The 72,089-nt window shown below is 38.7% G+C and overlaps 2 protein-coding genes and 1 pseudogene across 2 annotated transcripts; 1 reads left to right on the top strand and 2 right to left on the bottom strand.

The window, feature by feature from the left end:
• Positions 1-8,050: 8,050 nt before the first annotated feature.
• On the bottom strand, positions 8,051-9,322 carry LOC148014721 (GDSL esterase/lipase At3g48460-like). The gene has a single exon (XM_087666584.1). The coding sequence runs from the start codon at positions 9,320-9,322 to the stop codon at positions 8,051-8,053; it is 1,272 nt and encodes a 423-aa protein (XP_087522710.1).
• Positions 9,323-24,047: 14,725 nt separating this feature from the next.
• On the top strand, positions 24,048-24,978 carry LOC148014722 (ADP/ATP translocase 1, mitochondrial pseudogene; annotated as a pseudogene).
• Positions 24,979-52,335: 27,357 nt separating this feature from the next.
• Positions 52,336-53,635, bottom strand: LOC148014723 (GDSL esterase/lipase At3g48460-like). Its single transcript, XM_087666585.1, has 2 exons — positions 52,748-53,635; positions 52,336-52,710 (listed from the first exon to the last, which is right to left on the bottom strand). Exons 1-2 carry the CDS (start codon positions 53,633-53,635, stop codon positions 52,336-52,338), a joined length of 1,263 nt encoding a protein of 420 aa, XP_087522711.1.
• Between the last annotated feature and the right edge of the window lie 18,454 nt (positions 53,636-72,089).

Genomic DNA, 72,089 nt, shown 5'->3' on the forward strand with positions numbered 1-72,089 from the left:
GCATGGGGCCTGATTGATAAGGATTTCATAAGTTATGAACCATGCACACTAGTAGCTCTAGATGTTAAGGGGAACAATTTTCAAGATAGCTCCATGTCTCTGTACACATGTATCAATGAAATTGTGGAATATGAGAAGAAGGGGCTATCCACCACAGAAGAAGAGTTCTTAGAGGTGCAAAAGAGTCTTGGCATTGGAAGCATGGGATATGAAGACACACTAAAGTAGGCATTAGAGGAGAAGCCAAAGGACTCAAGTAGGTATTAAAGATAAGTAACTTTAAGATTTTGATCAACTAGCAAGGATAACTTTTTTCTTTCTTATGCAAATTGAAATTGAGGATCCTAATAACTTTTCTGGAATAGCTAGGGGCTTTAGACCATTGAAGCTGGAAAAAAGTCAAGGACTTGGTCACTATATCAGAAGTTTAAATTATCAAACTTTTGTAATTTATCACAATGGAATCTCAAGCTTAGTAGGTTTGCCAATGATGGCTTTAAAAGCCATTTGCAAAGTCATTGGACCTGAAGTTTTCAATAGAGGAGTTGAGAAGATAATTTTGGTAGAGAAGGAAGAAGCCATAAGGGTTTCTGGCTACATGCCTAGTTACAATGGGTCTAGAGCTAGATACTTTGAAGTCCTTAGCTCCTATTTAGTCTCCCCACGTAAGAGATGTAAAAAATATGAGGCTTCTCCTAGGCTAAAAAAAGCAAGAGTTTTTGAAATGTAGAGACCTTATGGAGTGGGATGAATCCAAGGATTCCTCTATGATAGAGATAGCAACGTGAAAGATCCTAAAGAATCAAGGACTTCTTGAAACCCATCTTTTGCCTTCTCTTTGCTTAGTTTGTAGCCCTTCTAAAAATCTATGCTTTGGATAAGAGTTTCAATATCCCTCTTTCCTTTTTTGTCCAACCACTTGTATGGTTTTCACCAAAGATGATCTATTACATGATGTGGTTGTATCTTTAAGCTTGACTTTATGCAAAATTTGCATGTAAAATCATTGAAAGACCTCTAGTAAATTGTTTTCTTTGACTCTTCCTCGTCCATGTATTGTGTACCTAAAGTATCTTGTTCTTGCTTAATAATGTGAATTTTCCATGCCTTGGGTTAACCAAATAGATAGACTTCCATACTGTTTGATAAAATATGGAGCATGGTTGTAAAAACTATGCTAAAAAATCAAAAAACAAAGAGAGTTAGTTAAAAATATTATATGAGTTAGACAATGAGGAAACATATCAACTTCTTATCATAAAAACATAAGAACTTCTTACCACATAGTGAGTGAAATGTTGATTACCTCAAGCTTCTATCATTGTCTTTTAGAAAAGGTTCAATTGGTCTTTGAAATCTTTGAGATAATCATTTTTTCAATCAATTTTATAGCAGTAAAATAATATTTTATCTAGCATTTTCCAAACTTTTTCTTTTCTATTATGAGCATGTCCATTATCAGCATAATCCTTAATTGCATTATGTCATTGGGTCTTTGATATGCCTAGAGGGGGTTCTATTCGAGCTACTTAAGCTCATCATTGTGTAGCTAGGGACATGTAATATAGGTAAGAATATCTAGATTTTTCTCTTTTAGACACATTGTACATGCATTTGGGTGTCTTTAAGTCACTAGCTATGTGCCATTCAACCTTGTAGTTTCCAAATCCCTCCACAAATACCTCTTCTCTTGCTTGTTGGCTTTTGATTATTCTATAGAGTGCATAAACTGTACATATATGAGCATTGGTCAAAGGAATATATAAAATTGGCTTGAATTGTGGGTCTTTGATATGCCTAGAGGGGGTTCTATTCCAGCTACTTAAGATCATCGTTGTGTAGCTGGGGACCTGTAATATAGGTAAGAATATCTAGAGTTTTCTCTTTTAGACACATTGTACATGCATTTGGGTGTCTTTAAGTCACCAGCTATGTGCCACTCAAACTTCTAGTTTCAAAATCCCTCCACAAATACCTTTTCTCTTGCTTGTTGGCTCTTAATCACATCAGGTATTGAAGTTTCATGAAAAACCCAATATAATATATCAAAATCCTCCTTGTCTACTTCAAAATCTCGTAACCACCAGATATTGTGTTCAGATTGAATACTAAATAATATTTCATTGTAATGACTTGATGAAAGTGCTCTATTCATCAAAGTAATGGAAACCCTCTCTAATTTTGTACACTCTAAAATCTCACTTTCATCAAGTTTAGTCACAAATGTGGCTACTCCTTGTGCCTCTTCTAAAGACAAATAATAGATTTTGATCATCAAATATTATAGGATAGGAAGGTCAAGAAAAATATTATTAAATTCATTGTAAATGATCTCTTTCTTCTTACTCTTGAAGTTGGCCTTGATTTGGAAAGGCTCATCCAAAACTTCTATCACCTTGTCATTGACTCTTTATCTAATAGTCTTTACCACAGATGGCCTCGAAAGTAAACAATTTCATATCTGACCTTGTTTTATATTTGATGCATTAGTTGGAAATTTGTGTATATGCATCCCAACTACTACCAATGCGATCCAAAGTCTTGTACACTAGCTCAGAATCCAAAGAATGATGCCTAAGAAAAGAATCCAAGCATTGTCTCTTTACCTTTTTCAACTTCTTCTTCTCAAGAATATCCTTTGGCATTGTTGAGGGCAAGAGATGATAATAAAACTTTGAAGCATCTCCCTCACTTAACTTTGATTGAAGAAGAGATCTAACAAAGGTCAATATCATAACTTGGATTCTATTAGAAGCAAAGTTATATTTAAACATTTCTCAAGTAAAAAGATATACCTTACTACTTAGATTTTGTTACTGGAATCATCTCCTCTTCATTTGGGATGCTCAATATTCTTGTGAGATCTTTGTCAATATCGAAGGCCTAAACTAGTGTATTTTCTTTGGTATTCTTTGATGTGTTTCTCCAATGAATGATTCTTCTATTGATAATCATGTAGTTTTTGCAACAAATCATCTCTATGTTTTGTTAACAAGTGATTCTCCAATTTAAGAATAGCCTTCTTTGCAATAAGATTAAATGTATAGCCCAAAAATCCATCAAAACCATCATCAATAAACCATATTAGTAAAGATCGATTATAAAAGTGCTATTTTTTATAGGATCTTTGGGGTATAATCGTTCATCTAACCAAATATCAAGATTGTTTTTCGCTTCAAATCGAAACACATATTTCATGGACTCTGTAACAATATTTTGTTTTGTTCTTTTTCTAATTGGTTCATACTCATATTCTTTCTCAATATGAAGGTGATAGAGAACTCTTTTACTAAAGTTACAAGGATCATTGGATGATTGATTCATAGCTAAAGATGTGATTTGCAACTCTGGATAAGAATACTCTGAGTTCAAAAAAATCAAAGAATGAGTAGGTATAACCAACAAGGAGAATAACAAGGAAAAGAGAGAATGAGGATGGAGGGAGGTAATGAGATGTCAAAAAATTTCAACTTGAATATTTGCTTTCACTTCCATCAAGAGTATGATCATTATTAAAGCAATCATCATCATCTTTACATCGAATTACATTTCTAGGTTTGATGCAAGCCACAAGAATGTTATGATAATGACATTTTCGTAATTTTAGATATCTTTACTTATCAAACTATACAATTTTTAAAAAACTACAAAATGTTTCTTATTTTCTGAAATATTTTCTCTCTCTAGGATTTCTTAGAGGGCATTTTTGAGACCTCAAATCTCCCCTAATAGTAGTAAAATTGTATGTGAAAGAGGACAAGAAATCAAGAAGGTTGTTATTGCTTATGTGAAATGCCTAATTATCATGAGAGTGTGTTCATGGAGGTGAGGAGATACAATAGGAATTCGAGAGTGTGATCTTTGCTAGTTGACAAAACTTCAAAACTGAGGTCTCCCTAGTGGCTTCGCCAACATATTGTACTTGCCCACCACTCTAAGAGGTCTGATTGTCATATTGATATCATTGATTTTCTAGTCTTGGGTTTTTTGAATGATGATTATGAGTGTAAGGAGTTAACATCTGAAGAGGAGAGTTATATTGTTTTTGTGATGCATATAACCAATATTTTTCCTCCCATACCTACCAACATTAAGCTCATCTTTGAGTTAGTTGTATTGTGGATGTACATAGATTTTTTCTCCTGGGCTTATTATCCTCAAGCTCTCCTCAAGTTCTTCTTTGAATGAGTTGTATTGTAGACATACTCAGATATATCATGTTCCATCTAATTGTGGCTAAATTTTTTGATGTTACATCATGCCTTTGAGCTACATTGAGATAATTGGATTCTCTATTCCATATGAGCATTATTTTCAATTTCCTATTATATTGTAGTCTAGTGTTTTCCCACTAGGATTAGAGTTTTTGTTAGCTAATAGTGTCTTTGGTTTGTGCTTTACTTCTTGTTCCTACTACATTTCACAATATCCATGACAGGGATTGCAACTACATTTGTTACAATATACATGTATGAGAAAATACCATTAGAGTTCCATGGCTTATGGTTGGTTTTATCAAGTTTATAGTTTTCAAAGGCAACTTGACTTATTCTTCATGTTTTGAATCATGTTTCCCTATATAAGAGGATTGACTCGGCCTGGGTCCTTCAAGCATTCTAAGAGACATTGTGTCATGTGACAAGTACATATGAGAGGCCTCTTTTCATGGTAGATATGAGATGCCACTTTCATGGTGGACAAGTGGAGCATGGTAGGAAGGCTTTTCTTGTTTGTGAAGATTGTGTGAATGCATGATGCCTTGCATGGGGGATTGGATGAGACTAAATTGAAGGGAAGATGAAGGGCTTGTCCTTCATGTTCAAGATAGCATGCATAGTATTTGTGCTAGATTAAAGGAATATGTATGTAATACTTGAAGTCTATTTAGAATACTAGCATGGGGTCTACATATAGGAAATCGTAGAAGTTGTTTTACAGTGATATTGAGATAACACATTGGTATGCGATACTTAGGATAGCATCTCATAGGTGATATTACAACTTGGGTTCCATTTTATCTAGAATACTCGAAATGAGTGTATAGAATATGTGGTTCGAGACAAGTAAGGAATCCCTAGAAATGATTGGTACACATAATGTTTTATTTTTAAATTCATTCTATAATGCACCAATAAACAAAAAATTCCACTTGGGCGCTACTAAAAAAAGGATAATTATTGTGGGGAAGAGAAAGAATTGCATTGCTTGTAGAGAATAGGTAGAGATATTGCTCACACAGAGCATGCTCAGAATAATAGTTGTGCTCCTTATGATGATAGAGACAAATACAATATGCGCGTTGCTTGCATGTGAAGAGTCACAACTCACCGTTCAATGTAGGAAACATTTGCATGGAAGACGCTTACACATGCTTGACCATTAGTTTGTTCCAACACTCCCCCTTAATGGGAAAAGTGTGAACAAGAGTTTTATTGTGCATAAGCAAACAAGATGCACCCCATTTCCCTTTAAGAGGATCATGGTGCTTCATTTCCTAAAACTATATGCTGTAAGTTTGTTATAAGCATGAAATGCAATCATTTGGATCTAAAATTGCATTGATGATCACCAAGATACGAAGATTTTTCTTCAACTTCATACATCCATAAACATCTTTATCACTCCATGAATAATTCTTCAAATTGCTTGAGCTTGCATTTTTGCTTGCACTTGATCTTTACTCCCCCTCAAGCGAGGGAAATGTAGCACTTAAGACATGGAGTTAGCATTCTGATAAAAAATTCCAACATTTTGAATGAAAATGATAGCTAATTACTATCCAGAATATCATGGTTTGCATAGTATCATCACTTGTGGCAGCAAGAACCACATTATGCTTTGCACCATCTTCACAGGGATCCAAACCATGAGGTTGTTGAGAAACCATTTGATTTGCAACATATAAAACATTAATATCATTAAATAATTCATCTCCTAGATCATTATGTATAGCTTTGGCCTGTTTTTTTCCTTGGATGTTTGAAGAATCCAATGTAATAGCCACTTCAGACGTATCGTGCATAGATCCACAATCAATCATCTGGTATCCACTTACCAATTTGGAAGCATTTGTAATAGCATTAGGCCACAACCAATACCATTGTCATATGTGGCAAAAACACCCCTATAATGAGGAGACTGAACTTGATCTCCAGTATAAAGGCAAGGGATATGGGTTGCAATATCCTCCTCATTGCTTGCAAAAAAACCTTGACCACCATTTTAGATGCAAGCAACATCATCATTTCCAACATTGATAGGTTGATCATCTACTCCAATTTCAACATGATCAGAAGAGCGAATCATTCCAACGCGCTCACAAAAGAAAAGATAGCCTAATAAAGGCTCAAGACAACACTAAGAGCTCATTCGAGAGCAGATTGGGAATGATACGCAGCACGTGGAACATAAAACCTGTCAAGTTTATCTCGCCAATCATCTCAAAAGAAAGCGAGACCACCTGGAGATCCTTGGGTGAAAACGCTGCATCTTTGAGCTTTGAAAATAAAACCAAGGCAATGGCTCTCAATTTCAACAAACTCCATGGCAAGAATAGGTCTTGAATCGGAGACCACATTGTGTGCTGCAGTTGGATCGAAAACAAAGAGGGCTCATAAATCACAGAAAGGGCCACCCGAGTCAAACACCACTGCTCCCGTATTTCATCAATGGTGCTTGGAGCACCACCAAGATCGAACACCTTGGAAGAAACACCACCTACTTCCAAGATTGAAAAGCATTTGCTAGCAAATGGATAGCCTTGTCCACGATATGTAGGATTTGAATCGATTGTTGAAATCATGTATCCAGTGACCTCTTGCCAATTTGCATAGATGGCATGGTACTCTGGTTTGACGGGATTTCTCTCGATTTAGGAAGACCAACAAAAATTGTTGGATTCCTTGAACAAAGCTTTTCATTGATTGGATCAGAGGATGTATTTGCCACATCTTGGCCGACTGCATAAATTGAGGGCTTAAAGTGTGCCACTCTTTGTACTGCACTTTCGTCCTTTGTCTGCAAGTCAAAGTTTTCTGCAATAGTAATTTTGTTGGCTAGCTCAGAGGATGATGTGCCTTCATCTTGGCCAGTGGTGGATCCGTCGACATTCACAAGGCTTCTTCTTGTGTAAAATCTCTCAAAGAGATTGATGGTGCTTGCAAGGTAGATAGGGGCACCTATAGGAGATCATATGGCCCCTCGATACCATATGGAGAAGAGAAAGAACTGCATTGCTTCTAAAGAATAGATAGAGACATTGCTCACAGACAAAGCATGCTCAGAATAATAGTTGTGTTCATTATTATGATAGAGACAGATACAATAGGTGTAGCTTGAATGTGAAGAGTCACACACATGCAACTATTCAATGTAGAGCACATTTACATCTGACACGTGTACACACTTCACCATTAGTTCATTCCAACAATTATACTTTACCACTTAGAGCCAAAGTTAAGCTTTTCAATGATGCAATTGGAGTTCTGTGAGGATCTAGTAAACTGTATGCTAAACTACTACTAGCGAACCGACCAATGTTAGGATATGAAAAGCACTCAGCTTTGATGGGAATGGAATAAGAGCGAAGTTCACCGAAGGATACATTTCGTGCATGTAATTTTGCACTACCATGTATTGCCACTTGCATGCAAGCTTGAGAGATCCATGAGAAGCTCCCATATGGTCGAGATTTAAACGTGGGTAGCGCGAGAGAGAGAGAGAGAGAGAGAGAGAGAGAGAGAGAGAGAGCGAGCGAGCGAGCTGGAAGGCGGATTGCAATTATTTAATGAGAACTTGGGAATATATATATATATATATATATATGTATATATATATATATATGTATACATATATATATAGATATATATATACATATATATATGTATACATATATATATAGATATATATATACATATATATATGTGCGCAATATGAGACGGCACTTGCTCCCACTCTTAAAAAAGACAATTATGTAGTAGAGCAGCTCTGCATGCCGAGAGGGGCAGAACAGAAGCTGTGGTGCTGTAACTTCGTGTACATTCTCATGAGATCAATGAGTACCGCAAGTGGCAGCTGCGGTGGTGAGGAAGCTGGGGGAGGGGGAGGGGGAAGAGAAGGCAGGGTCTTTGAGCATAAGGTCCATCATGGCCCCGTACATGGCGTCTGTGAGGTGGAGCCCATCCCAGCTGATGAAGGTGCTAGGGTCAGCGCACGGGCTGACTGGGTTGAAGGAGGAGCTGGGCATGAAGCGTGGGAAGCAGGCCCCTTGGATGTTGGTGAACCCGTAGTCGGAGGCGTGGTCGAGCACGTGCAGGAAGGCAGCCGATGTGTCAAGGTAGAGGATCTTTACGCCAGGATGGCGGGAGGCGATGTCGTGGAGGGCGGCGGTAAGGAGCTGGTTGTGCCGGTCGCTCACGGCGCTAACGTCGGCGATGCAACCGTGGGAGTCGTGCGTGGAGGAGGAGAACCGAGACATATACGTGGCCATGCAGCCCATGGGGAACTCCCCCTGCACCACCATTCTCTTGACTCCTGTGTTGAGGATGCGGTCCTCCAGCTGGCGGGCCACCTTCTGCACCACGGAAGGGACCATGGCGGCGACAGAGGAGGAGTCGGGCTGCGGCGAAGACCAAGCGTAGTTGTAGTCGTTGCCCCCGATCTCGCCGATGTACACCAGAGCGTTGGTCATATCGACGGGCGCGGAGGTGCGCCTACTGGCTATTTCAAGGTCCGCCAGGAACCATCCCACCTGGACGTCGAGAGAGTCGGGAGTGCTTGAGCTTACGCCTGCGAGCTGCTGGAGAGTGGCTAAGTCTAGAGCCGTGGCTCCCGCAACCGCAAAGTTCTCGTTCTGCACGGTCGACGGTGCAGCTTCTGACATAGTACTAGTACTCGTATTCTGCTGCTGCCGCAGGTGAGCGGGCAACAAAGGCACCCCGAGAGCCTGGCACAGGAAGTCCACCATGAGCCTGCCGTCGCTCCAGCGCCCCGTGGCCTCGTGGAAGAAGGTGGAGCCGTAGGGGAGGCTGGATGCGATCAAGCCTGGGTTGTTGCCGGTGTCGGTGGTGGAGTCGCCGAAGGCCAACACGGGAGAGAATGCGGGGCATGGCGCAGATGCAGATGAGGATGACGGATCGGCCGCCTGCGATATTAGCTGAGAATATCTAGTTTCTACGGTCGATATTGAGTTTGGTTTTGGTCCCAGCCGCCTTGCTGTGAGTAGTAGCTGCTGCTGGGCAGCCTCGCAGCCCTGCTCCGAGACTGTTGTAAGTGCAACAAGAAAAAGAAGGGTCGCTGGTAGGAGCATCTTCGTGCTGGCCATCGCTGGTTGGTTCTCGCTCTCTTCTGTTAGGCCTGGTGTCGTGCGTCTCTGTTTGATTTGCTCCCCTCCCCGACCCCGATTATAAATCGACACTCCATCCCGAAACCTGAGTCCTGACCTTGAATTTCACTCCCGCAGTAGGCGCTTTTCAAAGGCGAAAAGCGTCCAAAAAGCAACAGCGTCCTTCTGGCCATTTTTCACGTTGGATTTTCAATGTGGACCAAGACGTTTAATCCCACACGCTAAGTACTTCCTGATAAACCAGCCTTATTCGTTTAGACGTGTAGGTAACATTGCTATATTTCCAAAATCTCAAAATTATTTGCAAGCCACCTGGCACCTTTTCTTCTATTTCATTTTGAATTTTCGTTATTTTCTTCCTCCTCCTCCTCTTCGAAGCGCTTCTCAACATGAGAACCCAATCCACATAAACATAGTTATTACACATAAAACACGACCATCAAGTATGTATAATATGTACAAGTGGGTGAGAGAGAGAAAGAGAGAGATGCCCCTCTCAAGTTTTGGAGACACTTGGAGATCCTAAGATGCTCAATGCCGTAACAAAGAGCTATCATTCGGAAAAGCTAAGGGGTGATGTATTCAAGTATGTTACTAAATGTTTAAACTTCCCATGGGTTAAAGCTAAGCATGTCAAAATGTTTGGAAACCTCTAGTTGCTTGACATCCCTCAGAAGAAATGGGAGTTCATCAATATGGATTTTGTAGTTGGGTTACGTCGAGTTCAAGGATAATTTACCCTATGTTGATGATTATGGATACGCTTTTAGACTCCATGGGTTACCAAAGAGGATCATCCATGATCTTGATTCTCTATTTACTTGTTGATTTTGGAAGAACTTGGCACCTTCTCTTCTATTTCTCATTGTTTTGTTCCTCCTAATATTCCTGCTCCTCTTCTTCAAACCACTTTTCAACATGAGAATCCAATCCACATAGACATAGTTACACATAAAAAGGGCCATCAAGTATGTATAATATCTAGAGAGAGAGAGAGAGAGAGAGAGAGAGAGAGAGAGAGAGAGAGAGAGAGAGATGGCTCATATATTAGATATTCATGCTTTGAGCTTAGGTCCTTGAAATTTAAGCTTGGGTTTGTGAGAGAAAACATGAATAAATTTGAAAATTTTTGCACATTGAACTTGACATTAAAGGGATAAGAACACAAGGTGATATGAAGTTCAAAACTTAAGGCAATAGCATTTCATGAGACTCAAGTTCCAGGTTGAGCCTCATGTCCATTACATTGAAGTTAACAGTGTTACATGAGATGGGACCTTAAAGCTAAGCCTTCTCTTCACTAACATAGCACAATTGAGGTTGACTTCAACAAGGTTCTAAGCCATCCCTATTTCAAATACAACCTCATCTCCATTTAAATTCAACAAATAATGTTACCTAATACTGAACCGGTAGTTTGAGACCCACATCTAGTTTTAAGATAGTGCAAATCTAGTTGAGTGAACCGTTTTGCATGATACTCGAACTTAAAATTGAGCCTCCATGTTTGTTCACATAGTATTGCATGAGTTGAGCCTTAACAACATTGCATGAATTCAATATCAAAATGGAGTGTCATGTCTACAAAGTACTCATGAGGCTACACTACCTTGATAGATATGGGGTTCATTTTTAAGCTTACAATAGTGAAACTCTGGTTGATGATAGATAATAGTTCATCTAACTCCATCAAGTTAATCAACATGTATAGCCACCAATTAAGAATGGCTTTAACTAGAATTTGTAGCAAATCACTCAAGCCTTTGTTTAAGATCCTAGTGGTATGCCCGTGGTGCTAATATATTGGTTTTCTATGTCAATATATGCATAACATTTCAAGGGCTCTATTCATGAGCAAACGGGCTTGATATATTAGTCTCCTACATTATAAGATTGAGAATTTTTCTACAATAGGAAACCATACCTAATGTTGTAAGTTGTATGTCCAATTTAGAACCACCTTGACTCTCGATTTTCTCTCTTGATGGCTTGCTACACAAAACTCCTCCTCCGTTGAGCACTTTTCAATTAATGGACATGAAAAAATTTCGGGTGTTACCATCTCAACATGCTTATGCTTGTAAAATTTGTTTAGTTAGTGCCAGCTAAGTGTAATCATGTAGAAATGTCTTCTTTGCATATTCTTGCTTTTTGTTTCTATTAAGCTATGTCATATTGTTGCCATACTAGGTCTAAGTATTTTTTAGCATCCAACACTTGAGTTGTTCAATCTCTTTCTTTTCTAGAGTAGACATAAAGCTTCTTACACATGGTTGCACTGACCCTAGTTAAAAACTCGAGTGAATGCTTTTTATGGGAACTAAGTAGGGGGTTTAAGGGTGTAAAACTAATTATCTCCAACCAAACGTATCTTGTGGTTGGTGTTTGACTAGTCATCATTATTGGAGTGGAGTGTAGCTTGACTATTGCTGATTAGTCTCACCATTTGTAGCTTTACAAAATGGCAACATAGAGGATAGATATGTAGCAACCATGATCTACCAACAAGTAACAAGCCTATTAAGGAGAAAGTGATTTATTATCTTCAATATAATAAGTGTTCTCACATTGAGATTTATATGGCTTCATTGTGGTGGAGGTAGGGATAAACTGAGTTTGAATCATAGATTACTTCCAAGTACTTGTGGCCACACAATCATGTTTTTCTAAGACGGCAAAGGGTAGATGTTAGACTTTGATGAGACATCAAAGTCTTTTTGGATGCAAATGATGTTGCAAGCATTGGTGTGTAGTTGGTGTGATATGAGACAAGTGATATCCCTATCTTACACTCCTCCACCTTCATACATGCACTAATGCAACTATCAAGAACTCATATTGAGATGTGATATAAAGTTGGAAAAAAGGTTAACCCCACCATGGGTTGCGTCTCGTCAAGTTCTACCTAGTATGCCATTGGAACCTTTGTATGGCTGAAAAATAGGCTAGCAAATGAGCTAAAGATTTTTGTGAAGTCTTAGCATGGCCATGCTTGTCGTGCAATCCTTTAATTGGCTATTGATCATCATTCTAGCCATCGTCTTTGGATAAAGTATTTGTAGATAGGATAAACCATGCACTATTTTTTAGTTTTTTCACATCAAAGTCTTATTGATCCATGGCTTACCATCAACAAGGGACACAATAATGGCATTCCTTTGTCCCAAAAAGGTATGCAGACATTATTTCATCACCATGTTTTCACCATATTAGATGCAAACCAAAGTTGAATAATGAGCTCATACTACAATAATCTCAAGATTACAATCATCTTCTCAAAGTCTTATTAATCCATGGCTTACCATCAACAAGGGACACAATAATGGCATTCCTTTGTCCCAAAAAGGTATGCAGACATTATTTCATCACCATGTTTTCACCATATTAGATGCAAACCAAAGTTGAATAATGAGCTCATACTACAATAATCTCAAGATTACAATCATATTCTCACTTTTCAATTTCATAAGCACTCAATGTGTGTTTATACTTTAGTGCAAGTTAGCTTTGTGAACTACCCATGTCTAGTTTTTAAGGTATTAATGATGTCTTTTGTTATTATATCTCCGCACAGAATCTCCTGGAGACTCTAAAAGCAGTTTCAAAATCATGAAATGACTTTGAATGGAGAAACTCAAGATAAAGCTTTGAAAATTGCAAACTCTTATACCCAAGTCATGAATTCTAGAAGTTTTAAAATTGGCCCTACTTCTAGAAATACTTAATATGAAGCTTATCACTATATGTTGAAACTCTATGTCCCATGGTAAAGAGAATATTACCAACATATTGAAGTTTTATTTTTTTTTTAAATAATTGGTATAAGATTGGCTATAAGGAGTAGCACATTGAATAGTTGTATAAATTTATCATTAGTGGATTAGTACTAAAGGATCAAATGAGACACGATCAATGATGGATTTCACATATAGTGTGTGTGTTAGCCTGATGAAGCTAGCTCTTTTAATGGATGGTTAATTGGGTACTATTTCTACACTACATAGATATACAAAGATTGACTTTGTAGCTCTTTAAAAGAAAAAGGCACAGCACTTACAAAACTTTCAAGTGGTGATGGTGATGGTGGTGATGATGATGGCAAATGCTTATGATGTATTTCTGTATATTTATGTGTGCTATGTGTGTACACCCATCTTATTGCTACTGTTGGATGTACTAATATGTATAAATCGGGTTAGCACATACTAGGGAAAATATTCCCAGCTAGATATTTTTCCTTTGATATCTAGTGTGAAAAGTGATAAAGGATTTAGTACTCTTACCTACTTACCTTCTCACTTCGTAGCTCAAAAGCTTAAAATCTTGTAGTTAGCTTAAAATCTTGTAGTTGGCTTGCAATTGTTAGAAGATTGGCATAGGAACCCACTGTAAGCAAGGGTGCATAAGGGCAGATGGGTGTGAATAGCCTTAGGGGTAGGGGAAACCCTAACTTTAGCTTGGCAGAGGCTATATAAATAGCCTATGGGTCACTATCAAATGGGGGAGAGTGTACCCAAGTTATACTTGTAAGCAACTTAGTAAACAAGATGTTGTTCTTGTACTTTGAGCTCTCTCCTTCCTCTTATGCACACATTCCAATGCTACAACTTTGATTTTTCACATGGTATCAGAGCCTTCTCTGATCTCTTTAGCTTCCTATACCCTCAGCCTCACTAAGTGCACAAGAAAATCTCCATCTCTCTCATTTTTTACCTTCAAACTTCATAGCCAGCCAGACCACCTGACCTTGGAGGAGCTCGTGTGGGAAATAGAAGCAATTTTAGCCTCTCATTTCTTTTGGAGATTTTCTCCTTAGCTCAGAGTGCCCCAGCCTAGCACAACAAAGGCTGAGATTAGTCGACGTGGTGGACGACATTGCATAAACTGCATATTTGGCGCAGTTTTCGCACCCGACCTGATTCGAGCTGAAGTACATCTAGTACATGGCGCAATCATGGTGGCTACCTTAGGGCTATTGTAGCCCCTATAGAGGACTATACTCACCTAAGAGTGTTTGTCCTGATTCATATCCTACAGCCTGCAATGATCAAAACCCCAACTGTGGGTCTCTAGCAGCCATAGCCAGGAGCTTCAAGCTTCATCCATTTTCAAAAATTTTCAATGTTTGATTATCAACAGTGATTTTAATCACTGAGTGAACTCTTCCAGAGTGAGTTATGAACCTGGAAACTTCATTTTAGTGGTTTCTCTACTCAAAGGGTCATCATCAAGACCGACATTTATAATCTCAAGCAACATGAGCTACAGATGAGTGCTTGTAAGCACTAAGGCACATTGCCTAATCATCATTGATGCTAATACTTATATAATCTGAATTTTTTTCATCAGAAAAATAAAACAACCAAGTACCCTGCATCAAGTTGTAAGGCTATGTGTACAACTATAAACACATAGACCATCATACACTAGAAGTGTATTGCATATCTTGAGTGATTTCTTCTTCAATATATTGGTCAATGAAATTAGATGGATGAGTTTTATTGTACTCTCCTTAGAATCATCAGCAACAAAAATTTAAATCATAGACCATCCTTGTCCTACACAAGGGTCATCCACTGAACCATACCACAAAGAGGAGCCCGAAGTCCAGTCTAGGTTCAACTCATTTAAGCCTAAAAAGACCATTAAACCTCGGAAGAAGATTGCCCCTAAGAAAGGACCACCAAAGTCATATTTTGAAATATTAGATATGTACGATTTTCAATCCTTCTCCTCATTACAACTTTGAATTGCTTTTGCATTTAGTGGCAAACTTGTAAGGGACTAGACATTGCCCTTGTTCTAACAAGTGGTAAGACCTTCCCAATGGCCACAACATATGCTGATGTCCATCCTCAAATTCTAAAATTTGATGGCAAAGATTTCCACCCATGGCAGGTATTTATCAAGTATAAAATGATGGAGAGAGGATATTGGCCACTCATTCAAGGCACTAGAGCTATTAACTCTACAAATCTAGTTGATATAGAGGATGACCAATGTGCCCAAGAAATCATTATGTTACACTTAGATGAGTCATTGATTCATCATGTTGATAAACTACATACTGCTAAAGAAAAATGGGATCAACTAAATTCAACATGTTGATTAACTACATACTGCTAAAGAAAAATGGGATCAACTAAATTCAACATGTTGATCAACTAAATACTGCTAAAGCAAAAATTAACCTAGGGTTGCTTTATCAAGTAGTACAAAGGTTGAGTATAGAGGTGCTCCTATGGCAGCATGTGAGGTGGTATGGCTGCAAAAGTTATTGAGTGATTTGGATGTGCAAGAAGATGGTCCAGTTGTCATTTCACGGGTAGTTCACTATATGTATACCCTCTATATTACATGAGTTCAAGGCCTCTTTATAAATATTCTTGTTTGTGAATTTTTCCTTAATAAAACATAATACTTTTCTATTTAATCTATAAGTAACTCCTTTACATGGATGTGTAAAAATGTTATTTCAAAATCCCTTATGTTTAACCCACATGATACATACATATATTTATGAGTGATCTCCCTGAGTGTCATTCACTGTGACAACATGAGTGATCTCCCCGAGTGTTTAATCCACATGATACATACATATATTTATGAGTGATCTCCCCGAGTGTCATTCACTGTGACAACATGAGTAGTATATAACTAGCTAGGTACCCTATGTTCCATGCTATGACAAAACACATTGAGGTGCAATACCACTTTGTGAGAGAGAAGGTACTTATAGGAGAGATTCATTTGGTATATGTCAACACACAGGATTAGATAGTTGACATTTTTACACAAGCATTGGGTATAGATAAGCTTCGAAAGTTTCGAAGCTTGGAGTTGTAGAGATAGAGTTGAGCTTGAGGGGGAATGTTTAGATGGCAAGCTCAAACATGTAGACATTGATGATGGACCGCCTGGCTAGATGGGTTAGTGGTCATTATGATTTTCACATGGCCACTAACTTATCACTTATTATATTTAGTTTTTTGTACTTATCTATAGCTGGCATAGTTATAATGCCTATCGATTTAGTATAGTTAGTTATGCATTGTGTGTGACTTAGTAGGTCACTTTCCTTTATGTTGTATCTTATCTATACTTTGTGTACATTGTATAGTGTATTGAAGAAGAAGAAAAAAACCAACAAGAAAATGTGTTGTCCTCTATCTCTCTTATTGTGTTCTTGAGTGAGCTTCCTCTTGTGTATACAATGTGTGTTTGGCACAACAGCTCAAGCAAATCCCCCCACCATAGGATTCTTGACACATAGGACCGAAAATTAAGAGGGCTTTTAAACCTCAACTTCCAGTAAATCCATATCGTCCAGCACAAAGGAATCGCTCTTCATAGAAAAATACTTGATCAAGATTTGTGCTTCACCTAAACCATGCACAATACCTATATATCAAAGAAACATAACACTTCAATAACAACCAACATAATTCATGTCTTATTGCAATATAAAGCAGAGAATTTACCTATAAGATGGAATATCCATGCTACCCTATTGATTGCAATAACAACACTAGATTTGAGATTGATGATCAGTAAACCCTATGAAATCATATACATGAGAAAACTATGACTAAATTGTTCAATTCATGAATCCCTTTGAGCAAAAAACATCTAGATAGTTGCATGAATAAAAGTAACCGAAAATTGGGTGAATTTATCTATAAGTTGATTTATCGAAGATAAGATTAAATCATTGCTAATCAAAACCTAGAGCCAGAAAATCTCTACTCTACCTTGTGTTAATTGTTGCAACAACAATCAATCCGAATAACAGAACTAGCATCAAACCCTATTGTAAAGATAGAATAGAATAGAAACATGTAGAGGAAGAAAAATAGTGTGCATGATTGAGTGGGAGAGAGAAAGCAATGAGAGCCTATTCGATCTTTTCCAAATTCATCTCTACAAAAAGACAATTTCAAGAGTTTGTTTACATAAAGGTAAAATGAAAAAAATAGAAAAGAGGAAAACATAGAGAGACAGAAAGAGAGAGAGAGAGAGAGAAAGAAAGAAAGAAAGTTATATTAACGTCTTCTAAAGACCAAAACTGGCCTATGAGACAAACTGTGATACAACTGATGAGGTCGAGCTATCCAAAAATAAAAGTGCTGAATGAAAAGCTAAAAACTAGAAACTGAAAATACGGTGCTGTGAGTGTGATAAGTGTCGTGTATGTGTATGTGCGTATGTAGCTCTGGTACTCCAGATAATGGCTACAAAAGGGGAACAAATGTCGGCTGTGATAGGGGAACAACTGTCGATTGTGATAAAGTGGTGCGATGTGTATATGTAATAGATGTAGGGAGATATACTATCCTAGGATGTAGTAGCAGTCATCGAAGTCGCTAATAGTAGGTGATCCCTCCTGGATGCAGGATCTGGTACATCGGCGGTGGAGAAAGAGCAAACTGGAGATCTGAGATCCAATGTGTCGAGTGTTGTCGGATCTCAGTCTGCTGTCGATGTAGATCAAGAATCCTCCGGATCTCCTGTCGGTGTGGCTGTGGGGTCCGAAACCCATGGATCCTCGTGCGGCGTCAGGTACGCTGGTCCTCAGCCTGCTGTAGTGTGAGCCCAAAGGTCTGGCTGGAGGCTGGTACAGTAGCTCTCACTCTATCTGTTTGAAAGAACTGTGTAATAGTCGTCTGGGTGGACCCCTCTCTGACTGGGACCCGCTGTGTGCTCTGCTCTCTGATGTGCCATGCCTCTCCCAGAAAACGGCCAAATGATCTCTGATCCATATCAGTCATACATCCCTGAAGTGAGCTGCTCAATGTGTATCTAGATCTCAACTCTGAGTATGCCGCGCATCTGAGAACAAAATGCTCCTCACTCTCCACCTCTGATCTGCAAAGGGGGCATATCCTCTCCTCCCGTGGGATGCCACTGGCTCTGCCACTCTCAATCATAAGCTGATGTGATGATACCCTGAGCTGTCCAATAAGAACTCTCAATCGATGTGGCATATAGATCTGCATATATCTTAGAATCTCTATGAATCCCTACTCTGATATGCTCAAGAACTGTGTATAATAATGTGCCATCTTCGATGGCAGTGGCTGTGCAGGGCTGACCCATGTCCTCTGTATATAAATATGCCATATCTCCTGTCTGATGACTCTGTTCCTCTCAAAGAGAGAGAGGGTGTAAGTGGGAGCCTGAGTATCATATAGAAGAGGTGGGAGTCTATCAATGTCCAGCCCATGTCTGTCAAACCAAGCTCTAGTCTGTGCATACCATGATGTGGTATCCCCCGCTCGAGCCATCTCCTGAGATGCCATATATGCTCTGTATGCAATGCGATCTCTGTCCATATCCTGAAATCTATGTAGGAAGCAGACTATCTGAAATAATGCCTCGACTAGCATGGGTGGTGTGGCAAGCTCTGCTCGCACAATGTCATGTGGGACTGAGGCCTTGCTGCGAATCAATCTAGAGAGAGAGAGAGAGAGAGAGACAGACAGAGAGAGAGAGAGAGGAACACTTATGAAAACTCACCCAAAATGATCTCTCTCACAAACAACAATGAGGGTTAGAACCAACGTTATGCTATATTGAAAAGATGGCAACAAAGATAAATCACAGAGAGAGAGAGAGAGAGAGAGATGAGCACCTTTACATCTTGCTCCAAATGAACCCTACAAGAAAAAAACCACAATTAGAACTAACATGAAGATCTAATGAATGTATTAATTAACATATTAAGAATGAAGTGAATTCATGTAACTTGGCCATAGTAAGAAAAGCATTGAGGAAAACCTTTTCAAAATACTAACTTTTAAATTTCAATCTATATAACCTTGTTTTATTACATCAGACCAACCATCCATACATAGGACTCTACGTAAAGGCAAGATACTATCAGTCCACTCTTAGCTAGCATTGGGGACTTTTGAGAGAACCATCCTAAGCTCGCAGGGGGTTAGACTAATCTTAGATATCCAATGAATTTTTGGCTTGAGCTTTGTAACACCCTTGTCATCTCCTAGCTAACATCTAATCCCTATGAACAGACCGCTCATGTTGGTGCTAGTCCTAGTAGTTGGAGTGGACAAAAATAGCACTTTTGTCAAGGGATCCATCCTCACCAGCCTTGAGAGAGGCCTAACATTTATCCAAGCTCAATTTTATTGGTACAAAATTTATTCAAAATAAAAAATCAAGAAACAACCCTTACAATAATGCACAAAATAATCCTTGAGATGCAATCTATTCAATTTGGAATTTGTTCTAGGTACCATCTTCCAACTTGAGGTTCCACTTGATATGTTAGGTCATCATGAATTTGAGGGAACACTCAGTGAAACCGTTTGAAAAGAATTCAATCCTTCAAAAAAAAAAAAAGGCATCTTAGGTTGGGGTTTGAAATCCCTTCCTTGGGCTTAAGGGTCTTTATGGTTGGCTTGAACCATAATCTTCCTTCATGGTTATACAGTTTTTAACATCATGACTTATATGGCTACAAGGACCCTCTCCTCTTAGAGATATTTCTTAGGAAAGTTACTATATGTATATCCTCTACATCATGTGCGTTCAAGGGCTATTTATAAATATCCTTATTTGTGACTTTTGTTTGAATAAAGCATAACCCTTTTTTATTCAATATATAAATAAGACCTCCAGATTGCACCCTTCTATATGTAAAAAATGTATAAAAATTGTATTTGAAAAATACCTCATCTTGAACCCACGTGATGCACACATATATTCATGAGTAACTTACATGAGAGATATTGTAAGGGATGTCCTTTAGGTGTGTATGATCCTTTATTTCTTTATGGTATTGCTATAATTATCTATCCTTTTCTTGGGTTTCCTAATAAGGGTTATGCCTTACTAATATAGAGAAATGACATCCCTCTTATCTAACACTTCTATAACAATTTCTTAATGAAATAAGTAGGTTTATAAACAATGTTTGAGTTTTCTTGCCTAGTTGGAACTTGTTGTACCTCCTCTTCTTCCTAGGGAAAATTAGATAGTACTTAAATTATTATTCCTATCTTTCAAAATATTCCAATATCTATTGAACTTTATGTTTTGAATCTAATATTTTTTGGATTTGATTCTCTTTAAAGATCCAATGACTTGAAATCCTATTTAATGAGTTTTGAAATAAGTACAACCTAGCATAATACTTAACATTAGGCAAATAAAGGATTTTTAACTATCTTTCTATCATAAAAATCTTTCTATCATTCGTTTTCTTATCTAATATTCATACTATTGTTTATCAATACTATTGAATTAGAACTCCTTCAATAGGGTTTTGCATATCTAGAGAAAGCCTTGCTAATCATAGGAGAAAATCTTGGAACTATCTCCTACAAAAGAGAAACAAATCTAATTGCTACATCCATCCAAATCTTGCTAGCCAATATACACCAAAAGGTCACTATAGTATACTCCTAAAGCTATAGAAGAGCTATGGTGGTATAAGATTGGAGTAATATGTAGGTAGATAATTGTTCGAGTTGCATAAGGTCATTGCAACATGAAGTATTTGAGCTTTAGAGAAATGATGTAGTCCTAAACGTAGACGATTTATGTAGCATAAATCAATGTGGCTTGTAGTATCATGATGTGTTTTTTTGGTATCAGTTAGGATTTAGAGATTGAGTGAATCGTACAATGATTAGCAATATAAGGAAGTATTAAGCAAGTTTTGTGGCGTAATTGAGTTAAGAAAGAATTGAGTTAAGAAAGAATGCTGTATTGAAATCAGGTAACTGTAAAACTGGTGCGTGTGTGAGTGCATGCTTAATTATTTCAAACGATCATTGTTGGTTGTCACCCCAATGATAAACAAGATCTTTCTTTAACAAAAGAGTTAGGTAAAGCAAGCAATGAAAAGTTTCTAACAAATTTTTGATAGAAGCTAGCTAGTCCTAGAAATGAACGAACTTCATGGACATTTTTAGGTGTTGGCCAAGACTTAATTGTTTCAATTTTATGTGAATCTACGTGTATGCCTTTGACAGACACGATATGACCTAAATATTCTATTTCAGATTGAAAGGAATAACTTTTGTCAGGGTTAGCATATAGATGGTTTTGTTTTAATAAACTAAACACTAAAGACAAATGTTCTTTGTGTTCTTTTTCAGTTTTGCTAAAAATAAGAATGTCATCAAAAAAGACTATTACACAATGTTGAAAATGCAAAAATATTCTATTCATCATTCTATTAAATATAGCTGGTGCATTGTAAGTCCAAAGGGCATTACCAAGAATTCATAATGTCCAAATTGTGTACCAAAAGCTGTCTTAAAAATGTCAAAAGTAGACATACAAACTTGGTGATATCCTAATTTTAAATCAATTTTACTAAACACTGTTGCTCCTTGTAATTTATCTAGAAGGTCATCTATTATAGGTATTGGATACCTATTTTTAACCGTTATTTTATTAAGTGCTCTATAATTTATATACATGCGGTAAGCTTGATTTTTCTTTTTAACTAATAATACAAGAGCTCCAAAAGGTGAACTACTTGGACAAATTAATTTTCTACTTAGAAGTTCTTCAATTTGCTTTGAATCTCTTTCTGTTCTAATTGGTTATGGCGATAGGGAGCTTTGCAAGGTGGTTGACTACCAAGAAGTAAATCAATTTGGTGGTCTTCAGGTCATGATGGAGGAAGTTGTAAAGGTAAATCATTAGAAAAGCAATCAAAAAATATCGTAATAAAATGTTGTTACTTTGGAGTTAGTTCAATTTTTGTAACATCAACTTCATTAATCCATACTAGGAAAGCTTTTAATTGTTTACGCAAAGCTCGCTTCACCTGTGTATGACTAATAATTGGAAATAATTTAGTTTTTGTTAACCCTTTGAGTAAATTTTTTTTACCTTTGTGCTCAATGTGCATTGAGTGTGTGTTGTAATCTATATTGGGGTTGAATTGGTGATGCCATGGCATTCCTAGAATTACATCAGCATATTACAAAGGTGCTACTAATTTTTTTTTCTTTTCCTTATAAGATCCAATACAAATTTTTAAATTATGAACTTCTTTATTACCATTATATTGTTGTCCTAGAAATGCAGCTTTAATTTTATAGGCAAATGAAATAGTTTTAAGTTGTAAGTTTCTAGCTACTTTTTCTGAAACAAAATCATGAGTACTACCATCATCATGCAAGACAGTCATATCATTATTATTGATTTTACATCGCATCTTTAATAAGGCATGCATAGAAAATTTACCAGCAAGGTCTTCACGTTCGTTAGAATTTTCGCCGATAAGTGTAGCCTCATCGAAGTCGGGCATTGCTTCAAGGTCTTCATTGGATTCTTTAGCTCCAAGAAAATTTAGATGCACCGTGGGTTTCTTCCAATTAGGTGTTGCCCATGGGACAACGACTCAAAATATGACCAGGACGCTTACAATTATAACAAATTACATTTTTGGAAATGACATTAGAGACACTTGGATTAACATTTTTAGGTTCACCAGATTTAGGTAAATTTGAAAGTAGATTGGGAGGTTTAGAATTGGAAACTGATTGAACATTTCGCATCCATGGCCGTCGGTTAAAACGATTCTTTCCATATTGAGAATTGAAGTTACGAAAAGAATTAAAATGAAAGTTACCCATGTTGTTACCATTGGATGTCGAAAATTTCCTTTGGTCTTTAGACTGCTTCTTTTCAGCGTCGTGAGCTAGGGATATGGCTTCGTCCAGGTTATTGGGCTTGAACATGTTGACTTCGGCTTAGATGGATAGAATTAAGCCAAACATATACTTTCTCTTGAAGTTAGATTCGGCCATTGGCTCCACCATTTGGAGTTGCAAGAGAGTGCTCCAAAATCTTTCTGTGTATTGAGGGATAGACTCACATTCGCGTTGCATGAATAGATCCCATTGTTGTTGCATGCATAGCTTGAATTGTGCAGGGAGAAAATTTGCATGAACCTTCTTGCAAAAGTCATTCCATGTGATAGAACGATCAATGCTTTTACACGTGATATCCCACCATAATGTAGCTTTCTCAATAAAATAATGAGATGCACATATAAGTTTACCACTTTCTGAGTATTTCTCATTTTCAAATAAGCTTTGAAGTGACTTAACCATGATAGAATTTTGCGACCATCTTTAAGACCATCAAAAGAATCAAATTTGAATGTACGCTTGCTTATCTTGGACTCCTTTTGACTAGCATGGACATCCAAAGTAGCGTTGATGGCACGAACTAGATTGTCGTCGTTTGTAGAAATTTTAGTGGTAGGACACTTGAGGGACTTCAGTTCTTGCTCCAGTTGTATACCATTGTCGTGCTGCTGCGCATCCGAGCCGTAAACACCTCCATTTTTGTTGTGCATCTGTGTTATCTTTTCGCGTGTGTTTCATTGTGTTTGATTACTGCATTATCTTTCCATCTTTTTCAGTACCTACATCCAATGTACATACTCAACTTGTGTGTTTGTGTTTGTGTGTGTTTCTATTTGTGTGCATGTTGTGTGTGTGTCAGAAAAATATGAAAAACTGATGCCAAAGAATATTATTATGCTATCAATTTCAATGATGAATTCCAAGAAAAGTGCAGGAAACCTTGGAATCAAAGGAAGCTTTGTAGAAGCCGACATTTAAGCTATGAAGATAAAGGTTGCACGTGAACAAGGCCAACGTAATATGCGGGACAAAGTATTTTTGAAGAAGATACATTAGCACTACATGCCATGGAGAAGAAGGGTCCATATGCCTTTGCCGTAGACTTTTTTATGGGAGGAGTCTCTACAGCTATCTCAAAGATTGCAACTGCCCCCATAGAACGTGTCAAGCTTCTTATCCAAAATCAAGATGAGATGATCAAGGCAGGAAGGCTTCAGGAACCTTACAAGGAGATTGGGAACTGTTTTTTTTTTAAGAACCATCCAAGAGGAAGGTTTTATATCCTTGTGGCGTGGAAACACTGCTAATGTTATCAGATACTTCCCTACCCAGGCTCTCAACTTTGCGTTTAAGGACTACTTTAAGAAGCTCTTTAACTTTAAGAAGGAGAAGGATGGCTATTGGGCTTGGTTTGCTGGTAACCTGGCTTCCGGTGGAGCGGCTGGTGCTTCTTCCCTCCTTTTTGTGTATTCTCTTGATGATGCTAGGACTCGCCTTGCCAATGATGCCAAGGCTGCAAAGAAAGGAGGGGAACGTTAGTTCAATGGACTCTTGGATGTCTACAAGAAGACTCTGAAGTCTGACGGTCTTCTGGGGCTTTACCGTGGATTCAACATTTCTTGCGTTGGAATCATTGTATACTGTGGTCTATACTTCGGAATGTACGACTCTCTGAAGCCAGTTGTGCTTATTGGCAGTCTTCAGGATAACTTTTTGGCAAGCTTTTTGCTTGGCTGGAGTATCACTACTGGTGTTAGCTGGAGTATCACTACTGGTGTTGGCTTAGCCTATTCTTGTCAAAAAGGAGCTTTTTCACTCTTTACTAGGCAATTAAGGAGGGAATCGAAGGAATCAGCCGAAAAGGGGGCTGCTGTTATGAAAGGAAAAATCAGAGCTGATCGAGGGCTGGAGATGGTGGCTTTTGGATGCCAAGGGACAGGTGTGACGCCTTCGTTTTGGGGACTCTATCTCTCTTCCGAATTCTGCCGTCAGCGCTAGTGGACAAAGGGAGCAGCGGAGATCTCGCCTCTCCTTCGGATCGATTCTTTCTCGTCCGTTAGTCTAAAGTCTCTCGTATAGGCACCTCTCCTTCGACTGCACCCCCTTCAATGCCGAGATCGCAATCCCCTTCAAGGCCCACAAGATTGACCCGTCTCTGTAGATCGTGGACACCTCCACTAAAAAGCTAGTTGGATTCTTCACTAACATGGTGCACATGTGACGCATGGAGATTGCCGCAGACCACCTGTACAAATAAAAAATGAACAGAGGATTTTTCCACCTGTATGACGGCTAGAAGGCTAACTATATTGGCATGGAGGCTGACGCCACCAGGTACAAAAAGCAAGTCTGAATCCATATCCGTAAGAGTTTCAGAACCAAGGCGGATCAGAGAAGTTTGAATTCTAGGCTGAAATTAGACAAAGGTCGATATGGGCGCATTGCAACCAGTCTGAATATGATGACAGGCAACACCATGATCTCCATGGTTTTCATGAATTACACCTTCTATTCTGCAAATTCCTGAACTATGCTATCGAGCTTTTCTTGGAGCAGATGGTTTTGAGATAAAACAGGCAACACTTCTGGAGAACCATGATTATAGGGGTGATGTCCTTGCCCAGCTGGATAGACAACTAACTATGAATGACTTTAAGTGGCATTGTGAAAGATCATTTTCTATGAGCCGCATTAGCTACTCTGTTTATTCAGCATGTCTGCAGAGGTTGTCATGCTGCTTGCAAAGCTGTAGACAACTTTCATGATGAGTGGGATGCATATTTGACAAAAGACTGGAAAGTGCTTGAAGAAAGGGAGCCTATGCAAGTACTTATCAGATGTTTTATCCATTGGACCTGGAGATTGATCAAGCTGTCTATAACTAAGTCCTGAATCTGGATGAATTACTTGGTGCCCTGAAAAGTAAGCTCTTACGCTTTATTGTAAAGCAGTGGACAGATTGTAATGCTTTGTCATTTATTTTGTCTCTATACCCATAAGTCTTCAACACTGGTCTATGAAAAGTGCTTTATCAGAACATTGCAGCCGAGAGACGCTTAGCCTATGCAAATTCGTGCACAAGCTAGATGTTCAGAATGAGTACTCATGGATCTCTTGTAATTTACTTGACAAGCAATATAGTGATATTTGGCATAAAAATTTGAGATCTTCTTGTTAGCCTCTTTCCTTGCTATATCTTGAACCTCGTGTTCTGCAGCTCTTACATGAACTCCACAACACCGTGTTGATGCTCTTCTTCAAGTTGCATGGATATTAAATCCATACGCTGCTGCAAGGTTGGCTCAGGAAGCGGTGATATAGAGTCGAAATTGGCCATGATTGCTTGATGGAAAAATCCGGAGATTTAGGATGCCTTGCAAATGAAAAGACGCCTTGCTTGTCATTGGAGAATTTTGGCATGTAAGACCAAAAATTTAAACGATCTTTGGGCAACGGTCTTTGGGCAAGAAATTATGGATGGAAGTAGGGAAGAAAGGCGGGAAATTTGTATGGAAATTTTGTGAAATTTATGAAGCTGGAAAGAACTGCACGAGAACTGCCTCTATGGGAGATATAGTCGACTATGACTTGTGAAGATTTGCAGGGTCTATGTATGACATGGAGTAAGAGAGGTTGAAGTTGATCAAGTTAGTAATGTAACTTGCTTGATAAGGCTTTTAAACCAAAAAAACTTAACGTTTTTGGACAAGAATATGTCGTGGATACTGCCGTGGTGTCAAAAAACGCCCCCTCCCCAACCCACCGAATTCAAAATAGAGCTTAATCTCTTGCTTAAGCTTTTACTAGGCTTTTACTTAAGCTTTAATTAAGCTTACTAACCTCCTGAGAGCTCCAGTTTCTCACGAAATATCGCGCCATGATGTAGGAGTGGGTATTCTTCAATGTCTGGAAAAATCACAGAATTTCTTGACTATGATAGAGGGGTTTGGGGTTTTGAAGGCCTGGGAATCCTGCCGTGTAGTCAAAGTTCGTGATGACACGGACCGTAGAGCCCATTTGTAGTAGAGGGCTTGCCTTCACGCCAGAGCTGGTAGATGATTGGAAGCCCAAGAGAGGTAGGCTGAGCTCTGATACCACTGTTGTGAGCAACGGATGCGTGGTTTGCGCGTAGCGAATGGAAGAAGCTCCCTCTTTCTCTCTTTTACTCATAAAATTGCATACGACTCATGAGAAATTGAAAAAAGACTAAAAGAGAAGGTAAAGTAAGATGAAGCCACTCAAGATTGGGTTCAATCTCCCCCGGACATGAAGTGGGCAACTCCCTTCATGACGTATTTATAATAATATTATGAAATCTTCTTTGCCCAAGATTTGGGCCCTTTACAATCACTCTTTGCATAAAGAGTTTGAGTGAACTGAAAAAGAGATAGGGTAATTTGAATTAATGGATGCTAGCAGTTGTGCATCCCACAACTCTCTAGAACCATTAATATTTTATTTGAACATATCTTCTAAAAATTTATTTTACTAATAATATTTACATAGAGGCTATGCACACACTTTATAAGAAATAGCGGTGCATCTAATACAATAATCCAATAGTTGCATAATAAATTCTTAGGAAAATAAACTTTAGAATGCTTGCGTATGGCGCGCCTTTCCAATTCTCCTTGCTCTACACATCAGCTGCCAAAAATTTAGAAAATCATGTTAGAAGAATAACCAACTGAATAATTGCAGCTAGCCTCATAAATCAATTAATTTGAAATTCCATAGAATAATTCGTTCACAAAGACATTAATACTCGTGTGGATAAAATGGTACCACCCACGTTCACACTTGCATCAACTCCTGGAAAGGATAGGTGTCCCCATCGACCTTCTACCTAAGACAATTCTTAGGAACATGCCCCACATTGATGGAGAACCATTTAAGGCACTCATCCCTTTACATAGGTTCCACTTGGAAACATTGAATGTAGCTAGTGCATTAGTCAAATCGAGAGGTATAACAAGAACTTTATAATGACCAAATTGAGTTCTAAATTTAGTCTTGAAAATGTAGTGTATCCAAACGTAGTTGATGATATCCAGATTTGAGATCTATCTTGCTAAAAATAGTGGGTCCTTGTAGTTTATCCATGAGGTCGTCTACCCTAGGAATCGGATATCTATTCTTAATAGTGATCTTGTTGAGGGTGCGATAGTCAATGCACATCCTATAGGTATTACTTCTCTTCTTAACTAATAAGACACGTGCACCAAAAGGAGAACTACTGGGCCTAATGAGTCCTCGGTTCAACATTTCTTCAACTTGTGCTTGGATTTCTTTCTGTTTAATCTGATTGTGTCTATAAGGTGCTTTACATGGTGGTTGAGAGCCAGGAATTAAGTCTATTTTATGGTCTGTGGGACGTGTAGGTGGTAAACTAGGGGATAAATCAACAACAAAACAATCTTTAAATTGTGAAAAAAATTGTGCATGCCTAGGATACAATGCAGCATTTATGCGATAATGAGTTGGAAAAATAGGTAAATTCATTTCTTTTACCAACTTTGCAGAAATAAAATCATGTGTGCTTCCATCATCATGGAAAACAATCTTTTCTTGACCATGCACAAGATATTTGGTCGTTCATTATGAATGAGGATTTAGCATACCTGGTAAAGGATTTGAAGTATCGCCGATATCATCATCATCTTCAGTAAAGTCTAGCATATCTTCATGGTCTTCGTATTGAATCGCTCCCAACTAATTGATTTGAATAGCTTGCTTCTTGGATTGACAATTTATTGCTAAGTGTCTAGGTTGATGAGACTTGTAGCAAACCATAGGCTTTGCTTTGGAAATATTATTGCTGATGGCTAGACATTTGGGTACCGTTTGCTTTGGAAATATTATTGCTAATGGCTAGACATTTGGGTACATTCGGATTTGGTTGGAGAGAAGGCTTAGGGTTTGAGTTTGTATTTGATGGTAAAGCAAGGGTCGAGTCTAGGTTTACGGAAAGAAGAAGGAACAAAGCGATTTTGATTGAATATTCAGAAGTAAGAATTGAATTGCTTTGTACCAAACTTACCACGAGTCAAAAATAATTGCGGTCACTTTTCTCATCCACGAATTTTATCTTCAACATCATGCGTTTAAAAAATCACATCCTCCAAAGTCTTTGGCTTAAACATATTCACTTCGACATAGAAGTGGCCAAGTAAACTGGACATATTCTTGTGCTTGTGGATCTCTTCAAGAATATCTTCAAGCATTCAAAGTTGAAGTAAGGCACTCTACAAACACTCAGTATATTGCGGTATGGATTCAAGATCTCTTTTTTGTAGGAGATCCCACTATTTGATTGCTTTTTCATGGAATTGAGGTGGAAGGAAATTTTGCAAAAATTCTTTTGCAAAGCCTCCCAAGTAAAGTGGCAATCAACACTCTTGTGGACAATAGCCACTATAATGATGCTTTGTCTGCTAGATGGTTAGTGACGCATTTAAGTTTATCTTTTTCAGCATATTGCTCTTCATGGAAATAATCATCAAACTGATGAAACTAAGAATTTGCCATCACGTTGCCCATTAAAAGTATGAAATTTAAAATTTCTTTTATTTATTTTGGCTTCTTTCCTAAGAGACTCAAGTCTCGGGTCAATTGTATGTCGAATAACATCTTCAAGTTACGCTCCTTCTTGATCGATAGTGGATCGTTGAAGTGTAGCTAGTTTTGCTTGCCAATCTTGATATGCTCTTTGCTCTTATTGAAGTTTCATCATAATTAGGTCGAATTTTTGCTCCATATTTGGCTCTGGCAAATAATCTTTGCCCATAAATCTTCCATGTTTTGATCAGACATCCTTCAAAAATCTCAAACAACGTCACACACTCAAAATCTCGTTAGAAGGATGAGTGAGATTTTGCTTCTTTTGTGGGTACAACAATTGATGACGGTATTCTTCCAAGCAAGAAATTATTTCGCATAGACTGTGTCTGATATTCTACTTGCTGTGAATCAACTCTGCTAAATTGTAAGTGTATACAGAGGCTTGTTGGAGTTTTGAAACGGGTTCGGGATTAATTCGGTGTGAACTTCCACTATGGAAGAGATTAAAGATTAAGTCTTTAGCCTTAGTAAGGCTTCAAAATTTAAGCTTTATATAAATAGATTAACCAAATTGTTTGATCAACGACAGGATGGCAGTATGTTGTGGATGACATTGACACTAATCAGTTTGTCATCCTACCGCCGCTGATGGTTGACTTTTGGAGCTGAAGCTTTATAAGCTTAAAGATTAAGCTTAACAATTGATATAAAAGTTGGAACTTTCTATCTGAGAGAGGAAAAGAAAACGTCTTTGTGGTCCGCCGCCTCCTTGGTGAGGTCCTCCGCGATCTAAGAGTGCAGAAGGGGGTTCTTCATCGCCAAAAACAAGCATGTATTATGGTTTGACCTCTAGAGGCTTTTCATTCCAGGAGCTTCACCTTTATGTGTGATGAAAAGCAATTTGGAAGCCCTTGATCTCAACTTTTCTCTGATACCATTAGCGTGCAAATCAGATGTTGTATGTGCACGTAGTAAACTCCGGAAGGTCCCTATGAACAAAGAACTCTACAAAAGCTTCGTAAAGATAAAAATAGATTTTGCACAACAAGAGACAAAAAGACCAATTGGGTGCAATCTCACCTCATGCCTTGTGTGAGTGCTTCACAAGGCATGTATTTATAAATTTATTAGTCTCCAAGCTCAAAAATAGCCCGATTTACAATTAGCATGCTTTTGGCTTTTGTGTTTGCTTTTGCCTAAATAAAGAGTAAAGTGTTTGGGCATCCAAAAATCGGGCTGTGCCCAAATATAATGTTAAATAATGAAATATTTAAACTTAGTGCCTATGCGTATACAAAATAATAAATTTTTGTCAAGCGCTTTAATAAATAAGCGTGCCCAAACAAATATTATCGCCACACCTTTAGTGATTAGACGCACGTCCATCAAAAAATAATAATTATTCTAGGTAATCTGAATATAAGCCATCGTCTAGTGCTTCCCAATGACACCGCTGCCTACTCTACACATCAACAACTGAAGCATTCACAATTGTTAAAAAATAATAAGATAAAAACCACAAAAGTGAATACCTAGCAGTCTTTAGCTACAAAATAATTAAATAGATTGAAACATTGTCCTAACCTTAATTTAATATGAGTGCACTCTAAATTCATAAATGTCCATTAATTTAATATGTATTTTGCGAAATCACCCATGTGCATATTAAATTAGCATGACGCCCGAAAAGGATAGGCATTGTCGGAGGGGTTTTTGTCGAAAGGTCGAATCCATCGGGGATCAGAGGTAGAAGAAAGTAGAAATACGAGATGGAAGAGAAGAAACAGAATAGACAAGAGGTAAACATGACAAAGACAAAGCACAACGAATCGAATCAATATATATTAAAGGAACCTGGAATCCTTGCACTACTCAAAAGCAATCTCCAGGCATTAGATCTCATGGAGCTCCCTCATAGACAAAAAACATGTATCAGAAATAACAACTCCTACTCTGCTGCTCGGAACCCAGATCTGATGGCTCCGTTGGTTGCGGAAGGGGGGTAAAACCCTAGGACACATGGTCACGAATCTCCCAAATCACTCCTTCCTCTTTCAGTTCAAACTGTAGTTTTCAACCTATCAACAGTGATCGCAACACACACGATTTTGTCAATCTGTCTATTTTAAAAAAATCCCATAACTAGATGAAAAAATAACTTACTTTTTGCATGCCATCCTAATCTAGAAGCTTTTTTAACTTTTTTGGAATTTTAACAATAAATAATATAAAAAATAGACTAAAACTATAAAAAAACCTAGTACTTTTAGATAATCCATGCTACTCACACTAGTACTAATGACTCGGATCACATTGGCTCTCTTGATCAATAAGAAAGTCGGATGATGATGCATTCTCTGGTTTTTCACACCGTGTTCACGTAGTTGCACGACATCCACCCCCTCTAAATCTACACATCCTCTGATACGTGTCAAAATCCTAGTTGTCAACAGATTCTGAGTCCTCCTCATCCTCTGCAACCATATCCTTTGCTTCTTCATCTCCATATCTTCCTGGCTAGCCCTTGTATCATGGCCACTATTTTCTTCCAATTCTGGCAACTCATAGGTAGTAGATTCCTGCCTCTTGAATAATTTGATTATTTTCCTTGCTACCGAAAGTTTGATGGACGTCCCATCCAGCTCATTTAATGCATATGTAGCATTATCAAATATATGTCTTACCACATAGGGTTCAAACCATCTTTTCGAAACTTTACGCATGGCACTATGGTGGTTGTCCTTGCTACCCTTAACTTTACGATTGCTACCTCTATGTCTTCTGACTTTCTTTCCAACTCTCTAATGCATAAGGCCAATAACTCCTCTTGATTCAACTCCTTCTCCCAAGATAACACACTCCATGTGATTTTCATCTCTTCTATTGGCACACTATGAGTTGTTTTGTCATCCCACAAAGCATAATGGAGCAATCGTGACCACTCTTTTACCTTCTCTCCACATGCTTTTGCAAATGCTTTCACAATAGGTGGATGACCTTTCACTTTTTCCATTTCCTTCACGATTATAGGCTGAAGTTAAAGTAAGCTTTATTCCCAACCGTGCAAAGAAATCATGATATTCATCTCTATCCAAATCACCCCTATCTGCTATAAATTTTCCTACACAGCCATACCTACAAAAGATCTCTTATAAGAGAAAAGTACACATGACATTTGTTGTCTTAGTATGTAAATCTCTCCCTTCCACTTGATTAGTCAAGACTTCATGGGCAAGCACAAGATACCTCATTTGCCAAAGATCTGTGGGCATTGTGACCAAATCCACCACCCACTTAAAATGAAGAGATAATGGATATGTGGGCTGCAATCCATCCCGATGTCTCACAGATAAATACATTTGACATATCGTACATGTTTCCACAAAGTGAGAAACATCCTTATACATACCCTGCCACCAATATCTTTCTTTAATATTTGCAAAAGTACCCCAAACACCTCTATGACCAGCCTACAAGCTTTCATGAAATTCTTGCATAACATTTACTTTTGAAGCTTTGTCATCGAAAACTTGCAATGGTATACCCTATTTCTTTTTAGCATGTTTCCATAAGTATCCATCTTTTAAGAAAAGCCCACAGGCTTTCCTCTTGATCTTCTTAAACTCCTCATCTAACCATTCATCTCTCTTTGTTAATGTACTGAGGTATTGACCAATCCTCAGATACTCTCCTACATATTTGTCTTCCAGAAACACTTCTACACAAGATGCAAAACATCTAAAGTGTCTTCTCTTTGTTGTCCAAGATTTTGTTAATGCTGTAGCAACACCTTGCATTGCTAAATTCACTCTTACAACATCATTTTTAGTCGCAAGAAAGTCAACTTCTTCCTCATCCATCATCCCATCTTCATTTTCATAGCGTGCCCGCCGAGATAACATGAATGCCACTGGGTTATCTCTTCTTGCAATATACTGAAATTCAAGGTTCAAAGATTTGATGTATGTAATCCACTGGAGCATAGCAATGTCAGGGGTGGCACAACTAGTAATCATACCCAATATTGGAAAACAATGGGTCTCAATGACTACATGAGCACCCATAAAATAATCCTTATCACATTTAAGGGCTATCACAATTACCCATAATTCTCATTTTACCTATGGATATCTTCTTTCTCATTCAGTCAATACTTTAGCATCAAAGCGATTTGCATATCTTTTCCCTTCCTTATCACCTTGCCCAATTGCCCATCCAATCCCAATTGGGCTTTTATCAACGATAATAATGATAGGCTTTCCATGTGAATAGTCAGCTTGTCTCAATATAGGAGCATATTTTAAGAGATGGTTGAATTTCTTCATTGCTTTCTGATGCTTCCTTTCCTAATGAAATCTCTGACCTTTCCTCATAAGCTGATAAAGAGCATCAGCTATATGTGCAAAGTGAGGAACCCATATCAAATAGAACACACATGCACCTAAGAATCTATGCACCTCTGATACATTCGTGCATACATCTTGCATTCTATCAATCCCATCTATTTTTTATTGTGATGGTCTTCACCCATAAGGCCCATACATATGCTCAACATTCAAAACCTCTTCAACTCCAAAGACAGACTTTTGTTCAGAAAGAGTTAAATGCACCTCTTCTAGACGTGTCAAAATCCTCTCACAATCCACAATGTGGTCTGCAACAAACTGTCTGCATCCATGAGCATGCATCTCTTCATTCTTCTCATCCACTACACACCCTTTTATTAGAACATCATCCAAAAAGTGCATTTTCAATTGTGGTATAAAATCCCTGAGTACTCTATTCATGGCATTTGTCATGTGTGCCACTGAGTTTGTTGCAACCTGTGGGAGAGTACACATCCATACTAACCCCAACGGAGTCTTCATGGTTGTGATATCCCTACTTTCAATTGCAAGTTGAAACTGATCATACCCTGAGTAAAGATCACCCAACGAATAGATCGCTCTGCTTACAAAAGCCTCTGCAAATTCATCAACCATAGGACCTGCACCCACATTTCTTATGGTCACCTTATTGACCGGTTGCATGTCTTAAATAAATCTCAAAGCTCCATTCTTTTTGGGTACAGTAAACCAATGATTTGAGTACGGGGCTAAAGAGGACTCCAAGATCTTCATGCAAATATTTTCATTTAGCAAATCCATCAGCTTTAGCAAGTAAGCTTTAGGCACTGGAATAGTCCTCAAGTTCCATGGTATATGTGGCACAATAAATATTACCATAGGAGAGACAACATTTGGATCCACACAACCTATTTAACTTGGCTGAAATGCAAAATTCTTTCCATGCCTAGCCAACATCCGCATAAAATAGTATACAGATCATGCACCATTTTCATACATTCCATGCTCAATGACATTTATCTCAGACCCATGGTCAAGTAAAGGAACACAAGGAGTTTCAGATTCCCCTATTTTCACTACCATTTCAGTGGTAGCCATAGCCCAATGATTTCTTATGTAGTGACTTCGAGGAATAGATCCTAGAGTCTCTTCCCCATATTATTGCATCTACCTTACTCCACCATGCATATTGCTACAAGACAATGCATTTTCAGCCACTTTCTTCTCTTTTCCACATGCTGTCCACTGATTAGTAGCATCCTGCATAGATAATCCAATACTTACTTCATGCTCATAACCAGCCAAAATACCCAACAAACCAGTTTCCTCTTCAAATTGTAGCAATGCACTAGTGGTATCACCAAGAAGCTGACACTTTCTCTTAATTATGTCAATGATCTCATCAAGAAATTCTTGCTTGGCGATGCTAAGCACCTCTCTCAAGGTGAATTCCACCCGATTGTTTAAGATCCGTTCCTCAAGAACCTTCTTAAGATTTGTGGCTGTCTCAATGTCAAATTGCAACTTATATCTTGGCTGCGTGCCCTTCGTTTTTCCCTCTTGTTTGTTATCCTATTTTTTCTCCTGACTGACCTCTTCCATAACATGCTCGAGAGGTGGTTGATTTGTAGCTTTAGGCTAATCCACACTTCTTCTTGTCATTCTTTTAGATGTCCCTACATTATCTTCATCTCTTTTTTGTTTTTCTTCCACAAGTACATCCGTGTTTTGTACCTTTGTTAAATATGCATATATTGAATATGCATCTACTAAATGTCTTGCCTTGCATGAGACGTTTCACTATCAGTGACCTTTCTCTTTTCAGTTGCATGTAAAGGATGTGTCCATATTTTAGCCTTTGAACCAACCATCACTTGGTCATGCATTTTATCCAACTGTAGACCAAAAGTAGAAGCATGTACCGCCACACAAGCATTTTAAACTGCCAAGTCTTCCAACAAGTTCTGTATATCTCCCTTTCCGAAATTCAAAGCAAGAGGCAATCCTGTTTCTTGTGCATGGATCCTGCCATCTTTCCAAAAGATGAGGTGTTGGTCCAAGGCCTCCTGATAGGTAGCACATTCCTTTTTGTCATGTTGCAAACTATCACACCACATACATCTTTTTCCTAGCTTAGGGGCTGCTGCCCGTCCCCTTTCCTCTTGTCCTTTTTCATCCAATTTTGCAACCTTCAATTGAAGATCCCGCATGCCTTTGACCAATTCTTCTAAGAAAATTTTCCTAATAGAGGGAACAATAGCAAGTACAACCATAGGTTTAGCCATAGAAGTAGGTGGCTTACTGGATACATAAACTATCTTGTCTGTAACAGTGGGCAAGCTAGAGACATGTAACATTTCTCTTCTTCTATGCTTCTTCAAAAGTGCAGTAACAGCTTCCTTGACATATCTTCACTCTATTTTCAAACCTGTCTCTATAGTCTAATCCTCCAACAAATCATCAAGCTTCTCTTGAAGCTCAAGATCAGCTGCATGTAGAAACAATTTAATTTTCTAACTTGCAAGAGCTTACTATTCTGCAAGATCCAACTACTCAAATCGACTTTCAAATTCTCTTAACAATTCTGTAGCCACAAGATCCTTATTGGGTTGTGAAACCCACTCCTGAAAAGTCTTACATGTAATCAAACTAGTATGCATTGACAAAACCTAAAATCCTTAACCTGACACTACTCAGAAGCACTCTCCAAGCATTAGATCTCTTGGAGCTCCCTCGTAGAACAAAAATGTGGATAAAAAATAATAGCTCCTTCTTTGCTGCTTGAAACCTAAATCTGATGGCTCCGTTGGCTCTGGAAGGGGGGTAAAACCATAAGACACTTGCTCATGGATCTCCCATATCACTTTTTCCTCTTCTAGTTCAAACTGCAGCTTTCAGCCTTTCAATAGCGATCGCAATGTGCGTGATTTCGTCAATTTGTCTTTTTTATGAAAATCCCATAACTGGTCAAAAAAGCAACTTGCTTTTTGCATGCCATCCTAATCTAGAAGCTTTTTTAGATTTCTTAGATTTTTTACAATAAAAAAATAAAAAATAAATTAAAATAGATTTTTTAGATCACTTCTTCCTCTTCTAGTTCAAACTATAGCTTTCAGCCTTTCAACAGCGATCGCGATGCGCGTGATTTTGTCAATTTGACTTTTTTATGAAAATCCCATAACTAGTCGAAAAAGCAACTTGCTTTTTGCATGCCATCCTAATCTAGAAGCTTTTTTAGATTTTTTAGATTTTCTTACAATAAATAATATAAAAAATAGATTAAAATTATCCAAAAATCTAGTATTTTTAGATAATCCATGCCACTCACACTAATACTAATGACTCAGATCACATTGACTCTCTTGATCAATAAGAAAGTTGGATGATGATGAATTCTAGAGTTTTTCACACCGTGTCTGCGTCGTGGCATGACAGCGTCCTCGTCAACTTCTCGCACAAGGAATCCACCTTGTGTACGAACCCGGAAAATAAATATAGTTTTATGAAATCCATCGAAAAATTTCACAGAATCCACTGTGGAATATGCCTCCTGGCATCATTCTCCCTCTCATGCCATCTTATATCTCCCGTATGTGTGACATCTCCACATTAGGACATGTGTCATCCTTCTTCTTCCTAGATGGTGGCACATTAAGAATATTATATGTCTTTTTATTTGTAAGAGGAAATGGCTCCAAAACCTTGTCTATATTTCAATCTTCATAGGATAAGTATATCCTTATCCATAAGTGTCACTCTATGTGCATGGGCAACACAGATGTATGCGTCTTGGAAAAATTCAATCAGGAAGTCCTTGTTGTAGCCTCCTGGATACAAATAAGAGCACTCCTTGTCCACTTGAAGCTATTGAGACTATGCCTATTACATATCTCCCTGATCACTCTGTGGAATGGCAACTTTGCAACTGCATTATTAAGATCTTTCATTTCCTTCATGATTTCCCTAAGACATCTTACACCTTCTAAAAATATTATTTTATGCTTCTTTGGTGGTTTGGATATCTTAGAGGGCTCATGGATCTTGTCAATAATTTTCCTAGGATTAATCTTCTGCTTCCTTGTAATAGCCTTAGTTCTAGCCATACCTCAATAAAACAAACTGCAACAACATGAAAAGAAAACCAATTATCGAGTAGCAACTTCACACAAAACGTATGAAAAGAAAAAAAAAAAGCAAAGGCAGCTCAATTCGTGTATCGTACGACACAGCCAAACTAAGCTCCAAAAGTAAGAAATTTCTTTCTGAATTCCATAGGGAACATATCATTTATTCCCTTTACTTCAACAACACTTAAAAGCCCCATGTGATTCTAATCATTCTAATGTATCTACTAATAAAATTTGAACTATAATTTTCAATCTCTCCCTTAAGCTATCATGATATGTATCCATATGTGTTTCATAAACAACATAGTGATCAAGTACATTGTGTGGAGACAAGTCATGTTAATATGTCAATGGTTGAGTGAGTAAAATATTTTTCTATTGCTAAAGAATACTACCGAGAACCCCTCCTGAAGCAAAGGCATATAGACCACCTCCTTGCCATTGCTCTTGATGAGAGAGAGGGTGGGAGAGAGAGAGAGGGAGAGAGAGAGAGAGGAGGAGATAGAGAGGGAAAAAGAGAAAGAGGGAGAGATAAAGAGAGAGAGGAGAAGAAGAAGACGAAGAAGAAGAGGGAGGGAGAGAGGGAGAAGAAGAAAGAAGGAGGGAGAGAGGAGAAGAAGAGAAAGGGAGAGAGAGAGAGGAGAAGAAGAAGCGAAGAAGAAGAAGAAGAAGAAGAAGAATAAGAGAGACAGAGACTCTCTGAGGGTTCCCTTCCCTTCCCCTCCTTAAAGGATGACCATACGTGTTTACTCCCCCCTTATTTGCAAGCCTAACCCCTCCCATCGCGGTAGAAGGAAGTCACCCCACATGCCGTCTCTCCAAAATTCACATTGATGTGAAGTTATGTAAACTATGATCAAAACTATTATAAGTTTTAAAAGATATAAAAAGGCATTGTATGAAACACAAAAATAGAAAGGTGCAACAATGATCCCCATCATTCAATTTGTGTTTCACAAGTCAAAGTTCACTGATGCAACAATGACCCTTATTGCAATTATTTTTCCATCAAGGACCTCTAAAAGAATGTATGAAACATAAAAGGATGTAGGGAAAACAATAAACCCAACCACTACATTCGCATTTTACACAATGGAGTATAATAAAGATATATGAAACATGAAAACAAATAGGTGCAACAATGATCCCCATTATTGAAGTCACATTTCACATGACAAAGTCTACCTATGCACCAATGACCCATATTGCGATTATTTTTCCATAAAACACAAAATGATACAATGAAAACAATGCGGGAGCCACTAAATTTGTGTTTTACATGACGGAGTCCAATTTATGAAACTTCCTTTTCCATCAAAGACAATGACCCGAAACAAAGACAACTAATCTCGCATTTTATAAAACAATGTAGATTAATGCACACAAGTCTACTTGATTTTTGAAGATTTTTCTTTGGAGTACGAATTTATTCTTAGAGAGATGGTTGATCTTGCTAGTTTGCTCTTGTTGTATTTCAATACCAATGGGAAGATGAAAATGATTATTCACTAGAGGGATTGGACTTAAATTACAAGCACGCATTGTAACTATTCATTGATGTGGTACTTTGTAGAATATGGACTCATTAACCACTCCTTTCTAGGCCTGGGAGTAGTTCTCACACGTGTTAAAAATAGCTTTTAAAAAAGCAAAAAGTTAAGCGTCCCATTTTTCGATGAGAGACATCCTTTTCAACTCAAAATTTAGAAGAAATGGCTCTATCATTAAATGCCCTTTTAGGAGTCTTTTAGAAGTAGCACCTTGCAATCATCAACCATTTTCATTTGCAATCTTTTCTATCTCCATCCAATTGAAGCTACGCTCTACAAGACAAAGGCAACCAAATCAAACACTGTAAGTGGATAAACCAACTCATTTTTCTTCTTACAATAAATAGAATACCAATTCTTTCACCTTTGCATGCCATTTCTTCAATTATTATTGGTCTATCAAAGTGCTTGATAATTTATCATATGAAAGGCAAATTTAGCAGCCCTGTTGACTCCTACAGCTTATGAAATTGCATTTCTTATGTCAAACTACAGGATCTTCTCTTTCTTATTCTTCTTGTTCTCTCTTCCATAAACCAATTCTCTTAATATAGTTATTCTTAGACCATGCAAGATGTGAGTCTGGATCAAAACTTATGGATGAGGAAGCTATTGACTTGGACTTGGCACTTGCAATCAAAGCCTAGCACAAGGATGAAGGTATCTGAGTAGACCTTGTGGCAGTCCTAGATCTCATTCAATACCATGTGCATCCAAACATGGGAAACTTCCACATTGTTCAATACCTTCCATCATAATACGCAGTCACGTGGAAGTCTGATACATGCCACCTATTTGTTGTATTGATACACAGTACATGGAGACAATATATCAATATAGCTCTTTTCTTGAGGCCAAGGAACCACTGTAGAGCATCACATCTTATTTCTTTTGTGTGTATTATCATATTTAGAGGTGTGATTATTAGCATGGGAGCATTATCAAAACCACAGCAATAATTCGAGAAGAAATAGAAGACTATGTATTGTAGCTGGGCATTCTGGAAGAGGTAGAAATATCTAGTGAAAAATAAGAGCAGCAATCTTAGGACTATAAGAAATAATGTGAATGTAGGGGGCTTGTCTCATTATGTAGGAGTGCATTTTGGGAACTTGTTTTCTCTCCTGTGTATTGATTTGTGAATATTGATTTTGAGCTTACCAAGGACTCTATCACCTCATTGACCATGTCCTCATTATAGGCAGTTATCACACCATAAATACATATCCACCTAATTGTTGTGGGTAGGGACATCTCTATTAATTTGGCAAGGTCAACACCTATGGATATTTCTATAGACACATATGTAGATGGTTATCCATGTTGTTAATTGCACTATTATCAAGAGAAAAGGAGTGGATGCGCCTATTCAAGCCATGGCTAAATGCCACACTACTAGGATGTTGTCATATGACAAGTGAATGATGTGTCACTGTCTCATGCCTTCTACTAAACTTGAATTTCACACATTAGGGATTAGTTTTCTGACATAGGAGGAAGCTCTCCCTTTTGATTTTCAAGAGATGTTGAGTGATCTTGTTAAGAAGCTTAGGGAGTATAGAGAGTTCTATTCTAGACATGTAGAGTCTCTCTTAACTAATAGTTATGTTCATTTTAATGATGTGATTCAAGAAATCAATGCTCCTAGGACAAATTTGACTACTAGGTATTATCTTATTGACAAAGAGTTTAGAAGGCATGAAATAAACTCCATTTTCCATAGGGATAACCAGTAGTTCCTTTTGATTCACAAAGGCATAGGCTTTTTTATGTTTCTTCGAAATATGGATGATTTCCTTCAAAGAAAGGGCAAGAGAGCAAGGGTGAAGATGCTACATATATGGATAAGGAGGTTGAAGAGAAGGCAAAGATGTTTCAAGAGGATGTTGAGAACCATCTAGTGCAAGGTTTTGATATTGCTATATTCAAGAGTCAAAATATCACAAAGATAGAAGAAGAGGAGATGGAATTGAGTACAGAGATTGAAGAAGGCCCCTTAGATTGTATCCCTGCATTTCCTACCTATGTTATTAACAAAAATATATATGTCTTACTCAATGACATTCAACATCCTTTTTATCTTAGATAAGATTACTGCTTAGATATCCTAGTAGCATGGGGCCTGATTGATAAGGATTTCATAAGTTATGAACCATGCACACTAGTAGCTCTAGATGTTAAGGGGAACAATTTTCAAGATAGCTCCATGTCTCTGTACACATGTATCAATGAAATTGTGGAATATGAGAAGAAGGGCATATCCACCATAGAAGAAGAGTTCTTAGAGGTGCAAAAGAGTCTTGGCATTGAGGGCATGGGATATGAAGACACACTAAATTAGGCATCAAAGGAGAAGCCAAAAGACTCAATAAATCTCTTTGAAGAGAACCTTCTTGAAGATCATGAAGACCCAAAGGTATTAAAGATATTTCCAAGATCTTCCTAGGCTTAATAGTAGGTATTAAAGATAAGTAACGTTAAGATTTTCATCAACTAACAAGAATAAATTTTTTCTTTCTTATGCAAATTGAAATTGAGGATCCTAATAATTTTTTTGAAATAGCCAGGGTCTTTAGACCATTGAAGCGGGAAAAAAGTCAAGGACTTGGTCACTATATCAGAAGTTTAAATTATCAAACTTTTGTAATTTATCACAATGGAATCTCAAACTTAGTAGGTTTGCCAATGATGGCTTTAAAAGCCATTTGCAAAGTCATTGGACATGAAGTTTTCCATAGAGGAGTTGAGAAGATAATTTTGGTAGAGAAGGAAGAAGCCATAAGGGTTTCTGGCTACATGCCTAGTTATAGTGGGTCTAGAGCTAGATACTTTGAAGTACTTAGCTCCTATTTAGTCTCCCCACATAGGAGATGTAAAAAATATGAGGCTTCGCCTAGGCTAGAAAAAGCAAGAGTTTTTGAAATGTAGAGACCTTATGGAGTGGGATGAATCCAAGGATTCCTCTACAATAGAGATAGCAAAGTGAAAGATCCTAAAGAATCAAGGACTTCTTGAAACCCATCTTTTTCCTTCTCTTTGCTTAGTTTGTAACCCTTCTAAAAATCTATGCTTTGGATAAGAGTTTCAATATCCCTCTTTCCTTTTTTGTCCAACCACTTGTCTGGTTTTCACCAAAGATGATCTATTGCATTATGTGGTTGTATCTTTAAGCTTGACTTTATGCAAAATTTGCATGTAAAATCATTGAAAGACCTCTGATAATTAGTTTTCTTTGACTCTTCCTCCTCCATGTATTGTGTACCTAAAGTATCTTGTTCTTGCTTGATAATGTGAATTTTTCATGCCTTGGGTTAACCAAATAGATAGACTTCCATACTGTTTGATAAAATATGGAGCATGGTTTTAAAAAATATGCTACAAAATCAAAAAACAAAGAGAGTTAGTTAAAAATATTATATGAGTTAGACAATGAGGAAACATATCAACTTCTTATCATAAAAACATAAGAACTTCTTACCACATAGTGAGTGAAGTGTTGATTACCTCAAGCTTCTATCATTGTCTTTTAGAAAAGGTTCAATTGGTGTTTGAAGTCTTTGAGATCATCATTTTTTCAATCAATTTTATTGCAATAAAATAATATTTTATCTAGTGTTTTTCAAACTTTGTATTTTCTATTCTGAGCATGTCCATTATCAGCATGATCCTTAATTGCATTATGTCAGCATTTTCATTGATTATATTTAATGGTTGAGCCCCCGTTTCTAGAGTTAGTCTTGTTAAGCTTTCCATAAAAGCCTAGGAACCTTCTAGCCTTCACCCCACCAATAGATGGCTTTTTGGAGATACAATTTCTATCATTGGACTTCTGACGATCTGGTTCAATAAAAACATTACCTCCATCTAAACCAATTGTAGATAAAACTTAGTTTATATATTTATAGCATCTTGTCTAGTTGATAAGAGTTTTAGCTCGTAAGAAAATCCTATGTAAAGATGAATGAGCTTTCAATTATTCTATAGAGTGCATAAACTGTACATATATGAGCATTGGTCAAACGAATATATAAAATTGGCTTGAATTGTGGGTCTTTGATATGCCTAGAGGGGGTTCTATTCCAGCTACTTAAGCTCATTGTTGTGTAGCTGGGGACATGTAATATAGGTAAGAATATCTATATTTTTCTCTTTTAGACACATTGTACATGCATTTGGGTGTCTTTAAGTCACCAGCTATGTGCCATTCAACCTTGTAGTTTCCAAATCCCTCCACAAATACCTCTTCTCTTGCTTGTTGGCTTTCAATTATTCTATAGAGTGCATAAACTATACATATATGAGAATTGGTCAAAGGAATATATAAAATTGAATTGAATTGTGGGTCTTTGATATGCCTAGAGGGGGTTCTATTCGAGCTACTTAAGCTCATCGTTCTCTAGCTGGGGACATGTAATATAGGTAAGAATATCTAGAGTTTTCTCTTTTAGACACATTGTACATGCATTTGGGTGTCTTTAAGCCACAAGCTATGTGCCATTCAACATTTTAGTTTCCAAATCCCTCCACAAATACCTCTTCTCTTGCTTGTTGGCTCTTAATCACATTAGGTATTGAAGTTTCATGAAAAACCCAATATAATATATCAAAATCCTCCTTGTCTACTTCAAAAGCTCGTAACAACCAGATATTGTGTTCAGATTGAATACTAAATAACATTTCATTGTAATGACTTGATGAAAGTTCTCTATTCATCAAAGTAATGGAAACCCTCTCTAATTTTGTACACTTTAAAATCTCACTTTCATCAAGTTTAATCACAAATGTGGCTACTCCTTGTACCTCTTCTAAAGACAAATAATAGATTTTGATCATCAAACATTATAGGATAGGAAGATCAAGAAAAATATTATTAAATTCATTGCAAATAATCTCTTTCTTCTTACTCTTGAAGTTGGCCTTGATATAGAAAGGCTCATCCAAAACTTCTATCACCTTGTCATTGACTCTTTATCTAATAGTCTTTACCACAGATGGCCTCGAAAGTAAATAATTTCATATTTGACCTTGTTTTAAATTTGATGCATTAGTTGGAAATTTGTGTATATGCATCCCAACTACTACCAATACGATCCAAAGTCTTGTACACCAGCTCAGAATCCAAAGAATGATGCCTAAGAAAAGAATCCAAGCATTGTCTCTTTACCTTTTTCAACTTCTTCTTCTCAAGAATATCCTTTGGCATTGTTGAGGGCAAGAGATGATAATAAAACTTTGAAGCATCTCTCTCACTTAACTTTGATTGAAGAAGAGATCTAACAAAGATCAATGTCATAGCCTGGATGCTATTAGAAGCAAAGTTATATTTAAACATTTCTCAAGTAAAAAGATATACCTTACACTACAAGATATAGGCCTTATATCGACGTTTAAAGCGACGAAAATGCAAATAACAAAATTTACCCCCATCGTCGCAAAAAGCGTCATTATTGGCGATGCTATAGAACAGTCAGTATCACCGTCGCTATCAGTGTCGGTATTGGCATCGGTATCAATGCGACGCTAATACCAATGCCAATACCGACGTTGATAGCGACAATTTGCGACATAAATAACGACGCCAATAACGATGCGAGCAGTAAAATTTGCGACGCTAATAGTGATGGTAACAAGGAAAAAAAAAATTTGCAGCAAGGCAGCAAGCTGCCCTGCCACATATAGCACTGTGTGCTTTTTGAGAGCTATACAAAATAGTTTCTACACTACTGTGTACAATGAGCTTGCAAACAAAAACAATGTATACTGAAATCATAAAACTGACACATGAAATAAATACATGATCGCATAATAAGCAATTGGTACAATCATGACAGGATATCACTAATACATAGAAAATGTCTACGTAGATCAGGCGACTCAAAAATAAAGGTGTGTGAGCTCCAGGGATCCAACGGCGAGCTACATATCTCGTCCCCCGAAAGCTCGTCCCGCAGCAAAGGAGCATCGAACGAACTCTGCAGAAAAAGAAACAACACATCAGTCCACCATACAATAATGCATTCAAATATCTCATGGTAACTACAGACAAGAAAGATGAGTGACTTACAGGGCCGCCACATCTATACAATTGGTCGATCAATGCAGTGAGACCGTGCCTCTTTGCATATCGAGTCTCAAGGCCAGTCGGATCGCGATTTGTAATGGGGTGTTGCAAAGAAAACAAAATGTTAACTGTTAAAAATATGATTGTCAATACAAAGAATATTTCAAAAAAATAAACAAGCAAAATAAAAGAAAAATTAAAAAGTCCTTCAAATATGTCCTGTGGCCGCCACTCCCAAGTTGATGGACCACTCCGGCCTCGAGTCGTGCCCTCGCCGCCTCGCGGTGCTGACTCCAACGTCCTGGAGAATCTGTAGCCTCCTCCCTCAATCAGCGCCAGTCGTCTGCATCGAACCACTCGGGCTTTGTAGCCCCACTCTTGATTGCCTTGCGTGCGTCAGATTGTCTATGTAACATGTATGCACGCATGCAATCCATCATCCGTCCCGTAGAGAATCTATCTACTGAGGCTAGCACCGGAAACTCCTCGTGCAGGGATGCTACTATGTATAAGTCTTTGCTCCCCTCCGGTATATTCTTCCAATGATCCAAGATGTTATGCCAAAAAACTTGTTGGCATAACTCTCTCATGCGAGCCATCACCCTCCTCCCCTCATCATTCATGATGATGGCTCCTGACCTACTATTGACTAGATATTCATAACCCCCTGGAGTCTGCCTAAGATGGGTCTTCTCCCATCTGCATCCATGCTCCTGGGCATATCCACGAGACCCCTGTGCATCCGGTGTACCGACAGAGGTAATATCTCTCTTTCTATCTCTCTTTCCCTATTAGGTTTAATGATTTTTCTCTCTTTTTCTCTCTCCTCTCTCTCTCATTTTTTCTCTCTCCTCTCCCTCTCTCATTTCTTGTCCCTTCCTCACCCTGACCCTCTTTTTTCTCTTTCTCTATTAGATTTAATAGTTTTTTCTATTTTTCTCTCTCCTCTCCCTGTCTCATTTTCCTCTTTCTTTCTCTCCCTCTCTCATTTCCTCTACCTCCCTCACCCTGACTCTCTCTTTCTCTATTTTTTCATTAGGTTTAATGATCTTTCTCTCTTTTTCTCTCTCCTCTCTCTTTCATTTCTTTTTCTCTCTCCTCTCCCTCTCTCATTTCCTTTTCTCTCTTCCTCTCCCTCTCTCATTTCCTCTCCCTTCCTCACTCTCACCCTCACCCACACCCTCTCTTTCTCTATTTGTCTATTATGTTTAACATCTTATCTCTTTTTCTCTCTCCTCTCAGTCTCTCTTTTTTTCTCTCTCCTCTCCCTCTCTCATTTCCTTTTGCTCTCTTCCTCTCCTTCTCTCATTTCTTCTCCCTCCCTCTCCCTCTCTCATTTCCCTATTATGTTTTCGTCTCTCCTCCCTCTCCCTCTCTCATTCCCTCTCCCTCTCCCTCTCTCATTTCCTCTCCCCCTCCCTCTCCCTCTCTTTAATTTCCCTCTCTTTCCCCCCTCCCTCTCCCTCTCTTTAATTTCCCTCTCTTTCTCCCTCTCCCTCTGCCTCATTTCTTCTCCCTCTCTCATTACATACAAATTATACAAAAAATAAATAAAAAAGAGAGACAATACACTCTCCCTTCCTCTCGTTCTCTCATTTCATCCCCGTCCCTCTTCCATTTCCTCCCTCTCCCTCTCCCTCTTTCTCCCTTTCCCTTTCCCTCTCCGTCTCTTTCTCTCTCTCTCCCTCCCCCCTCCCTCTCCCATTTCCTCCCTCTCCCTCTCCCTCTCTTTCTCTCTCATTTCCTCTCCCTCTCTCAATATATATACACAAATCATATAAGCAAAAGTAAAAGAGAGAGAGAGTGCACTCTCCCTCCCTCTCCCTCTCTCATTTCCTCCCCATCCCTCTCCCTCTCCCTCTCCCTCTCTCATTTCCTCCCCCCTCCCTCTCCCTCTCTTTCTCTTTCTCTTTCTCTTTCTCTTTCTCTTTCTCTTTCTCTCCCTCCCTCTCCCTCTCCCTCTCTTTCTCTCTCATTTTCTCTCCTAAACAAGTAAAAGAAGGAGAGAATTAAACCCTAAACAAGCAAAAGAAGGAGAGAATGGACTCACCAATGAGATATGGCGAGGGTTTGGAGGCTCCTCTTCGCGATGAAGGCTCCTTCTCTCCTTCACGAAGCGGTGATGGCGACAGGAAGCCTTCTTCCTCTCCCTCTCTCACCCTATGCAAGACGGTTGCTCTCTCTCTCGCTCTCCCTCTCGAAACGTTCGACGAAAATGCATGAAATGAACCCGTGCTCGGGTTTCGGCCTGTTTTTTTCCCTGTGGGGCGTCGCTATTTGTGTCGCAAATAGCGACGCTGCTACCTGCGTCGCTACCCACTGTCGCTATACGTTACAATCCTTGTAGTGTTACTACTTAGATTTTGTTACTGGAATCATCTCCTCTTCATTTGGGATGCTCAATATTCTTGCGAGATCTTTGTTAATATCGAAGGCCTAAACTAGTGTATTTTCTTTGGTATGCTTTGATGTGCTTCTCGAATGAATGATTCTTCTATTGATAATCATGTAGTTTTTGCAACAAATCATCTCTATGTTTTGTTAACAAGTGATTCTCCGATTTAAGAACATCCTTCTTTGCAATAAGATTAAATGTATAGCCTAAAAATCCATCAAAACCATCATCAATAAACCATATTAGTAAAGATCGATTATAAAAGTGCTATTTTTTATAGGATCTTTGGGGTATAATTGTTCATCGAACCAAATATCAAGATTGTTTTTCACTTCAAATCGAAACACATATTTCATGGACTCTGTAACAATATTTTGTTTTGTTCTTTTTCTAATTGGTTCATACTCATATTCTTTCTCAAAATTAAGCTGATAGAGAACTCTTTTACTAAAGTTACAAGGATCATGGGATGATTGATTCATAGCTAAAGATGTGATTTGCAACTCTAGATAAGAATACTCTATGAGTTCAAAAAAAATCAAAGAATGAGTAGGTATAACCAACAAGGAGAAGAAGAAGGAAAAGAGAGAATGAGGATGGAGGGAGATAATGAGATGTCAAAAATTTTCAACTTGAATATTTTCCTTCACTTCCATCAAGACAAGGTACGATCATTATTAAAGCAATCATCATCATCTTTACATCAAATTACATTTCTAGGTTTGATGCAAGCCACAAGAATGTTATGATAATGACATTTTCGTAATTTTAGAAATATTTGCTTATCAAACTATAAACTTTTTAAAAAACTACAAAATGTTTCTTATTTTTTGAAATATTTTCTCTCTCTAGGATTTCTTAGAGGGCATTTTTGAGACCTCAAATCTCCCCTAATGGTAGTAAAATTGTATGTGAAAGAGGACAAGAAATCAAGAAGGTTGTTATTGCTCATGTCAAATGCCTAATTATCATGAGAGTGTGTTCATGGAGGTGAGGAGATACAATAGGAATTCGAGATTGTGATCTTTGCTAGTTGACAAAACTTCAAAATTGAGGTCTCCCTAGTGGCTTGGCCAACATATTATACTTGCCCACCACTCTAAGAGGTCACAACTGATTGTCATATTGATATCATTGATTTTCTAGTCTTGTGTATTTTGAACGATGATTATGAGTGTAAGGAGTTAACATTTGAAGAGGAGAGTTATATTGTTTTTGTGATGCATATAACCAATATTTTTCCTCCCATACCTACCAACATTAAGTTCATATTTGAGTCAGTTGTATTGTGGATGTACATAGATTTTTTCTCCTGGGCTTATTATCCTCAAGTTCTTCTTTGAATGAGTTGTAATGTAGACATACTCAGATATATCATGTTCCATCTAATTGTGGCTAAAGTTTGTGATGTTACATCATGCCTTTGAGCTACATTGAGATTGGATTCTCTATTCCATATAAACATTATTTTCAATTTCCTATTATATTGTAGTCTAGTGTTTTCTCACTAGGATTAGAGTTATTGTTAGCTAATAGTGTCTTTGGTTTGTGCTCTACTTCTTATTCCTACTACATTTCACAATATCCATGAGAGGGATTGCAACTACATTTGTTACAATATACATGTATGAGAAAATACCACTAGAGTTCCATGGCTTATGGTTGGTTTTATCAAGTTTATATTTTTCAAAGGAAACTTGACTTATTCTTCATGTTTTGAATCATGTTTCCCTATATAAGAGGATTGACTCAGCCTAGGTCCTTCAAGCATTCTAAGAGACATTGTGTTATGTGACAAGTACATATGAGAGGCCTCTTTTCATGGTAGATATGAGATGCCACTTTCATGGTGGACAAGTGTGTAGCATGGTAGGAAGGCTTTCCTTGTTTGTGAAGATCGTGTGAATGCATGATGCCTTGCATGGGGGATTGGATGAGACTAAATTGAAGGGAAAATGATGGGCTTGTCCTTCATGTTCATGATAGCATGCATAGTATTTGTGCTAGATTAAAGGAATATGTATGTAATACTCGAAGTCTATTTAGAATACTAGCACAGGGTCTACATATAGGAAATCGTAGAAGTTGTTTTACAGGGATATTGAGATAACGCATTGGTATGTGATACTTAGGATAGCATCTCGTAGGTAATATTACAACTTGGGTTCCATTTTATCTAGAATACTCGAAATGAGTGTATAGAATATGTGGTTCGAGACAAAGAAGGAATCCCTAGAAATGACTGGTACACATAATGTTTTATTTTTAAATTCATTCTATAATGTACCAGTAAACAAAAAATTCCACTTGGCTGCTACTAAAAAGAGGTTAATTATTGTGGGGAAGAGAAAGAATTGCATTGCTTGTAGAGAATAGATAGAGATATTGCTCACACAGAGCATGCTCAGAATAATAGTTGTGCTCCTTATGATGATAGAGGCAAATACAATACGTGTGTTGCTTGCATGTGAAGAGTCACAACTCAATGTTCAATGTAGGAAACATTTGCATGGAAGATGCGTTACACATGCTTGACCATTAGTTTGTTCCAACACTCCCCCTTAATGGGAAAAGTGTGAACAAGATTTTATTGTGCATAAGCAAACAAGATGCACCCCATTTCCCTTTAAGAGGATCATGGTGCTTCATTCCCTAAAACTTTATGCTGTAAGTTTGTTATAAGCATGAAATGCAATCATTTGGATCTAAAATTGCATTGATGATCACCAACATACGAAGATTTTTCTTCAACTTCATACATCCATAAACATCTTCATCACTCCATGAATAATTCTTCAAATTGCTTGAGCTTGCATTTTTGCTTGCACTTGATCTTTACTCCCCCTCAAGTGAGAGAAATGTAGCAATTAAGACATGGAGTTGGTGTTCTGATAAAAACTTCTAGCAGTTTGAATGAAAATGATAGCTAATTGCTATCCAAAACATCATGGTTTGCATAGTATCATCACTTGTGGCATCAAGAACCACATTATGCTGTGCACCATCTTCAGAAGGATCCAAACGATGAGGTTGTTGAGAAACCATTTGATTTGCAACATATAAAACATTAATATCATTAAACAATTCATCTCCTAGATCATCATGGATAACTTTGGCCTGTTTTTTTCCTTGGATGTTTGAAGAATCCAATGTAATAGCCACTTCAGACATATCGTGCATAGATCCACAATCAATCATTTGGTATCCACTTACCAATTTGGAAGCATTTGTAATAGCATTAGGGCCACAACCAATACCATTGTCATATGTGGCAAAAACACCCCTATAATGAGGAGCCTGAACTTGATCTCCAGTATAAAGGTAAGGGATATGGGTTGCAATATCCTCCTCATTGCTTGCAAAAAACCTTGACCACCATTTTAGATGCAAGCAACATCATCATTTCCAACATTGATAGGTTGATCATCTGCTCCAAATTCAGCATGATCAAAAGAGCGAATCATTCCAACACGCTCACAAAAGCCTAAAGATAGCCTAATAAAGGCTCAAGACAGCACTAAGAGCTCATTCAAGAGCAGACTGGGAATGATACGCAACACGTGGAACATAAAACTTGTCAAGTTTATCTCGCCAATCATTTCAAAAGAAAGCGAGACCACCTAGAGATCCTTGGGTGAAAACGCTGCATCGACATTGCTCACAGACAAAGCATGCTTAGAATAATAGTTGTGTTCATTATTATGATAGAGACAAATATAATAGGTGTAGCTTGAATGTGAAGAGTCACACACATGCAACTATTCAATGTAGAGCACATTTACATCTGACAAGTGTACACACTTCACCATTAGTTCATTCCAACAATTATACTTTACCACTTAAAGCCAAAGTTAAGCTTTTCAATTATGCAATTGGAGTTCTGTGAGGATCTAGCAAACCGTATGCTAAACTACTACTAGCGAACCGGCCAATGTTAGGATATGAAAAGCACTCAGCTTTGATGGGAATGGAATAAGAGCGAAGTTCACCGAAGGATACATTTCGTGCATGTAATTTTGCACTACCATGTATTGCCACTTGCATGCAAAGCTTGAGAGATCCATGAGAAAAGCTCCCATATGGTCGAGATTTAAACGTGGGGAGAGAGAGAGAGAGAGAGAGAGAGAGAGAATTGGAAGGCGGATTGCAATTATTTAATGAGAACTTGGGAATATATATATATGTATATGCGCAATATGAGACGGCACTTGCTCCCACTCTTAAAAAATACAATTATGTAGTACAGCAGCTCTGCATGCCGAGAGGGGCAGAACAGAAGCTGTGGTGCTGTAACTTCGTGTACATGCTCATGAGATCAATGAGTACCGCAAGTGGCAGCTGCGGTGGTGAGGAAGCTGGGTGAGGGGGTGGGGGAGGAGAAGGCAGGGTCTTTGAGCATAAGGTCCATCATGGCTCCGTACATGGCGTCTGTGAGGTGGAGCCCATCCCAGCTGATGAAGGTGCTAGGGTCAGTGCACGGGCTGACTGGGTTGAAGGAGGAGCTGGGCATGAAGCGTGGGAAGCAGGCCCCTTGGGTGTTGGTGAACCCGTAGTCGGAGGCGTGGTCGAGCACGTGCAGGAAGGCAGCCGATGTGTCAAGGTAGACGATCTCTACGCCAGGATGGCGGGAGGCGATGTCGTGGAGGGCGGCGGTAAGGAGCTGGTTGTGCCGGTCGCTCACGGCGCTAACGTCGGCGATGCAACCTCACGGCGCTAACGTCGGCGATGCAACCGTGGGAGTCGTGCGTGGAGGAGGAGAACCGAGACATATACGTGGCCATGCAGCCCATGGGGAACTCCCCCTGCACCACCATTCTCTTGACTCCTGTGTTGAGGATGCGGTCCTCCAGCTGGCGGGCCACCTTCTGCACCACGGAAGGGACCATGGCGGCGACAGAGGAGGAGTCGGGCTGCGGCGAAGACCAAGCGTAGTTGTAGTCGTTGCCCCCGATCTCGCCGATGTACACCAGAGCGTTGGTCATATCGACGGGCGCGGAGGTGCGCCTACTGGCTGCTTCAAGGTCCGCCAGGAACCATCCCACCTGGACGTCGAGAGAGTCGGGAGTGCTTGAGCTTACGCCTGCGAGCTGCTGGAGAGTGGCTAAGTCTAGAGCCGTGGCTCCCGCAACCGCAAAGTTCTCGTTCTGCACGGTCGACGGTGCAGCTTCTGACATAGTACTAGTACTCGTATTCTGCTGCTGCCGCAGGTGAGCGGGCAACAAAGGCACCCCGAGAGCCTGGCACAGGAAGTCCACCATGAGCCTGCCGTCGCTCCAGCGCCCCGTGGCCTCGTGGAAGAAGGTGGAGCCGTAGGGGAGGCTGGATGCGATCAAGCCTGGGTTGTTGCCGGTGTCGGTGGTGGAGTCGCCGAAGGCCAACACGGGAGAGAAGGCGGGGCATGGCGCAGATGCAGATGAGGATGACGGATCGGCCGCCTGCGATATTAGCTGCGAATATCTAGTTTCTACGGTCGATATTGAGTTTGGTTTTGGTCCCAGCCGCCTTGCTGTGAGTAGTAGCTGCTGCTGGGCAGCCTCGCAGCCCTGCTCCGAGACTGTTGTAAGTGCAACAAGAAAAAGAAGGGTCGCTGGTAGGAGCATCTTCGTGCTCGCCATCGCTGGTTGGTTCTCGCTCTCTTCTGTTAGGCCTGGTGTCGTGCGTCTCTGTTTGATTTGCTCCCCTCCCCGACCCCGATTATAAATCGACACTCCATTCCGAAACCTGAGTCCTGACCGTGAATTTCACTCCCGCAGTAGGCGCTTTTCAAAGGCGAAAAGCGTCCGAAAAGTAACAGCGTCCTTCTGGCCATTTTTCGCGTTGGCTTTTCAATGTGGACCAAGACGTTTAATCCCACACGCTAAGTACTTCCTGATAAACCAGCCTTATTCGTTTAGACGTGTAGGTAACATTGCTATATTTCCAAAATCTCAAAATTATTTGCAAGCCACCTGGCACCTTTTCTTCTATTTCATTTTGAGTTCTCGTTATTTTCGTCCTCCTCTTCTTCGAAGCGGTTCTCAACATGAGAACCCAATCCACATAAACATAGTTATTACACATAAAACACGACCATCATGTAGAATATGTACAAGTGGGTGAGAGAGAGAAAGAGAGAGATGCCCCTCTCAAGTTTTGGAGACACTTGGAGATCCTAAGATGCTCAATGCCGTAACAAAGAGCTATCATTGGGAAAAGCTAAGGGGTGATGTATTCAAGTATGTTACTAAATGTTTAAACTTCCCATGGGTTAAAGCTAAGCATGTCAAAATGTTTGGAAACCTCTAGTTGCTTGACATCCCTCAGAAGAAATGGGAGTTCATCAATATGGATTTTGTAGTTGGGTTACGTCGAGTTCAAGGATAATTTACCCTATGTTGATGATTATGGATACGCTTTTAGACTCCATGGGTTACCAAAGAGGATCATCCATGATCTTGACTCTATATTTACTTGTTGATTTTGGAAGAACTTGGCACCTTCTCTTCTATTTCTCATTGTTTTGTTCCTCCTAATATTCCTGCTCCTCTTCTTCAAACCACTTTTCAACATGAGAATCCAATCCACATAGACATAGTTACACATAAAAAGGGCCATCAAGTATGTATAATATCTATAGAGAGAGAGAGAGAGAGAGAGAGAGAGAGAGAGAGAGAGAGAGAGAAAGAGAGAGAGAGATGGCTCATATATTAGATATTCGTGCTTTGAGCTTAGGTCCTTGAAATTTAAGCTTGGGTTTGTGAGAGAAAACATGAATAAATTTGAAAATTTTGCACATTGAACTTGACATTAAAGGGATAAGAACACAAGGTGATATGAAGTTCAAAACTTAAGGCAATAGCATTTCATGAGACTCAAGTTCCAAGTTGAGCCTCATGTCCATTACATTGAAGTTAGCAGTGTTACATGAGATGTGACCTTAAAGCTGAGCCTTCTCTTCACTAACATAGCACAATTCAGGTTGACTTCAACAAGGTTCTAAGCCATCCCTATTTCAAATACAACCTCATCTCCATTTAAATTCAACAAATAATGTTACCTAATACTGAACCGGTTGTTTGAGATCCACTTCTAGTCTTAAGATAGTGCAAATCTAGTTGAGTGAACCATTTTGCATGATACTCGAACTTAAAATTGAGCCTCCATGTTTGTTCACATAGTATTGCATGAGTTGAGCCTTGACAACATTGCATGAATTCAATATCAAAATGGAGTGTCATGTCTACAAAGTACTCATGAGGCTACACTACCTTGATAGATATGGGGTTCATTTTTAAGCTTAAGATAGTGCAGCTCTAGTAGATGATAGATAATAGTTCATCTAACTCCATCAAGTTAATCAACACATAGAGCCACCAATTAAGAATGGCTTTAACAAGAATTTGTAGCAAATCATCAAGCCTCTGTTTAAGATCCTAGTGGTATGCCCATGGTGCTAATATATTGGTTTTCTATGTCAATATATGCATAACTTTTCAAGGGCTCTGTTCATGAGCAAATGGGCTTGATATATTAGTCTCCTACATTATAAGATTGAGTATTTTTCTACAATAAGGAAACCATATCTAATGTTATAAGTTGTATGTCCAATTTAGAATCACCTTGACTCTCAATTTTCTCTCTTGATGGCTTGCTATGCAAAAGTTCTCCTCATTTGAGCACTTTCCAATTAATGGATATGAAAACATTTCGGGTGTTACCATCTAATGCCAGGAGGCATATTTCACGGTGGATTCCGTGCCACGGTGGATTCCGTGAGGTTTTACGGTCGATTCCGTAAACTTTGATGATTGGGGCTCATACACAAAGTGGATTCTTTGTGCGAGAAGTTGATGGGGACGCCTGTCCTTTTCGGGCGTTTCATTAATTTAGTATGTACATGGGTGATTCCATAGCGGGTGATTCTGCAAAATGCATATTAAATTAATAAACGTTTATGAGTTTAGATTGCGCACTCGTAATAAATTAAGGTTAGGATTGATTTCTAACCAGTTGATTTATTTATGTAGCTGAAGACTGCTAGGTATTCACTTTTATCGGTTTAATTGTATTATTTTACTAACGATTGTGAATACTTTAGTTGATGTGTAGAGATAGCAGCAGTGGGGGAGAAAAGCATTGCAGGATAGTGAGTATTCGATTTATCATTTATATTTTGATGGGTGCCACGCCTATATTTTGTCACGCCTATTTATTGAGACGTTGGATATTTATTATTATTTTGTATGCGCATGGGCGCACGATTATGTTATTTATACTTGGACATTGTATTGGGCATGCCAGACTCTTTGGGCACTGCCCACTAGCTTTATTCCTATTTTGTTAGCAAACTCAAAAGCTAAAAGCTTGCTATTTTGTAATTTGGGCTATTATTTGAGCTTGAAGATGAATAATACATAAAATACATGCTTTGTGGAGTGCTTACACAAGACATGGTGGGAGATTGCACCCAATTGGTCTCTTGATTCATGTCGTTCATGCTTTTTACATTGAATTTTGTGCAAAAAGTAGAGTTCTATTGTTCTTGGGGACCTTCCGGCATTCACTACGTGAGCGTACAGCATCCGATCTACGCACCAATGGTATTAGAGCGAAGCTGAGATCAAAAGCTTCCAATCGCTACCCATCTTGTGCGAAGGTGGAGTTCCTGGAACGATCGGGCTCTACGGTCAATCTCGTCGCGAACGGTCGATACAGGCAGATTCCTGGCGATCAAGAACCCTTGTTTCCATCATCAAATTGCAAAGGACCGATCTGCAGAGGTAGAGGACCACTTCCATCTTTCCTACATCAAGTCGTCAAGAACAGAGATAAGCTCTCTCTTAATCTCAAAAGTTTTAAAGCCTAATCAAGCTTTATAAGCCTAATAAGCTTGGTTTAAGCTTAAAAGGCTTAATTGAATCAAATCGTCAACGTCTGGGACAAGAGTATGGTCGCGGAATTTTCGGCGTCAGGAAAAACGCCCCCCCTCCCCCACGATTTCTCCGTGCTTCACAGATTAAGCTCCTAAGCTTAATCACTTAAGCTTTTAATAAGCTAAGTCATCTTAAATCTCCAAGTCATACACAACCAATCAGATTCTGCAAGTTTTTCAAGTCAAGTTCTGCAAGTTCCATAAAGCAAGCAAGTTCTGCAAGTCTACAAACTCTGCAAGTCAGACAAGTCACCTGAAGTCAAAACTGACTTCTGTTCAAAACTCATAGAAGGGCTGTTCCTACGCAAAAACTCCAAACAGCAAAGTTGTTCATTGGAAGGTACTCTACGCATACGCAGGTTTGCTGAAGCATTTTCAGCATACGAAGAAGGAAAAAACACAGATTTTTCAAAGATTGTGAAAGCCACACCCAAAAATATATAAGTCTTGTATTCCCGAACTTGAGCTATGCTCATCCCGCTAACTTGATTTTTAGAGTGAAAGGTCTTTTGAGTTTTGCAGGATGACGGAACCACATATGGATGATTTAATGGCTAAAGGCGACCTACCTGAACCTACGATGGAGCAAAAGCTGTACTTAATTATGATGCAATTGGATGAAGAACGAGGAGCTAGGCAAGCATTGCAAGTTCAATTGGAAAATTTACAAAGATCGTCTACCGACAAAGAGGAACCTCAATCTAAAGATCTTATCTGGCGTACCATCGACGCAACTCTCAAAGCTCAAACCATCCGCAAGGAATCAAAGATAAGTAAAAGAAATTTCAAATTCTGTACTTTCAATGGTACTCGAGAGGGAAAAACTGTTCTTGCATTCATTAGTCAGTTTGACGACTACTTTCATGAGGAAACCTATGCAGAAAAAGATAAAATCAAGTGTGTTACTAATCATTTAGTGGATAGAGCATCTCTATGGTGGACTGTGGTACGCAAGAGTATAGATTGTCCCGCTACCAAGGAGAATTTCAAGAAGAAGTTTATGCAGAATTTCCTTCCTCCACAATTTCATGAGAAAGTCATAAAGCAATGGGATCTTCTTCAGCAATGGGACCGTGAGCCTATTCCTCAATACACAGAGCGTTTTTGGAATGCATTACTCTAGTTACGAATGCTTGAAGACATACCTGAAGCGACACACAAGCGCAAGTATATGTCTGGACTCCTTGGGCATTACTATGCTAAAGTTAACATGTTCAAGCCTGCTACTCTTGAAGTCGCAATTTCACTAGCTCACGACACTAAAGACAAGCTACGAGGTAGAGACAGACATCCACAGCAATTCCAAGCCAATGGTAACTATGGATCTAAGTAATTCAACTCAAATTTTAGAAGATTTAATCAAGGTTGTTTCACTTCACCCTCTTTCCATAAAAATTGGGCAAAACCACCTGCTTTACCATCCAATGTCAATCAAAACCCTAAGCCTATTTCACAGCCAAATCCTAATGTCCCTAGACTTCCTGCCATTGCAAACAATGTAACCAAAGCCAAACCTATAGTATGCTATAAATGCTACCAGCCTGGACATCTAGCAGCAAATTGTCATTCAAAGAAGCCACCTGTCCATATCAACTACCTTGGAGCAATGGAAGATGACGAACATGAAGATATGCCTCATTTCACAGAAGACGAGGACGACACTACTACTCCATCGGATACTTTCACAGAAGACGAGGACGACACTACTACTCCATCGGATACTTTACCAGGTATGCCAACTCCACATTCTTTATTGACTATGAAATGTTTAGTGCATGGAAAGGAAAATATTATTTTGCATGATGACGGTAGTACTCATGACTTTATTTCAGCAAAGTTAGTAAAGGAATTGAAGTTACAGATTGTACCTACGCATTATCACATCAAAGCAGCATTCTTAGGTACTAGGTATAATGGTACACAGGAAGTGCATGACTTAGAAATTCAAATTGGTCAATACACTGAAAGAATAAATTTTTTAGTTGTTCCATTACAGTCGAGTGACATTATTTTAGGTATGCTTTGGCGTCATCAGCATAATCCAGATATAGATTATTCCACACATTCAATTAATATTCAATTTCAAGGAAAACATATTACATTGTATGGTATGCATGCATCTAATGTTTTTCCAGTGCTTTCGCATACTCAAGCTAAATGTGCATTACGTAAAAGTAGTAAATCCTATCTCATTTGGGTGAATGAATTGTAAGTTAAAGAAAATCATATGCACCCTAGGCATAAAGAATTTCTTGCACATTTTAAAGACAGTTTTGCCAAAGATCTACCACCTGGTTTACCTCCTTCACGGCCAGAAGACCATAAAATAGATTTGATTCCTCGTACACGACCACCTTGTAAAGCACCATATAGGCATAACCAGATAGAGCAAAAAGAAATTCAAAGTCAAGTTGAGGAATTACTAAATAGAGGATTGATTAGACCTAGTAGTTCTCCATTTGGTGCACCTGTTCTGTTAGTAAAGAAAAAGAATAATACCTATCATATGTGCATTGACTATCGTGCTTTAAATAAGATCACTGTAAAGAATAGGTATCCAATTCCTAGAGTGGATGACCTTATGGATAAACTGCAAGGATCTGCTATATTTAGTAAAATAGACCTTAAATCTGGTTATCATTAGGTGAGACTAGATAAATCTGACATATTCAAGACTGCATTTAGGACACAGTTTGGTCATTATGAATTTTTAGTGATGCCTTTCGGATTGACTAATGCACCTGCTACATTTAGTAGAATGATGAACCATATATTTTTTAAATATCAGTATTGTGTAATTGTCTTCTTTGATGATATTTTGGTGTTTAGTCAAAATGAGAAAGAACATTATGAGCATTTGTCATTGGTTTTCCAGTTATTAAAAGATAATCAACTGTATGCAAATCCTGAAAATAGTGAATTCTTTAAAACAAAAATTGAGTATTTAGGTCATATTGTATCATCTGATGGAATTAAAGTTGACCCTAAGAAAATAGATGCCATATTGAATTGGCATGTACCTAAAAATGTGCATGAGTTACGATCTTTCCTTGGTCTTGCTAGTTTCTATAGGAAGTTTGTGCGTAATTTTTCATTACCTTTTTTACCATTAACTAAACTTCTGAAGAAAGGTATTGTCTATCATTGGTCCGATAATCAACAGAAATCCTTTGACTTATTGAAACATGCACTAACCCATGCTCCTGTCTTATAGTTGCCTGATTTTAATAGACCATTCTTTTTAGTAGTGACTGATGCTAGTGGATCAGGAATAGGAGCCGTACTTATGCAGCATAATCATCCCATAGCCTATTCTAGTTGTAAGCTGAAACCCTCTGAATTGAAATATTCCACATATGACAAAGAACTATTAGCTGTTGTACAAGCATTAAGACAATGGAAACACTACTTAATGGGTTCAGAATTTATGATTAAGACTGATCAGCAAAGTATTAGACATTTACTTAACCAACCCCAAATATCTAACGGACATATCAAATGGGCTGCCTTTATTCAGATTTTTTATCCTATCATTCAATATCAACCCGGAAAAGAAAATGTAGTGGCTGATGCATTAAGTAGAAGACCTGCCATTCATAATATTTCTGTTATATCTTTTGATTCTTTGATTACTATGAAAGATACTTATCATCAAGATATTACTTTTCATGCTCATTGGAATAAATTAGTTCAAAATAATTTGATTCATATTGATTCACTGTCATATAATGATGGTGGATTTATGTTTTATGAAAAGAGATTATGTGTTACAGTTCCATTCCGATCTTTTGTTTTGAATGAGATTCATTGTCCTCCATATCAAGGTCATAGAGGTATCATATCTACTTTACGTACATTAACTGAAGATTTTTATTGGCCGCATATGGACACTGATGTATCTAACTTTGTTTCTGAATGTTTGATTTGTCAAAGAGTTAAGAGACATCATGGTAAACAGTATGGACTACTTATGCCTTTATCTATTCCATCTAGACCATGAGAACAAATTTCTATGGATTTTATTACCGGTTTACCTAATACTAAATCTAACTATGATATGATTTGGACAGTAGTAGATAACTTTAGTAAACAAGCATATTTCATTCCATGTAAGAAAACTTTAACAGCATCACAAGCAGCACAATTGTTTTTGAAAACTGTTTTCACTAACCATGGATTACCAAAAGTTATTATTTCAGATCGTGATTCTAGATTTTGCAACAACTTTTGGATTACTCTGTTTGCTAACCTTGGCACAAAAATTGATTTCCCATCTGCATTTCATCCTGAAACTAATGGACAAACAGAAGCCACTAATAGCACTATTCCAGATCTTTTACGTGCTTATACTATTTCTAAACCACAGACATGGGATACACATTTGCATTTATTACAGTTTGCATATAACAATACACCACACACATCTACAAAGAAAGCACCGTTTGAAGTCATTTATGGTTATAGATTATCTACACCTGTTGCATCTTTGTCAAATAGAATTCAGAGTGCTGATGATATTGCTAGTATGCATAATACTATTTTTGATGAGGTTAAAGTCATGATTGCCAAAGCCCAGCAATCATATACCAACCAAGCCAATAAGAAAAGACAAGGAATGAATTTCAAAGTTGATGACTATGTTTGGTTGAGAATAGAAAAACGTAGACTGCAAAGTGTAGATAGACACCCAGTTGTGAAATTAGCCCCTAGATTCTATGGACCATTTAGGATCATTCATAAAATTAATGACAATGCATTCAAGTTAGAATTACCACCTCACTGGAAAATTAACAACACATTTCACATTAGTTTATTAAGACCATTTAGAGGCCAATTACCTGTACACCCTATTTATGAAAACCCACCTTTGTTAAGGAAGAGACTGAAATACTTGAACTTGAAGCTATCATAGACATTGATTTTATGACCACTAGAACTGGCCAAAGATATTCTAGATATCTAGTTAAATTTAAGAACCATCCTGTAGAGGAAGCACACTGGATGCACGCTGTCATATTGCTGCGCATTCGAGGTGTAAAATCCACCCAAAAGATTTGTGTGTGGGATTTGATACTTTGTACATATTTAGTTGTTGTGTTTATACTTTTGTTCTGCGTGGAAGAGGGTTTGGAGCAAGAGGAACTTATCTTTAATGCTCTAGTTGGCATATATGTTAAGTATGGAAACCTACTAGATGCTAATGCACAAAAGTGCACTTTTCTTTCAAATATGTTTCTCTGTACATGCAGATTTTAGTCAGACGAGTACGATTCTGAATGAGTTGACACTACCTAACATTATTCTAGTTCGTGGAGAGGAGACATTGAGAAGGCTATGGTCCTTGTAGAGGCAAATTATGAGGCCTTGATGGCCCAATTAGAGCAAGGTTCAAAAGGATTGGAATAGGTTGTAATGCTTGATGTTTTGATTCAATTATCTATTGGTTTATGAGATCCAGAAGCTATCCAGCAAATGCTTGACAAGATGAAGGATGTACCATTGGAATTTGGACTGCTTCAGCCAATGGCTGATATGTTTTGGGAGCATTGAAAGGGAACCTAGTGATGCTGAAGGGTCTGAAAATGAAGATAATAATCTTCTAATGGTGAAACAAGAGCTTGAGAAAGGTGGAATTACACTACCTGAGAGGATCAGTGATGATGAGCTTGAAAGGTTCCTTGTAGCAGCCAATGGGAATGTGAAAAGGTTAATATGCAGGGCGTATGCGGGGCAGGTCACTTGTGTCATGCCCTCTCATGAATTTATGGCCTAACATCAAGTTATTATGTGCTCATTTACTCTATCAAGGTTGAATTTGGAGTTATGCAATTGGTTCAGACACATGATCCAAGGATAGCAGCTGTAATGGATTGTGAAGGAACACCTGCACTTGGTTTTCCTGTGAACATGCTGAAGTTATTCTATGCTCGAGTTCAAGAAAATTATCCGACTTGACTTGCTGCACTCTTTGTTATCAACCTTTTCCCAGTTGTACATATGATTGCACATGACATTATCCAAAGCTATCTACAGTCACACAGGATCAGATCACAGTTAACAAGGATTTAATCAATGGAGATAGTGCAATGCCCAGCACTCTGACACTCTCACCTGGGGGAAAAAAGCCACTTTTCTGATGGCTATTGTGGGGGGAAGGCAGCTTTTCTGGAAAAAGGGAGGAGCCTGAAGAGGAGAGGATCGAATGTTTTCTAGGAGAGAAAAAAAACAAAGGCGGAAGACGAAAGCAACAGACAAAAGAATTAGAGGGATATTTTCAAAGAATCAAAAGTGCAGGGATGTGCCATTTTTTGGGGGGGTTTTTTTTGATCGATCAGAAAATTGGGAAAAAACGTGATGTGCAGAATTCAGCCACAAGGGACGACAGGAAACGAGCTTTGCCTCATCGAATTTTCTGAATCTGAATCTCCCTAAGAAGCATATCCGACCAAAGGGATAATTCGAGGGCGGAGCTAGGCTGAAGGAGAATGACATTGGGCTGCTTTTGCAAAGCCTATTAAAGAATGCTCCATGGCGGCTCTGTTCTCTTTTCGCCAGCTCCTGCCGTATCATCCGATGAAAGAAGGCTACAATCTCCTAGTTATGTGAGAGTTTCTGGCAAAAAGCTGGCCATCCGTTGTGCCTTCAATCCTGCCATTCCCGAGGAGCAGGAAGTGTGCACCATATGCAGCAGCTAAAGCAACGGAACATGCTGTCATAAAAAAATGCTTTACTTGTTGGTGGCAACTGTAACAGTTGTGACGAGTGGTGTAGGTTACCGATAATTACCCCTTGCAAACATTTACTTTGCTTGGACTCTGTAGCTCTGGAAAATGCACCTTGCCTGGCTGTGGAAATCCATATAAAATGCAAAGCCCTGAATATCTAACTCAGCCTGAGAATCCCAATCCAAAATGGCCAGTGCCACAGGATCTAATTGAGTTGCAGCCTTCATATGTTCAGGATAATTGGGATCCAGATCAGCAAGCAGCTTCAAGCTAATTATTGTTGGTGATGAAAGGCTAAGTAGTGGAGGGCTTGGACAACAGTTCACTTCATCTGGTTCTCAGAATCGAGTTCTGTTGCAATCGGCCTCTAAGATTGCAGAAACAAGTGGAAATCAAGATGCAAGTTCTTTTGCAGAAAGTGGAATTATTGGCACTAGACTATTCACCCCAGGAGGACAGTGGAGAACCCCTTCAGCAATGTCATTTCAACCTCTAGAATCTGGTCAATTTTTAGGACGCACAGAGATAATGCCAGATCAAAAGCAGAAGTATCTTCAACGTTTGTAGCAGCAGTCACAGTTGCAATTACTACAAAATCTTCAAGCCTCTCAAAATGTAGCATTTCAACATCAACAGTAAACTTGTGTACTTTTTCACCTGCTTCAATCCATGATTTTCCAGCCTTCTTACAAGAACCAGTATTTATCTTCAGTTCTTTTGTTCTCAAAGAACCTTCCCACATTTGGAGATCCTTATAGACAGTTGGCTTAAGCACATATGCTAGAGCATACACTGAATCCAGTTGTAAAACTCTATCAAAGCTTTACCTTGTAAGCGCCACATTCCTATGAAACTTACAACCTACAACAGAGACCTCAGACTTTCGGATACTGCATTATGTTCTATAAACCTATTGTCATTATAACTGAATCAGATGCCTTTGAATCAATTCAAAACAATATCAACATGGTAATGAAAATGCATGTTACACAAGTTTGATCTTATCGCAATTCTATATGGTGAAGAATTACGTATTTTGGAAGACTTGACAGAGTTGTAATCGTGCAAGAGTTGTGTATATCTATGCAAAATTGCACCAGATCTAGTTGGCTGCTACAGAAATTTTATCTATTCAAGAGAGTTGCTATTTATATGACATGAGTATTCATCAAGTTGTTTATTGGAGATGCTCCCATTCAGATGTAGTTGAATGTATGTCACATATTATCTAAAATTGAGCTTTCAAATTGAATCTGATCTCGCTTGATTGATCTTCTATCCTGAAATTAGTCAAGGTCCTCTGTGGTTGCGACTTTGCTTTCGAAAACCCTTCGACATCTTTGGTGAACCGGACGTGAAAGCGTCGTAGAAATTTCAGGATGGGGGATACTTCAGCATCCATTTTAGCCTCTTCTACAATTCGTGCTACGTCCTCTACTTCAGCTCCATCATTGACTGCTGCGTCAAGTACTTCAACAGATGATCTAAAGCAGATTTTGCAGAATATGTCCATGTATATGTAGCTTCAAAATCAGCAGACACAATTGTATATGTAGCAGCAGCAGCAATTGCATCAACAACAGTTGTCTCAGGCCATAATGTTTCCGTATATTTGAAGACATATGAGATCAAGATGGGATTTTTTGGAGTTCCATCTGGACTTATGAGTAAGTATTTCCTTCGTCTTGTCACACCCGCCTTGAGGGCAAAAGTGACTGATCTTTTTATTCAAAATTCGCATTGGCAAGATTTTAAGAAAGCCCTGAAAGAAGAGTATTTCCTTGAGGACTTTGGGATGGCTACACAACGATCATTCCGAGAGTGGGTCTACATGCCAAACAAAGGTCTAACTGCTTCAGAGTTGATTCGAGAATTTGAAGAGAGGTATAGTCAGCTTGATGCCATTGAACAAAGAGCATTGGATGTTGAGAAAGTTGAGCTTTTCTTGCAAGTTGCAGATCGTGCTCTTCAGGAAGAATTGGGAGAGCTTCTTGAGGATCGCACGAAGCCTATGGGTCTTAAAACAGATTGGCAAGATGCCCAGGATGCAGTCTCGACTTTGACCAAGAGGAGGATATGGAAGACCCGCCTACAGAATGGTTCTATGACACCGACACCGTCTTTTGCTTCTATGCTTGCTTCTATCCCTGTTATTTCTTGTCCTCCTCAGCCAGTTTCTTGGCCTATACCAGTGCCTACTGTTTCCACTCCTCCTATTCCTCCTGCTCCAAGACCGATGCCGGCTCCTTCTGCTCCAAAACCATTCACTCCGTCGGTGCCTACCTCTCTTGATGACATAATTAAAGGCACAACGGATTTGACATTGGAGTCAGTTAAAACAGAGTTGGTGGGAAAATTGAAAGATCAGTTTGCTTCGACTGCACCTACTATTTCTTCTAGTGCTCCTACTACACCTAGGAGTGCTCCTAGTGCACCTAGGAGAGATCGAAGATGTATTTGGTGTGATAGTACGAACCATTAGCATTGCAGGGATTGTGAATCTTTTTAGGATGTAAGGAGAAAGAATTTGGTATTTAGGGGACAAGATGGTAAGATTTGGTTGACTGAAACAGGAGCTCCGCTTGCTACCAACTTTGGGAAAGGTGGAATGAAGAAATTAGTGGATGACATGGCTGCGCGTACTTCTTATGTGGTAGCTAGAGGAGATGCTTCTGCATATGGAGTCCAGATTGAGAAAGGATCAGAGAATTAGTCAGCATTATGGACTTATGCTTTGGAGACAGCAAACAAGGGAAAAATTCAGCAAACTGTTTTGACTAGTGCAAGCTCTAGCATCAAATTCTGAGACAGGTTGGGATTCGCCTGTTGACACGTTTTATTTATGCTTACTTGGCTAAGTCTCAGGGAGCAGATGTACTTGTTGAGGAGAAGCATAAGAGGGATGAAGAAAATCCAAGTGCAGCTAAAAAGACTAGAGGGGGTGAGTTTGTTACTCCACCTACAGCAAGACCGTCTTTGAGACCAGGGCCAGAACGACAGATGGAAGATGCTCAAAAGAGAGAAAAGAGGCAAGAGCCTAGAGAGAGAAAGCAGCCAGGGTCTAGATTGATGTCCGATATTGAGATATCTACAGACATGAAGAAAATCTTTAATGACAAGATACTTGGCAGTGAGGTGACTTTTACTATTTCTGAGGTTTTGGGCATCTCAAAAAGAGAGTTTCAAGATCAGTTTCAAGAGGTCCTGAAGAGGAACATTGCCTACTACTGATACACAGGGAGTTTTGATTGGGGAGTTGGATGAGGATGAGAATGAGGTTTTGGTTGAGAATGCTTCTGGTTTTCCGCAGATAGAGAAGAGGGTTCAGCCTATGCATTATACTGAAACTGATGAGCCTGTCTTGATACCGCGTAATCACTTTTCGCGGAGTCATTGGGCTAGGGCAACTACAGAGACGATGGTAAAAATTGGAGAGAAAAATGTGCCTTATGTTGCTTTGGTGGATCATGGTTCAGAGATTAATCTCATAGTTCATGGAGTTTATGAGAGTAACAGATGGCCTATGATGCAGAATTGTCACAGTAATGTATTAGTGCAATCCCTGGACATGTTTCATGAAATTGCAGATTTTGTGTCACAGATAGAGTCAGAGGCTGAGATGATTCAGCAAAAAGTATTGAGTGCTGAAGAAATTCAGCAAACAGAGTTCCCAGCTGATTATGATCAGCTTACAGAGACACAGAGGGCTGAAAACTTTCAGCCAACAGAGTTTACTGCTGAAATAATTCAGCATCCAGAGTTTAGGGTTGTTCCTATGCAGTCCATAGAGCAGAGGGCTGAGGATATTCAGCCATTGGAGTGCAGAATTGCTGATTTACAGCAAGATTTGAGTAATGTAGAAGAGCATAATGAAGCCAGGGTTAACACAAAATACAAGACTGTGGATAAGAAGGTGAAGCCGGTAGCTGTACCGCTTCCACCTGACAGTGATCAGCAAATAGAGAGGGCTGCCAAACAGCCAATTTTGAGGAATCCGGAGCATATAGGCTATAAATTTTCAGCAGAGACTCTTGCTGAATTGAAAATTGGAAATGGTGATTTCTTACTACCCACAGAGAAGCAATGCTTTCAGGAAATGCTTGAGTAACATGGAAGAGGGTTTGCTTTTTTCCTGCATGAGATTGGATGTGTGAACCCAGATATTGTTGCTCTTATGGTAATCTTTACTATTCCTCATATTCCATGGAACCTCCAACCTATTCCAGTACCTAAGGCACACCTGGCAAAGCTGATTGATTTGTTGAATGAGAAAATCAGGATGGGAATTCTTGAACCTTCATCTGCACCATACTCAAATAGGTGGTATATGGTTCCAAAGAAGAATGGTACTCTCCGATTTATACAGGACATGCAGCCAGTAAACAGAGTTACTATCAGGAATGTTGGTATAGGTCCAGTTGTGGATGAGTTTGCAGAAGCATTTGCTGGACGTGCCATCTATTCTTTAGGTGATTTGTATTCGGGATATGATCAGTTTCAGTTGGCTTTGGAAAGCAGGGACATAACCACCATGAGAACTCCTATTGGGCTTGTTAGGATGTGTACCTTACCTCAAGGTGCCACTAATTCTGTTGCGCATATGATGAATGCCATGCATAAGGTCCTTCGTGATTACATACCTCAACTTACCATGCCTTTCTTGGATGATGTGCCCATTAAGGGGTGTGCGGAAGAAGAGAAGAATGAGAGTCTAAATGAGCAGGGATGTAGATACTTTGTGGTTGATCATATTTCAGCTTGTGAGAAGATTTTGGCCAGGTTAGAAGAAGTGAACTTGACACTATCAGGGCAAAAATCTGTTTTTGGAGTGAATGAGGTTGTCATTGTTGGACATATGTGTGGATATTATGGCAGGAAACCCTCACCTGATAAGGTGGATGCTATAGGCAAGATTACGGAGTATTGTTCTACCACTTCAGAGGTACGGAGATTCATTGGAGCTTGTGTGTTTTATATGATTTGGATACCTCATTTTACACACATAGCAGATTGTTTATATCAGCTGCTTCGAAAGGGGCAGAAATTCTATTAGGATGAGAGCCACACTAGAGCCATGCGGAAATTGAAGAAGTTATTACAAAATGCTCCTACTCTCAGGAAAGCGGATTATAATTGTGTAGGCCTATTGTATTGACAGTTGACACTAGTCCACTTGGCATAGGTTGGGCTGTGGGTCAAGATGATGCAGATGGAAACATGTATGCTATTCGATTTGGGGCGAAAGTCCTAAACGAGAGACAGAGGAGATATCCGCAAATCAAGAGGGAGTTACTGGGGATTGTTACGGCTCTCAAATGTGACAAGGAGTACTTTATTGGAGCTTCAGTTGTGGTAGAGACAGATTGCTTGCCATTGATAGGTATGATTACGAGTTGTTCTACTCTGGATATAGCTATGCTGAGATGGATTGCATACATCAAGTCATTAAATCTGGAATTTAAACACATAGCAGGGAAGGATAATCCAATGGCAGATATATTGTCTAGATCCATATATGATGATGAAGAGACTCTACTTGCAGAAGAGGATGATGCAGAAATTTCAGCCGCTATGGTTGATCATGTTTGTCATGTCTATGATATTGTGGCTTTGATAGAAGAACTCTATGTTGGAGATTGGTTGCAGATTGGCAAGTACCTTAGTACACTAAGCAAAAGAGATGAATGGACAGATGAAGAGTTCAAGAAGATCAAAAGAAAAGCTTATGGTTATTTTCTCAAGGATGGATTTCTTTGGAAGCATCCGAAGAAAAGAGGTGGATTACCTTTGCGGGTTGTCTGCGATAGAGAGACACAATTACAGGTGATGAGGGAGTTTCATGAGAGTCCTTGGGCTGGTCATAGAGGAGTGTGGGCTACTTATGAGAAAATCAAGGAGAAATATTGGTGGAAAGGCATGTATAGAGATGTTTGTCACTTTGTAGAGACTTGCAGAGACTGCCAGATGTATTCGGTAGTGCGTCATCGAGATGAGCTTCATCCGATCTATCCGCTATGTATTCATTATAAGTGGGTAGTTGACTTGGTTACTATGCCTATGGGTCTATGGTAGATGAGATATATTGTTTTGGCTAGAGAGGATCTTACCAATCATGTTGAGGGCAGATCTTTGAGAATGAAGACTACTAGTGCAGTGTGTAAGTTCTTATTGGAAGAAATTTTCTGTAGGTATGGCTGTGTGGGTAAGATCACTACGGATCGCGATGAATTGGATGCAGATGAAGCTAGGGAGTTTTTCTCTCAACTAGGAATCAAGTTGGCTCTAACTATAGCATACAATCCAGAGGGAAATGGGAAGAGTGAAAGAAGGCATCCGTCGATAGTGAAAGAATTAGCCAAAGCATGCAGAGGACGGATTGGTGAATGGCGGAGACTTCTATCATTTGCTTTGTGGGCTGATCGTATGACTCATAGTGTTACCACAGGATATATGCCTACAGAGTTGATGTATGGTCAGAAACCTGTTATGCCGACTGAGACTTGTGCTTTGACTTGGTCAGTTTTACCTTGGCATGAGGATTTGACGAGAGAGGAGCTCTTAGCTCTTTGGATTCGATAGTTGGAGAGAAGACCAGAGGATATCCAGCTAGCTATTGACAGGTTGAAGGTTGTTAGACTAAGAAATAAGGACAGGTTTGACAGCAGGCATCGCTTGCGCCCTAGAGCAATAGAAGAGGGAGACTGGGTATTAGTCTTTGATAGCAGCCTTGAAAATCAGCATACTGCACTTCGGAAGATGGTGAAAAGATGGTTTGGGCCGTACATAGTCAGACATGTCTTTGATAATGCAACATATGCGTTGACAGAATTGGATGGGACAGTGCTTAGAGTGCCTGTTGCTGGAAAAAGAATCAAGATTTCCAAGAAAAGAGATGATGAGGATTATGCATTGGAAGAATTTGCAAGAGAAGAGCAATGAGAAGAAACTCCAATGGAAGAGACAGATGATATGATAGATAATCTTGTTGATACACCGGAAATGTACAATGAAGAGATTGATCTGTTTGTGAATCTTGATGAAAATGATCATGGGTAGTTGGCCCATCCGGAGGATGCGCAGGATTAGAGGGGGTGGATGTCGTATTTCTGCGCATTCGAGGTGTGAAATCCACCCAAAAGTTGTGTGTGTGGGATTTGATACTTTGTACATATTTAGTTGTTGTGTTTATACTTTTGTTATGCGTGGAAGAGGGTTTGGAGCAAGAGGAACTTATCTTTAATGCTCTAGTTGGCATATATGCTAAGTATGGAAACCTACTAGATGCTGATGCACAAAAGTACAGTTTTCTTTCAGATATGTTTCTTTGTACATGCAGATTTTAGTTAGACGAGTACGATTCTGAATGAGTTGACACTACCTAACATTATTCTAGTTCATGGAGAGGAGACATTGAGAAGGCTATGGTCCTTGTAGAGGCAAATTATGAGGCCTTGATGGCCCAATTAGAGCAAGGTTCAAAAGGATTGGAATAGGCTGTAATGCTTGATGTTTTGATTCAATTATCTATTGGTTTACGAGATCCAGAATCTATCCAACAAATGCTTGACGAGATGAAGGATGTACTATTGGAATTTGGACTGCTTCAGCCAATGGCTGATATGTTTTGGGAGCATTGAAAGGGAACCTAGTGATGCTGAAGGGTCTGAAAATGAAGATAATAATCTTCTGATGGTGAAACAAGAGCTTGAGAAAGGTGGAATTACACTACCTGAGAGGATCAGTGATGATGAGCTTGAAAGGTTCCTTGTAGCAGCCAATGGGAATGTGAAAAGGTTAATATGCAGGGCGTATGCGGGGCAGGTCACTTGTGTCATGCCCTCTCATGAATTTATGGCCTAACATCAAGTTATTATGTGCTCATTTACTCTATCAGGGTTGAATTTGGAGTTACGCAGTTGGTTCAGACACATGATCCAAGGATAACAACTGTAATGGATTGTGAAGAAACACCTACACTTGGTTTTCCTGTGGACATGCTGAAGTTATGCTATGCTCGAGTTCAAGAAAATTATCCGACTTGACTTGCTGCACTCTTTGTTATCAACCTTTCCCCAGTTGTACATATGATTGCACATGACATTATCCAAAGCTATCTACAGTCACACAGGATCAGATCACAGTTAATAACGATTTAATCAATGGAGATAGTGCAATGCCCGGCACTCTGACACTCTCACCTGGGGGAAAAAAGCCGCTTTTCTGATGGCTATTGTGGGGGGAAGGCAGCTTTTCTGGAAAAAAGGGAGGAGCCTGAAGAGGAGAGGATCGAATGTTTTCTGGGAGAGAAAAAAAAAAGGCGGAAGACGAAAGCAATAGACAAAAGAATTAGAGGGATATTTTCAAAGAATCGAAAGTATAGGGATGTGCCATTTTTGGGGGGGTTTTTTTTTTATCGATTAGAAAATTGGGGTA

The sequence above is a fragment of the Lygodium microphyllum genome, chromosome 25, assembly GCF_053477565.2.
Source record: "Lygodium microphyllum isolate KBCC chromosome 25, Lygodium_microphyllum_v1.1.10, whole genome shotgun sequence".
NCBI classification, from domain to species: Eukaryota; Viridiplantae; Streptophyta; class Polypodiopsida; order Schizaeales; family Lygodiaceae; genus Lygodium; species Lygodium microphyllum.

Bases quoted from the DNA above. Each gene is read 5' to 3' on its own strand.
- LOC148014721 (XM_087666584.1), bottom strand. From the start codon at position 9,322: ATGGCCAGCACGAAGATGCTCCTACCAGCGACCCTTCTTTTTCTTGTT.
- LOC148014723 (XM_087666585.1), bottom strand. From the start codon at position 53,635: ATGGCGAGCACGAAGATGCTCCTACCAGCGACCCTTCTTTTTCTTGTT. The intron at 52,711-52,747 runs ATCGCCGACGTT...TGCATCGCCGAC, and splicing joins CGCACGACTCCCACGGTTGC to GTTAGCGCCGTGAGCGACCG.